Consider the following 72089-nt stretch of genomic DNA (forward strand, 5'->3'; position numbering starts at 1 on the left):
CTCACAAAAGTTTGTATCAAATAGGTTTACGTATGAAAAGTCCATTTTTCTTTGTAAATGTAAGTATTTCCTTGCTATATTGTTCATAGAGTGTAAAATATCATGAATATCTCGTAAAGTATACCTATTATAGTTTTTCAAAAGTGTGTTTGATTTGAATGACAAACCTTAGTGCATTACCAACTTTGCATGTAAAGTATAACATTTGTAATAACGTTATTTTAATTATTTAACATTTATACACAAAATATAGATAAAACATTAGAACTGTATGTAACTATTTTCATTTTAACATAAGTTTTTCTTACGTTTCACTTGTATTTTCCCCCTAAAATATAGTAAAAACGTGAAAATATAGGGGTATGAACTCACCTGGTAAGTGGGATGAATTTAAGAAAATGAGACTTTTCTCGAGCAGCACTTCGACCGGAAAGTGGAAAATTTCTCGGGATTTTTGGACCTTCGGACCTTCTTCGTAGCTTGGATACGTAACCAGGGCGTCGGGATAGTTTCGGGAGGCTCGAGAGTGATAAAATATGGGAGAAATGTTGTGAATTAGCAAAAGAAGTCGGAAGCCTCACACCCTTTATATAGGGGTGGGATTGGCCCTCGTACGCTGGGCGTACGTCATGAATGATGCACTCTTCGAACTCCGGACTTCAGATGGGACAGGCTAGAGGGTAACGGGGGACGTGGTCGATCCGAGGCCGTGCACTGAGTACGTTGGGCGTACCCCCGTACGTTATAGCGTACTCCCTTCAGTTTGTGTGCCCCAATCTTCTAAAATGCGTAACTTCCGCATACGAGCTCCGTTTTTTGATGTTCTTTATATCCACGCGTATGTGAGAATATAATATACAACTTTCATTTAGACTTCGTTGGCAAATTTTGACTTTATTTTTAATTATATATTTTTTAATAGGCTGGGACAGGAAAAGATCGTTAAAAATTCATAACTTCTTCATCCAATGTCTGTTTTCGTCTGCCTTTTTACCGTTGTACTAATATTGTCAAGATCTTCAATTCTCGTTTAGGTTGCGTCGACTAAATATCGCTCGATCTCTATTTCGAGTTTTTAGCTGTCTACCGCTACTCCGAAACTTAGAAAAAATCATAACTTCCTCATACAAAGTCAGATTTGGACGTTCTTTTTTATGTACGTTGACGGTTTAATGATATCTATGACATTCGTTTAGATACCTAAGGCTAAAAAGTATTTTATTGAAGTTTTGCATTTTATGTTTAATAGTGTTTTACCGGTTTTGCTGCAGATTTTATGTATCCCAATTGAGACTTTTGAACATTTCATTTCTGATGCTATTTTTATTTATTTATTAATTCAAAATAGATTACAGTATTTGAATTAGGTCATTACATTGACTTGAAATATCGGGTTGTTACAAACGAGTTCCAAGTTCTAGAAGACTTCGTGAGAAGTTTGGGAGTACGACTAAGAAGTTCTACGGAGAATGTCGATGCGGCAACATCGACTAGATCACAAGTTGACCTTAATAAACTTCAATAAGCCAACATCTAAGAGCATTAGGAGCAGGGTTTCAGAGACAAAATCTCTGTTAGTGGGGGAGAGTTGTACACCCCGTTTTTACATTCCAATAGAATTTAATATAAACTATTTTTTTAAAGTCTAACAGAAATATATTACTTTTTAGCCAAAGTAATCACTATAAACACGTAGAAAACATCAATATGATTTCCATAGATATATAGAATGCTTGAATTTGAATTCATATGAAGAAGTTACGCTTCTTCGAAGTTTTGCATCCAGACCTATACGACAAAGCACGTTGTAAAATACGAATTGGAGATAAATTGCTTATTAGTAATTAATCTAAACAATATTCGTAGTGTTCGTAAAAGTGAGAGTGTGCATATAGAGAACGTCCAAATCTGACTTCATATGACGAAGTTTTGATTTTAGAAGTTTCAACGCAACAGTGTGCGACACGGAAACCAAAAATTCAAATCAATTGATTGTTAGGTAACATAATCTAACTGAGATTCGAAGATCTCGTTGATATGATTTCATTGATATAAAGACAATCGAGAACGAAATTTGTATGGACAAGTTATGATATACGGACTTTAACAGTCTAAGCCTATTAAAAATATAACTTCTAAAATAAAATGAGAATTAGCCGAAAGAGCCTAAACTAAAGTTGTAGATCTCGCTGATAGCTAGGCATGGATATAACGAACGTCAAAAATAGAGTTTCTATGAAAAATATGATTTTTTGAAAAATCTAAAATCCACGTACACGCAGTACACGCAACTTCTAGATGCATACGAGGTAGAACACAAAAGAGGCGACATATGTAAGCAGGAGGATTTAACACATCACTAGGCATGGTGCACCCCTCCTGAAATCTATATATATATATATATATATATATATATATATATATATATATATATATATATATATATATATATATATATATGCTCATTTTTCACCCCTGTTACTCGCTCATTCCACCACCAAATCTTCTGGACACCTTCCTACACCCTAGACCCTTTACTCCCTAGTTCCCAACTACTTTAGTGAGACCATGTGACATCAAAGAGCAGGAAAAAAAGCTCCTGGATTAGAGTATTGCCCACGTAATTATCGATTTTCGCTATAAACTCTCTTTAAGTTAGGTTACACTTACTACACATTAAGTGTGACTTATATTTATATTCATAGTTGTTATGAATGTATAAATAAAGATTTATTAGTAATCCTAGTTATAATATTGATTGGTCTACTTACGAGAGAGGTGTCTAGAATAGTCAAGTTGGCTTGGTTGTTGGATTTCATAAAGGCTATTGTTAAGTTTTGATACGAAATAAAAGTTTGTTTTTCACAAAAACCGACAACGAAAGACTTTAAAATAACAAGTTTATTTTTAGTTCATAACAAAATCAAACCATCATGGATCCATTTATTGAGGTTAGAATGAAATAAAACAACCATAAGATGTTTTAGATATAGCATTTGAAGCCTTTGAACTCACTTGGTTTTTGGGTGTTGATGAAGATAACAAAAGATCAAAGTGTGTGATCTTCTCTACAAGTATCCACCATCAAGAGTAAGGCACTTGGAATGCTAGTTCCTTCTTATATTATTGAGTGCTTAACTAAAATAAGCACTAAAGGAGACAACTCAAGAGGGCATCTAAACCACCAAAGCAAAGCACCAAACTTCAAAATAAGAGAACTTCTCTACGCTCACGGTTTTAGAGAGAAAGAAGGGAAGAAAGAAGTGTTTCACTCTTGCAAAAATGCAAGCCTCATGCATCTCTTATGTAACCCATGAAAAGTACGGCCTAAACATTAAAATACTTTAAAGTAATTGCTAGCCTTTAGAAGCATGGAGATTGAAAAACAGCCTCCATATTTTTTTATTAATTTCGGCCATACCTTCTTAAAAGAAGATGATTCTTTATTTTTTTTAAACTCCAAGTTTATAAAATATAAAATTTGTCTTTATGTAAAAGACAAAAGAATCCAACTAGTCCAAAATGTTGTGCATGACTTATTAATTCATACCATATGAAATAATAACTAGTTATACTCTCTTATAATTATTATTTTCACAAAACAATAATTATTCCCTAATTAAAATACAAGAATTAATAATATTTATTAATAATCAGATTAATAATAAATATACAAAATGTGTCAACTTGATAAAGGTGTGACCCTATATGATCATATATTATTAGCAATATCACTCCATAATGATTCTTGTGCATATAGATTCAACAACTATATGCCGCAATGGTCCTACCCCCCCCCCCCCCACACACACACACACACACACTATCTCGCCTGGCTGATCATTATTTGATAAAACTCTCAGTATTCATTGGTATTAATGAAAGATCTAGCTTTCATTACCAGACCATTATAGAGATTTATAAGTTATAGTATTATAAGTTAATACTTGTTAGACGTGTTCCCCGTCAGTTGAATCGCTAGTGGAATCATCCAGATAACTGCCAATCATTTAATTAATTGTTCGGGTGAGTTATCTCATTATACCATATATGACAATATAAACCCATGTATGTTAGGATACAAAACTAGTAGAGTAGAGTTGATAGTATAATGTGCTTAAGTGGAAATGTTCATGTACTAGTAGAATCTAAAGTGAAATCCCTACGTACGTAATTGTGATATTATATTTAGTTAGGGGGTGATGGCAGAACGACAAAGAGGTCACGAGCCTAAAGGCCTGCATGTTGACGAAATTGCATGTTGGCAGTAAGTACACATAGACCCGTGCTGACAAAATAACATGTAGGTCGTAAGTACATGTAGACCCATGTTGAAGATGAAATGGTCGGGCCGTAAGTCTAAAATACACATATTATTGACAGACAGTGAGCCATTGTTTTGTATGCATGTATATGTATTGTAGTATATGGTATTTTGGAGAACTCACTAAGTTTCATGTTTACTCAGTTGATTATAAATGTTTTTCAAGTATTTCATCGATTCGTGATAAGGATAATGTTCGACTGCATACACGCACGTTCACAACATCTTTCCGTTTAATGTAATTACACTCTGATATAATTGAATAAATGAAAATGAAAATTTTGAGTTGAAATCGAGACATTAAAATTTTTTTTTTCTATTCATACAACTTTTATAGTGACTTTTTTTATCGAGAGTATTTTAAATTATTATAAAAAAGTATAAAAATATATAAAAAAAAATGTAGGGAAAAACATTTAGAAAATGTTTTATGAAAGTTGTGAAAAAGGTTATCTGAAAGTGTACAAAATTTTAAAAAAAAATTTATAAAAACAATTAAAAACTTTTAGAAATATTTTCTTTTAAAAAGTTATAAGAAACTGTAATTTTTTTTATAAAATTGTAAGCCAGTATCTAAAACAAATTGTAAATCAAGTTTAACTATTTTGTAAATAAGTATAAAAAGTTATATATTTTTTAAGTTAAAAAAAAGTTATAAATTTTTTTCCAATTATTAATTTTCACAGTTTGAAATTTAGATTGTTAATGGTGACGTTTTTATAATTTGAATGGTTAGATAATTCAAAAGTTTTTTATAAAATTAGACAAGCCCTGAATTAACATAACATAAAGAAAAAAACCAAAAAAAAAAGTTTAAATAATTATTATGATTTAAAATTAATTGCCTAAATAATAACATTTCTAAAATTTGGTGGTGACTTAAGTAAAAAAAATTATACAATAATTACTAATAATTATTACTTCCTCAAGCTGATTCCAACTTGGTTAAAGAAAAATAATTTTGAAATGTTAAAAGGACATTTTGAGTAAAGAATGAAAGTTTAGTAGTCAAAAATCAAAATGATAAAAAAAATAATAATAAAGACAGAAAAGTGAGATTCCAATGTATGAGAGAGAAGAAAGGTGATTGGTGGCATGGCTGACACTTGAGCCAAGTGTTGTGAGTTTGATTAACTCAATTGGGTTAAAATCTAACCGCAATTCACCCTTAGTTTCTAACTCGTGTTAAAATAATAATAATAATAATAATAATAATAATAAAATAACCATATAATTTTTTATATATAAAAATATATTAGGAAATAACCAGATTAGGAACAAACAACACAAATGGTTATCAATTTTAAGTTAGATATGGATTATTAGAACTTATATGTATTAATAAAAATCAGGTTCGATTTTTTTTTAAATAGCTCAAAATTTTGAACTAGCATTTTTTAGAGAAGTGGGATGTAAAACATTTCATATCTAATTCAAACATCTATATTGAAATTTCAACTATTATTTTATAAAAATATAATTTACAAATTCGTTTTCGTAGAAAATTTACTAAATAACTTTTAAAAATGCTAATTTTCGAACTTGATCATTTGTGTTACTTTTTTAAAAAACTGATAACTTCTTAATATTTATTAAAAGAAATATGATATTTTAGGTGAATTTTTTTTATATATTTATGGATTATATGTTCTTTTATCTTTTTTATAACAACTTTGTATTCTAATTTTTAATAAGATATCATATTATAAAAAAAATTATAATCTATATTATTATATTTTTATTCTTTGAATTAAATTGCTTTATATTTCTAATATCATCAAATTTATAATTCTCAAATTGTTGTAATAATTTTTTTTAGTAAAAAAGCAATAAAAATACATTACTACATCTTATATGTAGCCTTAAAATTACGTGTCTTTATTTTAAACAAATATAATATTTTACTTGAATTAATAAATTCAATTGCATTTCGTAACAAAATATATGTTTTTTGTAATTTAATGTAACCGTCTACATGTTGTCCAAGTTAAAACTGTATATAAATAATAAAAAATGACAAGTTTTTTATTTATATTACATGATAGAAGAATATACTTTACATGACTTTATAAAATAGTAAAAATATTTATACTTACGAAAAAGATACATATACTATAATACTAACAAAAAAACTTTGAGTTATAACCAATAATCAAGCATTCCATTAAATTTAAATACCAAATTATAAAGTAATTACAATTGGAAAAATAGAATTGTCCAAAATTTAGCCCCAATCAAATTTTCTTCCCTAAAATCTTTGTGGTTTTTCTTCTTGTTTTTGGTAAGCAACTTTGTAGGCTGATTCTAGCCAAACCCACCTAGCTAAGCCATATATCTACCTCCCTCTCACAACCCAATTTGCTGACTCTCGAACACCCTTTCTTTCTCTCTCTCTAAAAAACCTCCCATAAATCTAGAGAGAGAAAATGAAGAGAAGAAGGCTGTCACCAACTTCATCGTCTTCGTGTTCATCTTCATCTTCATGCATTAATGAACGCCAAGTTCCAAAGCCCAAACGATCCTCTAGAACCCACAACAAGAACAGCACTCTCAATTCAAATCAAAATGCCGCTGCTGAAAACACCCGCAGAAGCTCCATTTACAGAGGTGTCACCAGGTTGTGTAACAGTTTTTCCTCAATTTTTTTCTTGAAATTAGTTGGTTTTTGGAATCTCAACGGATACCCATTTGTTGAAATTTGCTAGTTTTTTGAAATTTGGTTGCTGATTTTTGAAATTGGGTTTTGGTTGTAGAACAGGGGAGGAGGGATTCTGGGTTACATGCATGGGAACATTCATGAAAATTGTGGGTCAATTGGAGAAAAGAAATTAAAGTTTTTCAAAAATGGAATCAATTCGATTCGATAACTTGAATTTTTCAAACTTTAAGCTGTCATCAGATCATTTTCTGAAAAAATCCCAATTTAAATTCCGCACATGCATGTCAGTAATTAATCGATTATCTAATTTTCGAGGCAATGGGTGAAAAAAAAAACTCGAATTTTCTCGAAACAGAACGAATTCGATTCGATATCTTGTGAATTTCAATCTTCAAAAGCTTAATTTTCGAGAAATTTCTAAATCAAACTCAAACTGACAAAGATCAGAGAGTACAATCTGTACAGATTCTGGGTTACATGCATAAATTCGTCTTGATTTACATGAAATTTCGAGCTGCATGCATGGAAATACGAAAGAATTAATGGAAAATTGTAACAGGCATAGATGGACAGGAAGATTTGAAGCACATCTATGGGACAAAGGAACATGGAACAGCATCCAGAACAAGAAAGGGAAACAAAGTGAACACCATCTCTCTCTGTTTTTTCTTCATTTCTTTAAAATTAATATTTAATTCTTTAATTAAATTAATAATAAAATCAAGCTAGAGAGATCTGCAATCTTAATTTTCTGATAATTTTTATTTTTAATTTGTCAATTAAATTTATTAATTTTGAGTTCTGACTCTATCCTTTTGGTTGTATGGTTTGGTGTGATCCCCTGTTCCTGATTGCCACCATGGTTTCTGCATTTATAGTTTATTTAGGTAAGTCTTATTTCTCTCTCTGCCTCCTTTTCATTACTTTTTTTTAACATACTTTAATAATTTAAGTGCCCTACATTGTAATCTAATTGAGTATTTAAACCTTATAAATGAGTTTTTAAACTTTATAATTCCGTTTTTGGGACTATTTTGTTAAATTCAACATTAAATGGTGTATTTTTATAGGGGCATATGATAGCGAAGAGGCAGCTGCTCGAACCTACGATCTTGCGGCCCTTAAATACTGGGGTCAAGATACAACACTTAATTTCCAGGTAACTATTAAAAAAAAAAAAAAAAGATTTAATGTTTGACTTTATTTTGGGTTCAAAAGTTGACTTTATAAAATGGTTGGAGCAAACTTATTACACTTGTTTGGTAGTCAAGCTCTTCTCACCATCATGTAAATCTTCCTTCTATGAGAATAAAAGTAATTGATAAGTTTGTTTGTTCAAGTAGGCCCCATTTGTTACATGTCATGGATCGATATCAATAGTCTTTTCCCGCCCAAAAAGGTAAATCAAGGTGGGAGAAATACTCGTTTTTAACTGACATCAATGTCCACGTGTAACAAAGGTGAACTATAGTCTTTTTCTCGCCCAAAAAGATAGAACAAGGTGGGAGAAAGACTCTCGTGTATGTGGAAGACTAAAATTCCTCTTCCTTATCATCAAAAATAGTTGTAGAAAGTTTGTCATGTCCAGTTATATCATGTGTAACAAAGACACAATCATATGATGATTGACAAGGATATGTAACTAAGTTATACCATTTTAACTTTTTGGCTTTATATATGTATCATTTTTACATTGATCACAGATAGATACATACAAAAAGGAGATTGAAGAAATGGAGAAATTGTCCAAGGAAGAATATTTAGCTTCGCTAAGGCGAAGAAGCAGTGGATTTTCAAGAGGTGTTTCAAAATATCGAGGAGTGGCAAGGTACACACTAAAACCTTTCTCTAGTACCACAATATCCTTAGAGGTGACATTTCCTTTGACAAATGAAAATAAATTATAAAGTTAAAGTAGTCATATTATTGTAAAAAAATAAAACACTTTTTAACTAATAGATTCGTGTACCAAAAGGTGGCCTAGCCCTCTTTCCCTTTTTTCAAACAATAGTAGTCGTTTTATAACATATTGTTGGTTAAACATTAACATTATAGTTGAAGTAAATGACTCATGTAACCATTATACTTCATGTTTTATATCTAAATGACCATCATACTTTTGAAATTAAAAAACTTTTACTTACAAAACATGAATATTCATTTCCAACATCATTGTCTTTCAATTCTACTGAGTTTTGTTTATGATTTTCACATACCACTTCGATTTATTTGGTTAAAACAATAAAGATATGCTTTTTGAATATAAAACGTTGTTTTATTATACCAACAAGCCTACCCAAACGTGAGTATACTATAAACGAAATTTATTGTCGTTTACTTATTGATATAATTATCTCAAACAGTTGAAAATTGAGGCCACTAGCTTAAAGTTTATACAAAGCCAAATGGTTGGGGGAAGTAAAGAAAGCATGTTGAATGAGTTGTGGGAATGTTCATGTTTTTTGTATGTTACATGTGAATATGTAGGTGCAAGCATGTGTTTTCTAATATATGATGTTGATTTTGGCGTATGCATCTTCGCTATAATGATTGCTTTATTTTTCAAATTATATTTGTCCATTATATCATAATGATTCATCGTTACGTACTTTGACTAGTTACGTAATTTTTGACTTATGATGTATCACAAAATAAAGATGCATTTTTTTCGATAACAACTTTATTTGTTACATAAAAATACAATTGCTAATACGATACATGGTTTTTGTAGGCACCATCATAATGGAAGATGGGAGGCACGGATTGGACGAGTTCTTGGAAACAAATATCTATACTTGGGAACTTACAGTACGTATTATCTTTTACTCTTAATCATCAGTCATCATCTCATTTGTGTGTTTTCTTACTAACATGAAGACATAAAAATCCAAAAATGAGAGCTTAAGTTCAAATATGAGCATCATGGTTTCCTTTTAGAAATAATGATTTATGTTGCTATGTTGACCATATAACCTCTATGGGACCATGTCATTCACCCTGTAGCCACTTTATGTATTAAGATCCTTTTATAGATGCCATTTATATCAACATATATGCATTTCTATTAAGAACACAATTGTTTACTTTGAGTGCATGATTTTCTATATCATTGTGCTCACACCCAGGTCAAACTTTTGGGCACAATTTTACAATTTCAAGGAGTGTATTTATAAAAATCAATGTTTATGAATCTATGCTATAAATTTTAAATTAAATAATAGAGGCTTATTTAACAATGGTCAAATTCTATTCGGATAATAGGTTTCTTATTTGATTAAACACTTATAACATAAGTTTTTATAAATTGATTTTAGAAGTACTTCCGAATTTAGAAATTAATTGAAAGTATATTTGCACATGTAATATGCCTTCATTATTATCTCAAACCAAATTACAGAAATAGTTAATTTCAGATAAGTGAACAATGGTATTTAGTTTGACAAAAAAGAGTAATATCATTCAAACCATTTTTGTTAATTTACATCAGAAAATTTAATTATTTTCCCCCGAATTTCATCCATATGTCAATTAGTTCGGAAAATTTTGCATATAGATTTTAAGCCAAAAATGTTAAAAGAGGTCAAGGCAGCTAAAGATTCATAACTGAAGGCGCAAAGTGTAAATTTAAATTCTAGAAGGGTCATTAGGTTAAAGCAAATGTTCTCTGTATTTTGCTGTGCGAGTAATCGTGACATGTCACATGCTGACTTGTTCACTTTGCCTTTTTTTTCCCTTTCTATTTAACAGTATTATTTGATTTTTGACTCATTACACACACAATTACTTGAATATATCGCAATATACCCCTCAAATACAATGATAACATCAAGAATATGTATATATATTGATCTTATAATGTATAACCCTTTCTTTACGAAATATATAAGCAACGTTAAATATAATCTCTTATTAAACTTTCAACAGCTTAAAAACAGAAGGAAAAAAAAAAAAAAAAGTATTTACCAAATGTAGATCTTGATCTTGACTTTGCCTTTGGGAGGATTCTTTGTAGCCGTACAAAACTGGCCCTTCATATTTTCCAATCAAATAGATCCCGTCTCAAAAGAAGTGCATTATTTCTTTAATTGTTATTGTTATTATTATTATTATTATTATTATTATTATTATTATTATTATTATTATTGGGAAAATTTGTCCATTAATAATATAATACATCTTTTAAATTTGTAAAACAATAAAAATTTTACATGCATATTGTCATATATATCAGCAAAATAATATATATATATATATATATATATATATATATATATATATATATATATAGTGACAGTAAAAATATAAAATATAAAAATAGAGAATAAAAGTAACTTTTAAAGCCTTTTCTATCAAGTATATACTGCAACAGGGCACATGACCCTCCCGCTTCCCAATGAAATTAAAAAGCTTGTAATATACTATGGTTGTTATTCTAAATTAACAACTCCTTATTCACTTAATTATTCGTTAACAAAAATTATATTTTATTTGAAAGAATTTGATAATTATATCTAGTAGCATTATACCATTAATAGTTAAACATTTTATAATTTCATTTGCAACATATTACACTGCATTTACATGTTTACTATATTTTAACTGATATAAACATGGTATACTATAACATTATTTGTTGCACAGAACCCTTATTGCAAAAGAGTAAATAAATTTTATAACTACAAATAAAGATATGTAGTAAATTATTCCTTATACTTGTGACATTCTTTCTATAATCAAATATACTTCCTTTTGGTCCTCTATGATTCTCTATGTTGCATGTGAGTCTCATTTGTATCAAGCAAGTAGAGCATATAAAAACAAAAATGTTAGATGACTAATTGGCTTATGCACAATTTTAAAGGTACTCAAGAGGAAGCGGCTGCAGCATACGACTTAGCAGCCATTGAGTATCGAGGCGCTAAAGCAGTGACCAATTTCGATATAAGTATATATGCGGATCGCTTAAAAAATGGTGCATCACAAACCCAAGCTACTCCTGAATCCACAGAAGTCATAACCTCATTGAAAAACGAGCATAACGAAGAGGCTCATCATGACCTAAACTATCAGCAACAACAACAACAACAACAACAACAGGAGCATAAAGCAACAATAGTGGAAAAAGAAGAGTCTTTACATGAGATGCATGACCTTGACTTCCCACCTTCGGTTGAGGAAGATCATCCATGGAGCTTGTGCATGGACTCGAGTTACAATCTCCTTCCGGTGCCACACATTCCTTTTGACAAATCAGGCGAACTGCTTGACTTGTTTCACGGTACTAGTTTTGAGGATGATATTGATATAATTTTTGATGGGTCATTCTCGATTGGAAACGAGTTGGAGAAAGTGCATGTATGTATCACTTCGCCTTCATCTTCATCATCATTATCATCGTCGTCTACAACAACCTCCCTTTCTTATCCAAGTTCCCATTGCTGAAGAGAAGGTTGAGTCCTTTGATTTGGTATTGTTTTGTGTTTTTTTGTTTTTGTTTTTGAATTTTATGCTGTTGTTTCTAGTGGATTATAGAGATCATTAAATAGTTTGAGCTTTCTTTTGTTCTCTTTATTTGTTGTTAGTTCGTTATAGACTTAGATCAACAAAACAAATGGCTGTTTCGTGGGTTGGGCTGGAATGGGCCTATTTTGTTAAATGGGTCACGCTTGAGGTCTAGGGTTTGCATAATTGCATTCGCAAAATAAATTGTAGTTGTATAAAATAACACATGTAAAAAAAACTTTACTAAAATGGTAAGCACAATTACTTAAATCAGAAAGTCAATCTAAATAGTAATCAAACTTTTATACACATGCAACACTATATAGGGACCGAAATATCATATAACATAAGGTGCTTGTGATTAGTTGGCGATGAAGTGCATTCCAAATTGAAGAGCAATATCGTTACGAATATACTTTAATATCATTAGATGATCCTTTAATTATTATTATTTGTGTCATGACAACAAACTCCGTGAAGCTCATAACATGGCATGTATCATTATGAAGTTGCTCGAGTATAATAAACTTGGTTTTTTTTAGTTGTTACGAATGCAGATAAGCAAAATAAATATGGGCATAACAAATTTGGATATTTTAGGGTCAGTTCTAAGCTTCTTGCTCATTTTTCATATTAAGAATGATGGTGTATCTTGTATTGGAAGTAAGCTAATTATTCTTTTCTTTTCAGACTTCATTATACTTTATATGTCTGTGGGGATTTCATTTAATGACATTACAAAAACATGTGTCATGTGATATGCGGCATCTCATAAAATTATATAAAAATAAACAAGCAAACGGGAAGCTAGCATATAAAAAAAAGTTACAAAGAAATCACAATACAAAGATGCTAATACACAAAACACCCCTGGACATAGATCTAAGAATGTAAACCGGTCCGAATAGGACCGAAACCAAAAGAACCGAAACATGGTTAAGAAGTGAACGGTGAACCAAGAACCGGACTAAATACTACTAACCAGTTTCGATTCGGTTCGGTTTCATTTGGAAGTGTGTTATCTAAGAAGGTGTTTGATACCAGAACCGGTTTGAACCGGATCGAAACCGAAAATGATTAATTGGGTGAACCAGAAACCGGACCGAATACCACTAATCGGTTTCAACTAGTCCAAGTTCGGTTTTTCAGTTTAAAAGTTCATCCCTATAAAGCACCACTGTACCTAAGGCCATCGGGTATGGCTAATGTTTTTATGCGTAAAGGGTGAGGTGGAAGGGTTGTTCATGCGTGAACACCGCCCCCTAGCCCGTAAATGCAATGTGGATTGGTACTTGCTACGCGTCCTTACGACCGATAGGATTCAATTTCGCAAATGATCAAAAATTAACCCGTTAACAATTTTATAGAAAAATCACTTTTTACCTTTAAATTAAACCATATAAATACCAACATTTTTATATCATTTCACACCTCAAAACTTTTCAAATATCTTTCTATTCTCTCGTTTTTTTTTCTCAAAGTATGGATCAAAATCAAAATACCTCAACCACTCCAAACACCCCAACAACTCCAAACATTCCAAATGATCAATATCGAGGTTTTAACTACATGCAAATGTTAACATCTTCAATCCAACAACAACCTCTATTTATCAACATTTTATATCAACCAAACTACTTCCAACAACAAAGACCACAACAATTCAATTAACCCCAATTCCAAACTTTTCAACAATTTCAACATCAACAATTCCAAACACAACCATCTCAACAATTTCAAACACAATCATCTCAATCCCAACCTATAAACTTGGACAATGACGACGACGAATGGGTCTAAGAAACACAAACATATAGAAGAAGGCAACCAAAAGGAAAAGCTACAAAAAAAAAAAAGATGAACGACTTAGAACGAATATGAGGATGAAGCTTTATCTTAAGATCGAATTTTTTTATCGTGTGACTCGAGGACAGCCAAAGCGCAAACGGGAAACAGTTTTTGGCATTGTGTTTTAGATCACTTTCACTCGCTTTTAGGAAGGCAAAAGGGTCGAACGTACGACGCAGTCAATGGAAAATGGTGTGAATTACAAGCGAATTGTGATGGGTTTTGAGCATAACAAACAATCCATATGTGTGCATGCAACCCTAATATTCTTGGATCTATGTTTTCTCTAATTAAACATACAAGTATTGAACATCAAAAGGAACATATAAACTTTGACTTATATGTTTGCACTATTTACTCATCAAATCATGCACAATAATACGTTTTATAACATCAAGTTACTGATGCGTTTACGCATTATCAACGCACGATCAAATCGTAAACAACAACTCGTATATCTCCGTTTAATGATTATACGATGTTATCATCTCATAATTACTCGTGGTAAAGTCCATGAAGTAACTCTCTGAGTGTAGGTTAATCCAATACTTAAATTCTCCATTTCAAAAGTACTCATGAATATTACATCAAACCATTGCTATGTCTAAACTCTTAGAAAATCTACAACCAAATTCATGACAGTCTTGATTCACTATTTACTTTCAAAAGTATGATCGACTGTGGATGATCAAATAATCCAATTATTTGGGAAGTAAATCATGCAAAAATGAAACACAATAATAAACAATCGACAAATGATAGTAAGCAATACTCATAAATAATTATTTGTTATTTAATCATCAAAAGTCAATTAAATTTAATATGTTACAAGTTTCCAAATATCTATCTAACTACTAAAACTAATATCATATTTCAGACCAATGCTCCTTGCATGCTGAAAGTGTTTAACCCTACTCAGACCCTTTGTGATGGAATCTGCAGGATTCTCTTCTAATGATATCCTCTTCACGACGATGTGTCCTTCTTCTACCTTGTGTCTGATAAAATGGTATTTTCTGTCGATATATCTCGATATACCATGATCTCTTGGTTCCTTTGTCAAGGCAATCGCTACTTCATTATCACAAAAAATCTTCATTGGCTATTTTATGTCTGTCACAACTCCAAGGTCCCTAATGAAGTTATTTAACCATATAGCCTCCTTCGATGATTCGCTTGCAGTTATGTATTCTAATTCACAGGTAGAATCAGCCACGGTCTCATGTTTAGAACTTTTCCAGGTTACTGCTCCTCCATTAAGGGTAAACATCCATCCAAACTGAGAACGAAAGTTTTCTCTATCTGTCTGAAAATTAGTGTCACTATACCCAGTTACTCTCGAGTCATCACTGCCACCAAGCACAAGGACCCAGTCCTTATTTCTTCGTAGATACTTAAGAATATTTTTGACCGCTATCCAATGAGTTGTACCTGGATTTTCCTGATATCGACTAACCATGCTCAGAGCAAAAGCTACGTCAGGGCGAGTACATGTCATAGCATATAGGATCGATCCAACAACGGAAGCAAATGGAACTCGACTCATATCTGCTATCTCTGCATTAATACTCGAACTATGAGTCTTACTCAGTTTGGTATTACTTTGGATAGGTAACTCTCATTTCTTGGAATTTTCCATGCTAAAACGTTTTAACACTTTATCCAAATATGTACTTTGACTAAGTCCAATTAGTCTTTTACTTCTATTTCTCAAAATCCTTATCCCTAGGATATAGGCAGTCTCTCCCATATCCTTCATAGCGAAACACTTTCCAAGCCAAGATTTAACTTGTTGCAAAGTTGAAATGTCGTTTCCTATAAGGAGTATGTCATTAACATACAAATTTGGGTTCCAACTTCTGGAAACTGCTTTATTCCACCATCGCCAAGCTTCTAACACAACCGATACGTGGCTTCTTCCCCTTTTTTTCTTCTGCATCTCCTTGCTTACTCACCCTCAATTGTATCTATTCCCACTGTCATTGTATTCATAGAGCTTCTACCACTTCTTTTTTACTTATGCATCCCTTCAACACGATTCTTACCCTTCTTCTTCCAATTTTGTAAATCATCCATCGATAACTGCCTCCCACCATTCCACCGGCTGGCTACATAACCAGTTGTTTTTCCAGGTAATCCTTCTTCCATTTTGTTTTTCATGCAGGTCATCAACATGTGTTTCCCACTGATTGAACAACCACGAGCACCACTACTTTTGCTTGCTTCTTCAGGTTCGTTGTCGTCAAAATCGATCTGCCATATTCGTTGTTCTTCGTCTAACCGGCAGACCATATCCACTTGCAGGAACCCTAACCTTTTTTGCGTGTACTACTGATTTCATGTTTTTTTAATTGATTGATCAGTTGATTATTTTTTATGATGTTTTTTGTTTGCGTCGGTAGAAGAAGGAGGAAGAGAAACATCGAGGTCTACTACAAATTTGATTTCCTTCTTCATTCGTTGGGCTCTAAAAGACCACTTTTTCTTCTGCTTCCCAAAGTCGATTTGTGCCCTTTTTTCCATTCCTCACAGTCGATTTGTGATTTTCAGGTAATAGGTTATGATTTGGGATTGAAGAGAAACATCAAGGTCTGCTGCAAATTTGATTTCCTTATTCACTTCGTTGGGCTCTAAAAGACCACCCTTTCTTCTGCTCCCCAAAGTCGATTTGTGCCCTTTTTTCCACTCCTCACAGTCGCTTTGTGATTTGTAGGTAATAGGTTATGATTTGGCATTCGAACTAACCTACAATTCGGTTTCATGACTGAAAATTGAATAAGATGAACTCACATACCAACCTTGCTTGCGTGTACTACTGATTTCATGTTTTTTTAATTAATTCATCGGTTGATTTTTTTTTTTTGATGTTAATAGTTTGCGTCAATAAAAGAAGGGGGAAGAGAAAGCAAAAGAGAAACAAGTAAAAGATATGTTTAAGATTGTTGTTCCTCAGCCCATTTTCTTGCGATAATTATTGATTTTGGACTCACTATGAAAATGTAGTAAAAAGATGATAGTATTTGGCAATTTTTCTACAAAGTCTCTTAATTTTCCTGGAATGCAGTGTTTTTCTTGCATTCTCATATCTATTGTTTATGTGGAACAAAAAAACCAAGAACTATCGTTTGAAAATCATCTAATGGCTCTTTGTGAGATAATTTGATACTATATTTTGTAACTTAGGATTTATAACATAAGCTAAATGTGATAAGTTTTTGATCTGTTATCCAACTCAGGCTGTCAGTTATTACCCCCCTCACCAATTTGATTTATTTTCGACAAATTATCAGAAAATTTCAAGCGAATCAAACATTGTCTATGTTGGAATTCGACAAATTTGTGATAAAGATCCTATCTTGGTCTAATTTAGGTTCCTAATAACCTGTTAATCAGAAACACCCATGAAAGTTTTGGGTTGATTTCACTAAGGGAAGCGGCAACATGGTCTCTAACTGTAACTGGTCATATATTGGTTTATGCGATTTACTCAAACAAAGAAATCAAAGAATGAAACATTGGTTTTTGTTTTTGATCCCAGGTTCAACTTTGGCAAACGTTACTTTTTGGAGCGACCTTTTGACTGGTACTATTTTTTTGAACCGGCAAATCTAATATACTCCTAAACTAATACCACCTAATTCCACCTATGTCCACGACGGGACTTGAACCGTCGACCTCAAAGAGGGAGGACACCACCTGATACCGTTGGGTTATAAGCCCTTTGGCAACTGATACTATTAAGGTTAGTAGTATAATATTATATATCAAAATTGATTAATTGTTTGTATATTAGATTTGTGATTTTGTTTGTGGTTATTTGTATAAATAAGATTTAAGGGCTTTAAAGTTTCATTTTTACACGTAAATATCAGAAGATGGTATATAAGCACATACATGACTGTTTCTTTTTTTACTTAATCTAGACAAGATGACTTAATGGGTTAAACACTAATCTTTACCTATTTGTCTTTTTTTCCCTCCCAACTCTTCTCATGTTAAAACTGATGGATATTATGAAGTTTTGGATTTTGGAATGTAAGGGTAAAATGGCCAAGTGTTTTATTCCTTTCATCATCTAAGAAATGAGAAACCTTATCTTGCACAAGGTCCTATTTCAAACAAGGTCTAAACTTTAATATGTTTCTTGAAAAATGACATACATTATTATTCCAATATTTTCTCATTAATTTATATATATTTTTTTTGATGAACTACTTTTCTGTTTCACATAATTTACTCGAGTTATAGCATGAGCTTAGCAGATATGTGAAACTGAAAGCACATAATCTCTCTTCCATGACATAATTCTCACGTGAAATAGAGCCTTTAAAGCAACTAAACACCTAATTTCTAAGTCATAGGTAAATCAAAACAAAAACTTGTGCAACTGCCATGATTTTAAGGGGTTTTTTTTTTTGCATATTGTGTGATTAGTTTGTTGCTTTCATCAGAATGAAAGAGGCAAATGATTTGAAGATGTTCTTAATAAGTGAATTCAAATCGGCAACAAAGTAGACCTATATGTAAACTCTTGACATTGACTTTTTACTTGATAAAGAAAAGATAATTTTTTTAACACTCCATCATACATTTTGGTATTTTGTTTAATATTATTTTGAGTAAATTTCAGAAAATAGCAACCTAATTTATTATTTTTTTAACAATATAAGAAATTTATATGTTTCATTACCATTATAGTATGAGAGGTATGTAAGTGCACCGAACAAGCTTTGTAATGTGGCATGCACTGCGACTTTTGTATTTGATGAAATTTTGTATTTGATGAAATGCTTTTTAGAGAAACAAATTTATAGCTGCTTTATGTCTATTGTTTAAGACCAAAACATTAGAATTGTTTAAGAACGTAAATTATTTTAAGGATAATTGTTGTCCTGTCAATGGATATGGATGATTATTATAACGATGGAATATTAACAAAATATTTGGATAACAAATGATTATTCATAGAGGAACCTCTGGTGAAATGAAGCGTGAATGCGTAACCAACCTCACAACGCGAGATTCATTCCTAGTTTAGGTCTAAATTTACTAATAATTAATTCATTCATGTAAAACTATGCATGGTCACACACAATCAAACATATAATTAGTTATGATTATGAATAAGCTATATAAGATTTATTAGGCAAACATAATTATGGTCATAACATATGTATTCTAACACAACTAAATTTAATTACTTCGATTACTTTCCTAAGATTTGATTGATCCGAGCTCTAGCAATTTAATGCTCACTAAATCACTAGGTTTCAAATTCATGTAATTTAATTATCATTAAGCTACACAGAACATGAATTCAAGTATCTAAAGAATCAAATATTAGCATGTTAGGTATTAATAATCAAACACAAGCTCAATACCAACTAATCAAATCCATAATAAATTAGCTAAACCATAAGTCAAAGTTTCATCTATCTGAATAGGAGTTACTAAATTTAGCTACTCATACTCAAAATCAAACTAAAACAAATCAAAGTAACAGACATGATCAAGGTACCAAACGATTGAAATAATTATGAACTCTCTTCTCCTTGGATGCTAATAGCTAATTCCAAAACTTTTCTTCTTCTCAAAATCATCTCCAGGAACCCTCCAAGCAGCCAAAAGTCTCCCAAAGTCGTAATGGACAAGGATATATATATATATATATATATATATATATATATATATATATATATATACTTTCTGATTTTTCCAAGTTCATGTCGTGAATGGATATATCGCACGACGAATAGTGGATCTCCGTGTTGGCTAAGGACTCTTCTTTGCGATGTCAATCTTCTAGAATACTCCTACTCACATCGTGAACCTTCAACTCTCACGTCGTGAATATAGCAGATTCGTGGGTTTCTTCTTTTTTTTCTTCTACAAGTCTCCAAAGTTCCATGTTTTATCAATTTTAGTCCCTTTCTTCGAAAATGCTTCTGTTTGGATGCAAAATATAATTTAAGCTTATAAGTACCATAATTCTATGCAAATAACCAAATTATTAATAAAAATGTAAATAAATATTGCTTAAAAATATGTATAAATATGGCAATATCAAAATACCACACACTTGTGCTTTGCTTGCCCTCAAGCAAATCTAATTATTTCATTCAAACCTTTAACACCAACATCACATAGAACGATCCAACTCAAACTCAACCATTATATCAAGACCTCAACGCGTGCATTTGTGTCTAAAATTTTCCTAAGGACCCCCCTCAATTCTAAATACTCACAATCCTCATAAACACGCACCCACTTATTTTGAACAATGCTCATTTTATGCATCCCTCCAAATCTATCCGCATAAAACTTCCTAACCTCAATGTATTTTTGTAAAGCTACCCAAGCATACATAAACTAAAGAATTGCAACTTTAAGATACCACAATATGGCGCTCTTGAATTCTTCACTCTCTTTGATATTTGATATTTGATCTCTTCGAATTCACCACCTTTTTGTGTGATTTTTGGTATATTCAATTTTTATTTATTCAGAATTTTTGATCTTTGATCTTCAAACTTTGATTGCTCCAAAAATTCTTCAACTTTTTGGTAATTTCTCTTTTTTTTTTTTACATGTACTCACTTTTTTTCACTCAAAAACTACATGCTTAAACAAGGGCGCTTAACTTCAACCCTTATTGGTTAAAGATATTAGTTTTCCTGGATACATTTCAAGTACAGGCTGCTAAACATATTGCACTCCTCAAACTAAGCGAGGTTGTGTTTTTGTCCCATGATTTCACTAGAATAAAGGAGGCCACAAATGCATTATAACGTGTATTGGCTCAACTAAACATTTGAGCTCTCATCGGATCACCCCATATAACACTAGTAACTTAAGTTCAAACTATTGTTATTACTATATAAATTATTATATTATTATTTCAAACCTGTGAAAATTTATTTTAAATTTTCAAAATTATTAAATTTCCTAGAATTTCTAGCAATTTACTTTTTACTTTTTCGACCCCTACCCCACACTTATTACATACAATGCCCTCATTGTATGCATAAAATAAATCAAAAGCAATAAAAGGGAGAAAAAGGAACAGACTTCCTTGGGATAGTAGTGGCGAGATCGAACTCCAATCGTGCGGATAAAATGTGCATTCGAATATGGACTTCTTCTAAATAGGAACATGGATCTTGATCATTGCGAGATATATAAAGCGCCAATAAAATACGGAATCAAAACTTCAATCTTCAACAAAGATGGTGTAAATCTCTAAGCAATAAGAATAATGTGGGAAAGCATACGCCACATTATATGGTGGAGGAAACGAGCCAAAACAGTCTTCAAAAGAACTCCAAATAGAGTAGTACTGATGATCCATGAAGTGAATGGAAATGAAAAGGATTTGGTATTATGAAAATAGAATACTCACGACGTGAGTAATAAAGATCACATCGTGAAAGCACGAAAACGTAGATTCTAAACCCTTACTAACCGAACTCACGATGTGAGGAATAAAGCCTCACGATGTGAATACTGGGCGACCAAAAATTGAAATAGTCCGGCTCCCATTCTAAAATTATGCACTCCAACCAATGTCTTAATGAATTAAGACTCTTCTAAATGCAGTATTTGATGACTCTCTAACTGTATCCTCTCTCTAGTCTCACCCCACACTTATTTTCAATTATGGGCTTCGATTCTTGACACTAGACTCTAAACGATGCTTGCCTAGATGTATACGCTCTTATCTCGAATTTCCTTCCCGAGACTCCCTTAGCAAATTTGAAATGTAACAACCAAAAGGAAAAATAAAGCAACATAATAACGTAACAATAGTTTAACAAGACAAACAAGTTCAAAAACTACACAAACCAAATTAAACTAAAAACTAAATAATCAAAATAAAAATGATCAATCATCTTCTTCATCGTAATGAGCTCCACTCATCCCCGCTCCATCGCCCCTTGGAATCCAAAGTTCTTCCCACGTCGGGATATACGGGCATTGAGGTGGCACAGTGGGTGGTTGTCCCAGATTCATATGAGAGAACATGGTTTCAAGCAACTGAGTGTTGTAAGTCATCCCACCGTGAAGATTATCTATATAAGAACCAACCCGACTTTGAAATGGGTTGGTGGGTACTCCACACACATATTGTTGCTCCACTCTACGATCTCTCTCCATATCTCCTCGGGCTCTCACATTTCTTCTTCGGTGTCATGGTTGAGGTTTTTGCTCGGGTTGCTCATGTTGCTCATGTTGTTGATCATCATCCTCATCATTATCATTCATAATCCCCCAACGTGTTCCATAATTCCTTACTACCCGCATTGTCTCCAAATATCCCATAGTAAACTCGTTCCCCTCCATACAAGTCAAAGAGCGGATGATGTCGGGAACGATCAAACCATAAGACTAGGCCAAACGAGTGATAAAGTGGCCTCCACAAATAGGGCTCCCAGGGCGGGAACTTGCAGCATATTCTGCTAAATAAAGGGCCAAGAAATATGGAATGTTGCAGCACACTCTCGGCTGTAAAATCGACCATAAAAAGAACAACTTTATCTTTGTGACCTTATCCCCATGGCGTCTGTGGTTGATAGAAAATGTGATGAACCGGTGGATAAGGCAGTGAAAAAGGGATCTAATGCTGCTTTCTGGTGACACCCCGGAATTGAACACTCCAGAGGCAATGTTACTCCAGAACTCGATCCCCGATACCCCATTCTCGTATCCATGATCAGCCTCCCTAAAAAACATAACAAACTCATGAGTCATGTTCTCATGGGTCTCATATAACCCCATCCTACAAGAAAACTCGACCAGACTACATTCTCGGTATTCTCCCCCGAGACAGAAAACCAAGGCTTGCGGGAAAGTAGGATCTTGGACATTCTTATGGAATGCCACAGTCACAAAGAATTTCACACAAAGTTCCTTGTACACCCTCTCCTGGATAGCAAACAAATTATGCCACCCTTTGCATGTAAAGGAAAATCCGTTCCCCAAAAATAACTTTGTGAGATACCGGGACATCTGATCAACAAGCCCAACCTCCCTCAATATTGCCCAACTAATGGTTGGGGCAACATCAATCTCCCGATTATACAACCATCCTAGCCGGTTGTTGCATCGTGTCAAAACATCTCGGGACCCAGTTGTCGGAAAAACATAGAACGGGTGCAAACTAGCCACCCCGGTTGGAACCTCGCGTCTTGCACCCATTTCTGCAAAACAAAACAACAAACAACCACAAAACAAAAATCCAAGAAATTATACAAGATTCATGTCGTGAATGGTAAGGATTTACGTCGTGAATTCACGTAGGCTGAGAATTTAGGCCATTTAATTAAATAATCATTGGGCTGGGGCATGTATTGGGCTAACAAATAGAAGTCTGTAAGTCTTCCTGGACTCATGTCGTGAATCATACTAATTCACGACATGAATTTTGTCTGGAACTTAAAAACTTTAAATTTTAATTAACTAAGTCACTTATTTATTACCACTTAATGACCCCACATTCAGTGTTCTATTATGCACAAAATGATTTAGATGATATGATCGATTTTCCTTAAAACTAAAAATGCAAAAACTAAAAAGAAAAGAAAATCCAAACCAAACTCGGTTTGCCTCCCAAGAAGCGCTTCTTTTTTTATGGATTCGTGAGTTGGACTCCGTGCCTCCCTACGTTAAGCTGTTAGGGGAGTCCATCACCACCTGAATTATCTGTTCTTTCCAACGCCTCTTGTACACTTGAACTCATCTAATGTATGCCTTATTTGAATTCTCTTTTTTAGCTTTCACTTCATCTACATTGAGCTTGCGTTTGATCCCTTCAGTCTCTAATTTTTCATTACTCTTATTAAGCTCCATAGTAATCTTTTCTTCCTTCGCCACTGGACTTGTTTCCTTCGATGTAACCTCGTCTTCATCACTTGACAATTCATCTTTTTCCTCACTTACCAAAGGTGTTGGTGTTTTATAAGCAAACACTTCGAAAACAAGTGGAACGGATGCTCTTGGCTTGGTGCATTTGACTTGATGAATTGTCGTGATTTCCTCCTCCATAAGCTTCTATGATTCTTCAAGATCATTTTCTTCATCCATATTGAACACCTCTCCTTGAACATCTTCTCCTTGAAATCCATCTTGTACTCCAAAATCTTCCTCATCACCACCAACCCTCAATGTAAGCTTGGATTCACGAACATCAACTAAAGCTCTGACAGTATTTAGTAAGGGGTGACCAAGAATGATCGGGACATTAACATCCTCTTTCATATCCATAACCACAAAGTCAACTGGGAAAACAAACTTCCCAATTTTAACAAGGATGTCTTCTACAATCCCCCTAGGATGGGTCATTGAATGATTGGCCATGTGAATGGTCATCTTTGTAGCCTTCATTTTATGAATATTTAGCTTTTGATAGAATGAATATGGCATCAAATTTATGCTAGCCCCAGAACCAGCTAAAGCATAAGTCTTCAAATTGTTTCCAAACTCACATGGAAGAGTGAGGCGTGCAGGATCTCCCATCTTCTTAGGTATCTCTCCCAATACAACTTTTGAGTTTTGTTCACTAAGAATAACTTTGGAGTTCTTCTTTAACTGTTTCCGAGTGTCTATAAGGTCTTGAAGGAACTTAGCATACTCTGGAATTTTAGATAGTGACTCAATAAAATGAGTATTAATAGGAATACCCTTCACTTGCTTGATAAACTCCAGATGTTCCCATTCCAATGGTCTGAGATTAGCTCAAGACGGGAATGGTAAAGGCGGTTGATAGGCCGACACAGTTACATAATTTTTATATTCAGTCTGAGCCCACGACGTGAGCATATTGGGCTCACGTCGTGGGTCTGGCACTTCAGCAATATCTTCGATTTCAATCTTCAATTGCTTTGGCTTTGGTTCAGATGGCTTTGGCTCTTCCTCTAGTGCTTCTAAGAACTCAGAGATGGCCTCTTCTACAATATAAATCATCATTACATGGGAATGAGTATTCTTTTCAGGAAATTGGGGTGATAATCTCTCATTCACCAAAGTAGTAAGTTGACCAAGTTGAGCTTCAAGGTTGTAGATGGAGGCTTGCTGATTCCTTAATGATGTTTGTTGGTCAATCATCATTGCTTGCTGATTTTTCATCATAGTTTGATGCTCATTTATCATTATTCTTTGATGCTTCAATGTTGCATCTGTATCATCATGTCCTTTCTCTGAAGCTTCCATGAAACGAATTAACATGATCTTCGGATCAGTTTTCTTCTCAGTTGGTGGTTGCTCCTTTTAGTAGAAGCCCCTGCCAGTCTGTCTGTATTTTTCCTCCTTCTACTTATTGTACTCGTCGTATGGCAGCCACTCCTTATTTGGCTTTCTCCAATATTCATCATACTTGTCCCCACTCGAGTAGCATACTTGATCCTTCTTATTCCCATACTCATCCAAGTTGTAATCCTTAGTTAAGTGTGTACCATTACACCTTTCACATCCAACTCCTGTTGCATGAATTGATTGGTCCATTTGGGTCAATCTCTAGTCCATATTATTTAACATCGCCATCATAGCAGCCATATCTTCAGAATGTGCACCGTCACTGCCTTTTGTTCAATCTTGTCTTGGGTTGTGGTACTCACAAGAGTGTTTTGCGAATTCTTCAACTAACTCCTTAACCTCCCTTGGATTTTTCTTTGTTAGTGTCCCTTGAGAATCAAGGAGTTGCCTTGTCATAACATTGACCCCATCATAGAAAATAAACATCTCTTGTTGAACATTAAGATCATGTTGAGGACAATTCATTAACAATCCTTTGTAACGCTCCCATGTCTCGTATAGTGACTCCATCGGTTGTTGCGCAAAGTTGACTATTGCCTTCTTGAGTTTAGCTATCTTTGATGGTGGGCAAAATTGGTCCAAAAATTGTTCGCGCATCTGAGCCCAAGTAGTAATTGTACTAGGTGGAAGTGCTTTTAACCAATCTTTAGCAGTTACTTTAAAAGTAATGGGAAGCATCCTTAGCAAGATGGTATCTCTATTAACATTCGAGACATTGAAATAATCTTCGAGACATTGAAATAATCTGCAATGTCATTGACCTCATCTAGATGCTTAAAAGCATCCTCATGATTATCACACCCCAAAACCATAGAACGGCGGAAACGTTTTGGGGCGGAGGACATCATGTACAGTATCACAACAATGAATAGTAGTAAACAAGCAACAACATCATCCATTGCATTAATAATATAGTTTTAATACAGGTGTGTTCTGACATGTTTAATAGACACTAAAGTATAAATCAAAATGAAAGATGAGTCTTGAACGAGCTCCATCTTCTCTAAACCTTGCATCGGTACCTATCTACTGTTGACCTAAGGATACAAGTTATTTTGAAAGAGAGTATCAGCTTTAAAGCTAGTTAGATCATAAGTATTTTAGTGTCTGAATTTGTAAGAAAGTATTTGTAAGTATGTGAAGTGTAAGTATGTAAAAGTTTTGAACCTCCTAGAAAACCCTATGTTTCCTACTAAAAGTAGCCTTCTACCAAGGCATCTAGTATCTGTGTGTGTCTCTTGTAAGAGTGTGTATTTTCCCAAATCCGACTACTATTAACCAAAAACATAGTTTTTACATTACCGTGCATCGTGTAAATGTCACGAAGTGAATGTAATGGGAAAAATATTATAGTACTGTAGTATTGTAATACGTGACTACTGCTGTACTAACCACCTTAAACCAATTGTAATTTAAAGTACCATGTGATCGGCCTGTATCCTGCTACCGACTCTAGTAAAACGACGATGTAAGATGCCGTAAGAAATGACATTTGGCACCCGTAGACTTGCAAGTCCCACTATAGCGAGCAGCAAGGTGTAGGATAGTCAATCTAGTATAGATTTATACGCAAACTCATACGCTCCCCAATTAAGGAGATTTTGGATACAAAAACGGTCATGGCAGGTAGTGCCACGCCCCGTTTAGTGGCTCACATAAATTTAATAATGTATATGTAATGAATGTGCTAGTTGTATTGTATGTTCTCCCTCTGTCTAGCTTGTATGTATTGTAATGTTCTGCGTGTACTAGCTGTATTGTGTGTTCTCTCTATATAGCAAGTATTGAAATGTACTATGTGTACTAGCCGTATTGTGTGTTCTCTTTATCTATCAAGTATTGAAATGTACTGAATTGACTCATTGTATGATTCTTTGTTCTAGTAATAGTAGTAGTAACTTCCTAAACTACGCCTATCGTAGTTTACTAGTAATATGACTTGTACGTATGAACATGAACGTATACCCTTGCTACCCAAGGGTATTGAATTGACTAATAGAACTTTTATGTCTATATATGTATACATAATATATATCTAATATTTAGACGACCTTCGGACGGATAACCGATGCCCTAAAGCCACATCCCAACGAGGAAAAGGAGATAAAGCGAGCTAGCCTTCCTAAGTCCTTTAAACATTACTTATATAACTATACATACATAGGCATGTATTTGACAATATAAAAGTATAACAGAAGTTTTGTAAAACCATTGAAAAGTTTAGTAACTAAGAAAGGATGACTTGATGTCAGTTTGTAAAACGATTTGAAAGCATTTTGTTTTATAAGAACAATTTAAAGTATAAGGAAACCTTTGTTTGAAACACAATTGTAACAGAGTTTGAAAAGAAACATTCAATATGAAAGACAGTTTGATAAAGAGTTTTAAACAAGTAAAAACGTTTTGGAAAGCCATTTGAAGTGATTTGTCTGGTAAAATAGCTAAAAGAGTAGTAAATCCATTTGTATGCTACTTATTAATCACATGTGATTGATATAATAACTAGCATGATTCAACTTGTATCCCCCCATAAAAGCATTTAAAAACATTTAAAATATTGATTAAGGGGGTATGAATTCACATGTAGTGAGTGGTTTGGATGAACGGATTGTATAGAATGCTAAGTGTCAAGTGAAGACTTGAGCACACACGCAGATCCTATTTAACATATAATGATACATATATGAATATAATTAGTGCTTATAACAACTAATTATTTAATTGAAACCACCTTAGGGGCTAGTAAACACTTATTTTGAAGTGGTACAACCATATAAGATTGTATATAAGGGGTATATGGTTATACAAGGGAGTGTATGGTCAAAATACACACTATTTGTGTGTGTGCGGCCAGGGAGTGTGTGCAGCCGCACACTCCCTATGGAGTGTGCTAAAACGTATTTTAAGGCTTTAGGACTCATCTAGGAAGGTTTATTACTTCATGCTTTAGCCTTATATGAAGTTTATTACCACTTTTGGACCTAAAAAGGGTGTGTGTGGCCAGCATGATGTGTGCGGCCGCACACCCTTTATGAACATGTTAAAATCATGTTTTTCTAGCATATCATCAAGTATTCTTAGCATATAATCAAGTTATGATAATTGTATACACGTTATATAGGCTTGAAAGGGTGATTAAGGTCCAAAACTAGTGTGTGTTCTTGACTAAAAATGGATGTTTTCATGGATCACGACAAGGGGAAAGGCTAGTTAAGGTCACATATTAACTAAACAAAGGATGAATCACTCACTTGATTGAAGTTTGGCGTGAAACTTTGGATGATACTTGAGAGAAAACGTGTTCTAGCTTTGAAGAAGTGAAAAAGTGTTTAAAAATGACAAGTGTAGTATATATATGGGAGAGTGTGCTGCCGCACACACCTTGTTTGGTGTGTTTAGCCCGATTTTGTGATGATACACACATACTAACCCATTATACGACTCATATCTTGATTATACTAAGTCTCAAGCACTCCTATAGACCCAAAACTTCATTATAAAACAGCAAAACGAGGCTAAATTTGAGAAAAATGAATAATGTATAAGTTAGAAATTTCGGGTTGTCACAATGATCCTTTCCATAAAATGAAACATCCTCAAGTGAAGTAAGGATGTGTCCCTTTAGCTCGAATGTGGCAGTGGCAAGAATCGCGGGTTGTACTAACCCATGGCCAACATCGTCTCAAATTCGCTTCTTGTAAGCTCCCATTGACATTTCTTCAATGTTTTCCATCTCGTTTCTTGGCTCGTTCTCGGGTTCACTCGTATATAGTCCAAATTCGGTCTTGGAGTTGTACTTGGATTCGGTTGGGATAGGTATTTGCTCTAAGCTTTCAACCTTGCTCTTGTCCTTTGAAGATGAACTCGACTCTTCCGCTTTCTTCCCCAACTTCTTTGAGAACACTGAATTGAATTCTTGTAAGGGTGTCTTCTTTGGTGTTTGATCTTCTTTCACGTTCTTATCCTTCTTTTTGCGAAGGGTCGACTCTGGATCTTCAAGTGGTGGCACCAAAGGTGTGTTAGAGCCTCTGGTCATGAACTCTTTCAAAATAAACAAAATAAAAACGTAAATCTGAACAAAAACTAAATAAAAACTTCCTACTGACTGGCCACCACGACGTGGTAAAGACTACCACCTTGTGTTGTCGCAAAAAACTAACAGAAAAGAAAAAAATAAAAAATAAAATAAAAACGAGAAAAACACTAAATTCACGTCGTGAATCTAGTACTGAAAATAAAATCTAAGCTGGAAAAGTAACTTTTTGCAGGTTTTACCCCACAAAAAGGATCGATCAATCTAAAACAAATAAATAAACAATCAAATAAGTCATTCACCGGCAACGACGCCAAAAACTTGATGCGTACAAATAGCTACACCTAATTTTATATTTATAACCTAACTAACTTAACTAACTAAATAGCACCTAGGCAGCGTACATAGTCAAATTATAGAATAGTTGGGTAAGTGGGGTGTCGATCACATGGAACGGTTTTGACTAATTAATCTATCTACTACTAAATTAACCTAATTATTAACAACGAAATGGAATTTATCTAATTTTTCAAGTTTAGATGAACTTAACTCTCTTAACACGAAATTCGATCAATTACTAAAAATACTCCCGTTTAGTTCGAATAGAATTCTTCTTTCTGGTTAGCTAACAATTATAGATTATAAAAATTGGTTATCTAATTTATATTATATTAGTAATTTAGGTCTAAATTTACCAATAATTAACTTATTCATGTAAAACTATGCATGGTCACACAAAATCAAACACATAATTAGTTATGATTATGAATAAACTATATAATATTTATTAGGCAAACATAATTATGGTCATAACATATGCTCTCTAACATAATTAAATTTAATTACTTCAATTACTTTCCTAAGATTTGGTTGATCCCAACTCTAGCAATTTAATGTTCACTAAATCATTAGGTTTCAAGTTAATGTAATTTAATTATCACTAAGCTACACATAATATGAATTCAAGTAACTAAATAATCAAATATTAGCATGCTAGTTATCAATAATCGAACACAAGCTCAATACCAACTAATCAAATCCATAATAAATTAGCTAAACCATAAGTCAAAGTTTCATCTAGCTAAACAAGAGTTATTAAATTCAACTACTCATACTCAAAATCAAACTAAAACAAATCAAAGTAATTGACATGATCAAGGTACCAAACGATTGAACTAATTATGAACTCTCTTCTCCTTGGATGCTAATAGCTAATTCCAGAACTTTTCTTCGTCTCAAAATTGTCTACAGGAACCCTCCAAGCAGCCAAAAGTCTCCCTAAGTCATAATGGACAAGGATATATATACTTTTTGATTTTTCCAAGTTCACGTCGTGAATGGATATGTCTCACGACATGAATAGTGGATCTCTGTGTTGGCTAAGGACTCTTCTTCGCGATGTCAATCTTCTAGAATACTCCTACTCACGTCGTGAACCTTTAATGCTCACGTCGTGAATATAGCAGATTCGTGGGTTTTTTCTTTTTTTCTTCTCCAAGTCTCCAAAGTTTCACGTTTTATCAATTTTAGTCCCTTTATTCGAAAATGCTTCTATTTGGATAAAAACAGACAAAAGAACACTAAGATGAAGATCTAAATAACCACAAGGCAAGGTTGAGACTTTTTACCAGAAAGATGTCGAAAACGAAGCAAGGATTCTGGATCTAGCAGCTCTTTCTTGTATCTCCAAGCTCCATTTTCTTCCAATGGCTTCAAACACACACAACACACTCAAGAATGACTCACAATCACTCAAAGATGCCTTAGGGTTTCTAGGTTAGGGTTTAGGACAGTGGAGGCTGGAAATGAGGCCAACTTATGGGGCTAAAGTTGTTTAAATAGGGTGCAAAACCCCGAATGTAGGGTTTCATTTCTTCCAGACAACTCGTCGAGTTGAGGCCTCCTAACTCGCCGAGTTGGTCACTTAAAAACACACGATCCATAACATTTCTACACGACGAGTTGAGGCTACCAACTCGTTGATTTGCTCTACAAAATTGTATAATTTAGAAGTTAAAATACATATCAGGAACCAGATGTTACACACACACTCATATACACAAACACACATACATGGTGGTCCATTTGAAAGCACAATTCTATAAGATCAGAATAACCTAGGTCAAACTTTGAATACTAATCACACTTCCTTTGAACCCACGTGCGTCCGAGTTTTTCACTTGTTTAGAAAGAGAGATTAAAGGTCTACTTGAAAATGTTTGTTAAAACACCGATTATTAAAGTTAACAAAAAATAAAAATAAAAAAATAAAAAACATGTTAAAGGTGAGTCTATAAGGAGTATAAAACATTTGACGTTATTTAGGAGTAAATGTGAGTATAAAACCTTTGACGTTATCAGACCTTTGAAAACCTTATTATTTTATTGTTTGGTTTAAAACTGATACCAAACCACTTGAAACACTGTTGAAAAAATCCGCAAATCGCAATAAACCAAAAGACACCATTTTATATAAAAATAATACTAGGTGTGAGATCCGTGTACTGCACGAGTTTATTAAAAATAAAAGTTTTATATCAATGTGTAAACATTAAATATTTTAGCGCCTACTTCATCTTAAAGTTTAACAAAATATATATTATTATATCTCAAATTTGACAATATTATTTTATAATTTTTCATTATTTTAATTTATGTAACAAAAAATCATAATAAATGTTTTTAGTGGTAGAAAAAACAAACTATTTATTATTATGTTTATTTTACGAAAAAAATATATTTATCTTAAATAATAAATGTTTCATTTATTATAGTATTGATTTACACGTTTAATATAATAAATACTTTATATATATAATAATAAATATGATAATTACTGTAATTAGTTAATTTTTTTATTAAGAAAAAAAAAATACCACATATAACATTATAAAATTTAAATAATTCAAAATCTGACATCATAAAAATCTTATTACAATATATAATAGATACCTAAAAATTCTAAGTAGGACCCAAATGAAAGAAACCATTCCTTCGGGGTAGAAGTATAATTTAACAAACATAATCAAGAACTTGGCGCGCATGAACCCTTTTACTAGGGTTTAAGGCTCTCTTTACCATTTGCATCATAAAACCAAAATCCAGACAAAAATACCGATAACTCTGTAGCGTAGAGACGACGAGAGTGTTCGTTTTGTGATGGCATGAAACCCTCATACTCCCTATCCAACAATCCTTCGATGGCATTCACAAACAGCTTTCGATTTTTTCGATGTTACAATCAGTTGGCTTTACCAATTTCCACTGCCCGACTATCGAGGCAGGGATGCAGTCTTGATACTCTGCGTTTCCTCTCGACCGCTCGACGTTCTAGCCGTCTGACATCGGTGAGTTCGAAGCGGCGAGAAAATACCGCGACAGAGGGTGTCGAGGACGGGGGAGAGGGCGGAAATGGGGGTTTAATGACGGTAGCTGCAGGTAGCGATGGCGAATCGAGGCATGGGAGGATTGTCCCTACGGAGCTTCATAAAGAGGCCACGGAAGCATATATGTCGTATGCTATGTCCGTTTTGCTTGGACGAGCATTGCCTGATGTTCGTGATGGATTGAAGCCCGTTCACCGCCGTATATTGTGAGTTTTTTCAAACTTAGGGTTATCACATAATGGAGGTCTGATTCATGAGGTTTTTGCTTTGAATCAGAGTTCTCGTAATAGTTACTCATCTTGTTTTTACTGTGATTGCAGATATGCATTGCATGAATTGGGCCTTGCATCACGTAAACCTCATAAGAAATGTGCCAGAGTTGTTGGAGAGGTTATGATCTAACTACAGCTTTTTACATAGTCAAATCCTGTTCTTTGTTACTGCCTATTTATATGATCCTTTGATGATGCAACCTTACAGTTGGACTGTTTCCTCTCTCTCAGGTCCTTGGTAAGTTTCACCCACATGGTGATACTGCTGTCTATGATTCACTGGTCCGAATGGCACAGGTAATTAAACATGAATCACAATAAGAAGTTTACACGAGCACAAATGAAATTTATCACCTCTGAAGTTTCAATATACAGAGAGACTTATCCATAGTTTGTCTTTTGCCTTGTGAACACATAATTCTTTCCAGGATTTTTCACTGCGTTGTCCACTCGTGAGTGGTCATGGGAATTTTGGCTCAGTGGATGGTGATAATGCTGCAGCAATGCGGTATACAGAATGCAGATTGGAAGTATGTTTATGTGTGTTGTTTTACATTTATATTAGCTTATGAGAAGAACATAGAGTGAATGAGTGATAGAGGTACTCATTGTTCTAGCTTCACTTTTTCAGGCACTTGCTGAAACAATGCTTCTATCAGATTTGGATCAGGATACAGTACGTATTGTTCAACCTTCTAATCTTACAATGTTAGCAAATAATTGTTATGCCCTAAGTTCCACTTTTTTGGCAGGTTGATTTTGTTCCAAATTTTGACAGCTCTCTAAAAGAACCATCATTGCTTCCTGCTAGGATCCCAAACTTGTTATTGAATGGTTCTTCAGGGATTGCGGTATTTAATTCATAGTTACATTTATATTATATGTTTATATAATTTTAATTCATAGTTTTATGTCTTTTTTCTAGGTGGGAATGGCAACCAATATCCCTCCACATAATCTTGGGGAGTTAGTTGATGCTCTAATTGTGTTGATTCATAATCCAGATGCCACAGTATTTGCTCTATTCTCTGATAATAGTCTTATTATCTTCAATGTTCTCTATTATTTTGCTCAAACATAATCTTGAGGAGTTGCTTGATTTTGTAACAGCTGCAAGAATTGCTGGAGTACATGCCTGGACCTGACTTCCCAACAGGAGGAATCATAATGGGAAATCTTGGGTATCTCCTCTTTTTTTTTTATTGTGACCAAGAAATTGCATATATAGTAATTTTAATAAATTCTCAAATTTTTGTTGATTCAGAATCTTGGAGGCATATAGAACTGGTAAAGGTCGTGTCATTGTCAGAGGAAAAACAGAGATAGAAGTATCAGATTCCAGAACAAAGAGCGTTGCAATTATAGTAAAAGAGGTTATTCTCTATGACTATCAGTCTATCACATTGTACACAATGGAAATACATATCACATATCACATATTCACATATATGCATTAACTTGTTATATGTTTTTGTTTTTTATATGGAACAGATTCCTTATCAGACAAACAAATCCTCTCTTGTCATGAAAATTGCTGAGCTTATTCAGAACAAGGTACTCCTCTCATGGTGTATAATTTAAACTCATAATATTCCATTTGAACACGCTCTAAGTTTACTCTTTTGTCCTTTTTCCAAGACTTTGGAAGGCATAAGTGATATCCGTGATGAGAGTGATCGATCTGGAATGCGAATAGTCATTGAGGTAGTTTTCTAAAATTCTTTCTTAAAGTAGCTTCTGAAATTTTACAAACTTAAACTTTTTTCATTTAAACTTTTCAGCTTAAAAGGGGAGCTGATCCAGCAATTATTCTGAATAATCTATATCGTTCCACTGCTCTACAGTCAAGTTTTAGCTGCAACATGGTTGGGTGAGTGGTTATTAGTTGGTCACTTTCTGTCCTAATAAAATCTTGAAATTTAAACAGGGTTGACCGAATTTTGACTTTTCATGTTTTACTCATCTGTCAGTATTCTCGATGGACAACCTAAACAAATGGGCTTAATAGAATTGCTTAAGGTAACTCATTAAATATGCATGCTCTCTTACTATATTTATATATTAGGTTTCTATGTCTACAAAACACAAACTTTTAATTATATTCTATTTACTTAATCTTTTATCCTACAGGCTTTCTTGGATTTTAGATGCTCAGTGGTTGAAAGACGTGCAAGGTTTAAGCTTGCACAAGCTAGAGACAGAAATCATATTGTTGAGGTATGTATGTGTATGTATGTATGTATGTAAGTGTAAGTATATGTATATATACATAAACATTTGTTTACTTAAAGATTTTGGTCCTGATATGGACCCCACTAAGAAATGAATGGCTAATGACTGATTAACATATTTTATTTTTTGGGTAAATGAAGGGCATCTTAATTGGGCTAGATAATATCGATAATGTAATTGATGTAATTAGAAAAGCTACAAGTAACTCAGTTGCATCAGCTGATCTGAGGAAAAGTAAGGCTCAATATTGTTTTATTACTTATACAGTGACATGGTCAAAGTATTTACTTGCTCTTTTGAATTGATGATGTGAAATTATGATTATGATCTATATTGCAGGGTTTCAATTATCCGAAAAACAAGCTGAAGCAATATTAGATATCAATCTACGAAGACTTACATTACTCGAGGTCCTACACCTTCTCTATTTGTTGCCTTTTTTTTTTTTTGAACATTATGTATTCTAGTTATCTTTTTAATCACATTAAGAAATGTCTTTTATTGTTTTATAGAGAGGCAAATACATTAATGAAGGGAAATCATTAACTGACCAAATTTCTAGCTTGGAGGAACTTCTATCAAGCAAAAAGCAAATATTACAGGTATACCGTATTCCTTTTAATTTTTTTATTAGTTTTCTTTAGTGTAAAGTTTGTTTATTTGTTATACATTTTTTTTTCTATTTAGGTGATTGAACAAGAAGCAATTGAGATAAAGAACAAATTCTCAACTCCACGTCGTTCCACTTTGGAAGATGCTGATAATGGCACACTTGATGATTTAGATGTTATCCCAAATGAAGAAATGTTATTGGTACTTCAAAATCAAAACTCTAAATAAAAACTCGGTTAATTATTTTATTTCTTTTATGATGCTAAAAACATATTAATCCAATGTCAGGCACTCAGTGAAAAGGGCTATGTGAAAAGAATGAAACCAGACACTTTTAATCAACAAAAACGTGGCACCATTGGTAAATCAGTTGGGAAACTAAGAGTCAATGACACAATGTCAGACTTTCTTGTATGTCGTACCCATGATCGACTCCTGTTTTTCAGGTATTTCCTTAGGGACCAATAATGACACAATGTCAAACTACAGGACCAATAATGACATTTTTTTTCATTTGTGTAGTGATAAGGGTATTGTGTATTCTGCTGCGGCCTACAAGATTCCGGAATGTTCTCGGGCAGCTGCAGGCACACCCTTGATCCAGGTATGCGAATCTGTAACTGTATTTCCCATTCTACCCTTTTATGTGTTTCGATTCCTTTATTCTTTTTTACTTTCAGATTTTGTCCCTATCTGATGGTGAAAGAATTACTTCTATCATCCCTGTTAGTGATTTTGCTGAAGATCAATATCTTTTAATGCTAACTGCAAATGGATATGTTAAAAAAGTATCTTTGATGTACTTTTCATCCATTAGGTCATCCGGTATCATAGCACTTCAATTGGTTTGTCTTCTTTTTATATTTATTCATCTTCAATACTATAGTAAACTACATTTTTGGTCCCTGTGTGTAGCTGATTTTTTGCAATTTCAATCCAAAAAAGTTATCTGTTGCAATTGTGGTCTGTATTTTTTGCAATATCAGCTATACTTACTTAGGGACCAAAAAATATAACTTACTCATTATACTATTAAATAAAAGTGAATTACATTTTTGGTCCCTGAGTATGGCTATTTTTTGCAATTTTGGTACCAAAAATGTAATATACTCGTAATACTTTTAGAAAAGAATAAATTACACTTTTGGTCCCTGGGTATCACTGATTTTTGCAATTTTTGTCTGCTGTTGATTTTGCAAGAGAACTTTTTGGGACCAAAATTGCAAAAGTCAGCTATACTCAGGGACCAAAAATGTAACTTACTCATGAAAAAATAAAATAAGTCTCACATACTCTACTTTCTAGGTGCCTGGTGATGAACTGAAATGGGTCCGTCATTGCACAAACGAAGACTATATTGCAATGGCTTCACAAAACGGAATGGTTATTCTTAGTTCTTGTGATATTGTAAGTTCTCTATTATTTTTGCTTACATTTTATAAAATCAAATGGGATTATTATCAGGTTTAACTGCTTTTTTATAACCTATTAAACTTTTTATTTATAGATCCGAGCACTTACTAGACATAGCCGAGGTCAGATTGCAATGAGACTGAAAGAAGGCGATAGAATGGCATGTGTGGATATTATACCTGCAACCAAACAGGATGGAATAGAAAGTGAATCTGAATCTAGCACTCCTGACACCCCGTAATTTCATCAACCTTGTTTCCCATTTTTATAAAATTTCTTCTATTTTTGTTTCAACTTCTTAATTTTTTTATTTGTAGTAACCGAGCACACGGGCCATGGCTGTTGTTTGTGTCTGAAAATGGTTATGGAAAACGAGTTCCTCTCAGCCACTTTCGCAAATCACCTTTGAATAGGATTGGATTAAAGGGGTACAAGGTATGCGTATATCCTTCCATTTTACATGAAGCAAGTTTAATGTTTAATTTTTTTTTTTGAGTTTATTATGATGGGTTTTGTTTATTTTATTTAAGTTTTCATCGGAAGACAAATTGGCAGCTGTTTTCGTAGTTGGTTTTACTACAGCAGGTAATGTGGTTTTCTGGTTTTAGCTTTAATGTAAGTTACCAAAAATATATTTTTTTAGTTTTTTAATATATATATATTTTTTTTGTTACAGATGATGGTGAAAGTGATGAAGAAGTTGTTCTTGTGAGTCAGAGTGGTACAGTCAACCGGATTAAAGTCAGGGATATTTCTATTCAGTCACGCTATGCAAGGTAACTAAGCATCTCTGTGAAAAGGGTAAAATGGTCATTTACTCATGTTCACACAGTTCATCCAGTCCATATGATATACACATAGACAAAAGAGTAAAATGGTAATCTACTCTCATTTAGACAGTAAGTTCAGTTGATAAGTAAATACACAAAACAAGAAGGGTAAAATGGTGATTTACTCACATTAAGTCCATATGAATTAGACAAACAGAAGGGTATAATGGTGTCATTTAACACAAATGTTCTAAAAAACATTATTAAGTTAAGTTGATGTTTGTAATGGTGTACCTGTCTCAGGGGAGTGATATTGATGAGGCTTGAGCATGCTGGGAAGATCCAATCAGCTTCATTGATATCGGCTGCAGAAACAGATGTGGAGGAGGAAGTTGAAGTTGAAGCTGCAGTGGCATAAAAAATTTAACCATGATTCATGGTTAGATCACAAGTGAAGTGATATCGGTTAACCATGGTTAGATTTTCTTACTGATGTCATCATATTTATGCATGGAGAATACATGGGGAAAAGCTACTTAACTCAGTTGGAAGCCTGAAGCTCCTGTAAATTTCATGCAAAGGAAACACAAAAGTATAGTGGTTGATTGTATTTTGGGGATTTTAAACTTTGTAAAATGCTTGCTTTTGGTGTAGAGTGATGTGTGCATTGGATTATTATGGGAAGCAACGAAGTATTAGTAAGTTTAGGAATGATTTAAACATCCACGAAGAGCATCAAATTTACTTGTCATTTTATCATATGTAAGGTGTATAAAAGTTCAAGGATGAATAAAGTACTAGAAACATGCATATGCACTATGTTCATAAGTACTAGAGTGGATTAAAAAAAATGGAACATGAAGTACTAAAATTCATGACTAATGTTCAAGGGTAGTAAATATGAAAGAATACATATATCTAAGCCTATGTTTGATAGACTAACGGAAAAACTAGTTGCTAGCTTACAAAAATGACGTTTGCTACAAACTATTTGATAAGTTTGTTCAAAGATATAAAATGACATTTAAAAGAACATGTTTAAATATGTTTTTTTATAATCAATTAATGGTATATTCAAAACATTTTAAAAAAGCTTCTCAAAAGTTGGTCTAAATAGATTTTTAAAAAGCTAGAGTTTATAAGTAACTTTTTGATTTGTTGAACATGTAAATTTAAAAAAATTCAAAAAATAAGCTAAGCTTAGAAAAGATAGTGTGGAATCTTTTTATTTATTTTTAGGTTTGGGTTGGAGTTAGGGAGGATATCTCCAAGATGATGATCATTTCCTTGTGGTACCGTTGGTTTAGAGGATTTAGTGGGTTATACAACCCGATGAGAGTCTCTTTCTCTTTTCAAGCTAAAACAAATTTGTATGTATTTAATTAGTTTGTATATTTTTAATATTTTATAAATTAATTTTTATTAGTTTGTGTTTATTTTAAAATCAAAAATTGCACGGGTTTAGTTGGTTGGAAAATATATGGTTTCCATATGTTATGAGTTGAGAAAGATGGAAGAGAGGTGAGAAAGCAAAACTGAAGTGGAGCTAATGTGAAAGTGAGTTGAGTGGGTTGGGAGGAAAGACTCCCTCCTACCTTATCAGCTAAATCTCACGTGCCAAACACAACCTAAATACCACAAATTTACATAGTTCATGCGTGAGTGAACAATGAACACATAAGGTGATAATGACAATAAGGAATATTATAAATGATTTAGAGTATTAGAATTGGTGGATATAATAAACGTTTAAAGTACATTACCTAAAAGCAAAGTGCAATGTCTGGATATGGGATCAAAGTATGCTACAATTTTGGGAAACATTATATCTAGTTGTGGAAAACATACTCAATTCAGTAACTAATAACATGAATAAAGACATTTGTATTCATATAAGGTCCACGAGGCATACAGAGGAAAAAAATGATGATTTTAATTATATGAAGGTGAAATCCAACGTATCTAGCAACATTTGCAAGAATTAACATTATTAGTCAAAGACAAATCTAAAACACCGTTTGTATGTTCAGTTTATATTTGTTATCATTATTACAACAATCCATTCAAGTTCAAACATTGCGGAAATGGTTCCACATGTTTTAAAAGCAAATACAATATTGTCTTTAAAACAAGTATGAGAGGATGATTAGTAAATTTCAAAACATGAGTTTAAAGTGAAAATTTTAAATACTAATTCTCAAAGTCTCACCATAGGACATTTGACATAGTGATGTGAGGAGTTGATAGATATGTGCCTCTCAACCCAAATGTTTAGGGTTCATATAGATTTAGGATTAAAATAGTGAATACATATGTAAATCATTCTAAAAGAAATACTTAATGGTCCAACCGTATGAAATCCTAAAATCATCATCTATTTGAACCTTATCCACCTTCCTAAAGTGTTCTTCATCACATAGGTGATAACAAGAAGCTAAAAAAAATAGCCTAAAGGGTTGATTTCATATGGGCAGGGAAAATTTTGTCAATGCCATACATCCACTTGGTACAATTTGCAAAATGGTTCTCAAGAGCTTATAGAATAGTCGCGGATCTAGTGTATAACAAGTGGGGTGTATGGTCCCACTTAAATATTGCTTCTATTCAAAAAATTTAGCACAAATTAAGTTTTTCTTATGTAATTGAACAATTGGCACCCAGTTAAGTTTTTTTTGGCACCATTTTCACTGAAAAAACCCAAGAAACACTTGCAAAAGTTCATATTTTTCTATTAATTTTCGTTATAATTATCCTTATATATTTTAGCCACCTGATAGTTTTGGTTCTGAGTACGTCATTGTATAGAATATGGTACAATATGTATGGGAGTTCTCAAAACCATAACATCTGGGGCATGTATAGGCTGGACACATGCCTTGTACAACCGTACCAAAGTGTTATAGGTTTTTTCTTGCAAAATACGAAGTTTATTTGACACCAAACCAATGTTGGCTCAAATTGGACATCGAAGTATTTAGATACGTACCAAAAATTAAGAGAACGCTAATATCCATGTGACAATTAGACGATGAAGGAGCATGTGGATTTTTTGAGGTCATCAATCGTCAGTGGAAGATGACAATTCAATATTAGTGGATATATGTGCAAATTACAGACAGTTTATTTGTTAATTGGGAAAATGACCTTTGAGGGTAATAAAGTATTCGTCTTGTATTCATTAGGTCCCTTATCTTTTTTTTTTTGTCTTTATTATACCATTGAACTTGTAATCCCTGTTCACCAAAGCCCTTGATACCGGTTGTTGTAGGTTACTAGTTATGTGGATATTACGTGGCATTATGTGCCATAAACTGGGCTTATTAATTGCAAAGTTAAGTACTGCATCTTCTTGCCCGTTCTTGCCCTAGATCGACATGTCTTCTTCTTCTTCTTCTTCTATTTCTTCCAAACGAAATGTTGAATTTCAACCTGAAAATCCTTGTTACTGTGGGTTACCATCTCGTGTACGAACTTCACGAACTAAAGACAATCCAGGAAAAAAATTCAGATTGTGCCCTAACTCCATGGTAAAGCAATTGTTTTTTACTTTTCGTTTTATCTTCTTTCTTTAACCAATTTGTTACTTTTTTCAAGAATGAAGGACCAAAATGCAAGTTCTGGGAATGGTTGGAGCCTGAAACCCCTGAAAATGAAGTCAATTCTGGGAAGGACAAAAAAGAACCGTGCAATTTAACCCTCAAAGTTTCTATATTGGAAAACGAGATCAGCATATGTAAGATGAAGATGGAACAAGAAAATTTGGTTGTTAGACAAGAGTTTGAAAAACTCAAATGGAAGCTATTTACTCATAAAGTTGTGATGATTGTGTTGTTTCTGTTGTTTGTGTTTAAGAAGTAGTTTAGCCCTTAATTTAACCCTTAGTTTAGCTGTATTCAAAGACTAAATGTAATCCTTAATGTTGTAATTTGTTTGATGTATTATGACTAAATCTTTTTGATTAATGATAGTTTGATGTTTTGAGTGCTTTCCAAGAAGTATTAATATGTTTAAAAGGTTAATGAATTGGATATGATGCATGGGTAAAATGGTCCAGATTAAATTTGGCAGTCAATTGTTATTGTGTTGATATGATCCAATGGTAAAATGGTCCAGAATAACCACATTGGATACATCAAACATTTCTTAATGTATTAAGACTAAATCTTGGCATTAATCAATTGTTAATGTGTTGATGTGATCCAAGGGTAAAATGGTCCAGATTAAATTTGGTAGTAATCAATTGTTATTGTGTTGATGTGATCCAAGGGTAAAATGGTCCAGATTAACCACATTGGATACATCAAACATTTCTTAATGTATTAAGACTAAATCTTGGCATTAATCAATTGTTAATGTCTTGATGTGATCCAAGGGTAAAATGGTCCATATTAAATTTGGCAGTAATCAATTGTTAATGTGTTGATGTGATCCAAGGGTAATATGGTCCAGATTAACAACAACAACAACACCAAACTTTGCTTAATGTAGTAATACTAAATTTACTTGATTTATGATAGATAATATAAGATTAAACAATCTATATGCAAATAACCGTACACCAAAGCATATAGATAAAAGACAAAGTTGTAATATTCCATCATCATGTGCACTATTACAAAAGTTGTGCCCACAGTTGTCCTAATATGTCAAAAGATGTGCCATGTGCCCACAGTTGTCCTAATATCCCAATTACATATTTATAAGACTAAAAGTTTGTCTTTCCAAATAAAATCATTCCAACACCATTGGGTTGTGTCCAGTGCTTCCTTCTTTCTTCAAAACCTTCCTCCTCAACCCTATCTTGGTAATTCTTTCTGAGTATTTTCGTATCCTCTGCCTAGTTGCAACTAGTTGAGCAGGGACATCAACATCTGGATGTGGATCATCTACTTGAACTGGTTCAACATGTGGAGCTGGTACATCAACTGGATCCACTGGATCTGCTTGAACTGGATCAACCTGTGGAGCTGGTACTTGAACTGGATCCACTAGATCTGCTTGAACTGGATCCACTTGAACTGGTTCCACTTTACCTGCTATACAAATATTTAGCTAATGAGTTGGATGTTCCATTTAAATTATATTGTTTTAATAGCATACCTTTCTCTTTTTTACATTTTTTAGGTTTCTTGTTTTTTGGCCTTGAAGTGGATGCTACATCTGCTGGTCTAGTAGGACATGTTGATCTATTGTGGCCCCTTTCTCTACAAATACTGCATCTATTAACTGAACCTGCTTTTGAGATAGTATGCCTTGTTTTCCCCTTGCTTTCCATCTCAGATTGATCTTTTTTCCTTTTAAGGGTTGGCCTTCCTGGTAACCTTCTTTTTTGAGGAGGCAATGGCTTCATGTAGGGAGCTTCAGGCCACATGGAACTACCATTAAGTGGGTTAATGGTATGGTTGTAACAAGTCAAGAACATGGCTGTATGGAACCATGGTGCAACATAATCCTCTGCATTCCTGTTAAGGTATGAAATGGCTGCCACTGCATGCACACATGGGATACCTGATACTTGCCAAGATCTACATCCACATGTGTTGTTGTTAAGGTCCACAGCATATCCATCATTTCCAATCCTAACTTCATATTGTTGTATCCCAGATGGTATAACACCCCAAAATCTGCCCAAAAAAATAAGAAGTTCTATTAATCTTATAGATGAGACATATAATATTTATAAAATAGAAGTTATATCATACCTTTGCTGTTTCTTTAGCTTTGATATCTTCAACCTTATAGATGGACATATTTTTAAATTCCCCCAACTTTGTCCCTCTTGCAACATTTTATACATCCTCTCCATTGCATAAATCCTTATCTCTTCCAACATGGTGATGAGTGGCCTTTTCCTAGCAAGATCAATAACAGAGTTGAAACTTTCTGATATGCCATTCTCATAAGCATCACAAGCCCTGTCCACTTCAAAGAATGCCCTGCACCAACTTTTAGGGTCCCTTTCCATGAGGTGTTCATAAGCCAAAGGATCAATTTTTTTTTTATGGAATTCATTTCTGCCTCAAATTTTGGTTGAGTAGTACTAGCAGCTGCTGCCCAAAACAACTTCCTATATTGTTCACCTTTGAAACTTTTCTTGAAGTTAGCATAGATGTGCCTAGCACATTGTCTATGCTCTGCTGCTGGAACCCTTTCTTTGACAGCCTCTATTAATCCCTGAAAGAAAGCATGAAATAGATGACATAACAAAAACATTCAACTTAAACAAAACAAAACAGAAATATACCTTGTGTTGGTCTGATATGAGGGTCAATCCATGACCAATTCCCATTTCAATGTCATCCAGAAGGAGGTCAAGAAACCATTTCCATGTTTCCTTATTTTCAACTTCCACCACAGCCCATGCAATAGGGAAGATGTGGTTGTTTGCATCCCTACCCATAGCTGCTAACAGTTGGCCTCTACATATACCCTTTAAAAAACAACCATCTACCCCTATTACCCTCCTACATGCTGCAATCCAACCATCCTTCACACCCTTAAAACAAACATACATTTTAGAAAAGTAGGTTGTGGAATCAGGCATGACATTCACATCTATCTTTACTGTTGAACCAGGATTTGTCCTCATTATTTCTTCTCCATAACTCCATACTTTACCATAATGTTCTATCAAACTACCCTCTATCTCATCCAAAGCATATCTCCTAGCATTTCTACATTGAGTGACACTAACAATCAAGTTAAACTTTGTACTCACTTTGGCCTTCATTTTCCTTATGCTCATTTTAGGGTTCTTCAGAAGTTGATTCTTAAAATGCATTCCAATCCATTTATATGTTACAATGGAACCAAGTTTGAAGACTCTTGAACAGTTATGTTCATCAACTAATGACTTAATTTGGAAAGACCTTTCACTGCTCATCCAGGAAGCCCACAGTCTAAAAGGACAAGAGGGGTTCTTGTTCTCTTTACAACATCTCACTAATAACCTCTGACTATCATTTTTCTCAAAATAAAGGTTGTACCCATTCTTCACTGCATAGTTAGTCAAACAATTTTTCAATTCCATGGGGTTAGAGAATCTCATACCTAGAATTGGCACCATTTTGTCCCATTTCTGGTTCTCATTATGGACAGGGTACACTGGTTTGTCATCTCCATTCTTGGTTTCAACCTCATCAGTTTCAGCCTCATCATTTATATCCTTACACATACCTGACACCCGATGTAAGAATTCATCACCAATAGTCTTGTCAAGAGAAGGAATGTAATCATCTGCTTCATGCTCATATGGAATATCATCAGAAAGTTGTGAATCTTTATCATCATCCAGGTCTTCGTCGAAATAATGCCCTTCATCATCAGCCCAATCAAGTACAGGTTCATTTTCGTGGTCTATATACACATTCATTCTTAGACCGGCTTCATCGCTATAACCCGTTTCAATAAACTCAAAGTAGTCAGCATCATTCGTAATTCTCCTAATACCCTCTGCCAATGGTTCATTTCTAGTGCAATAATATACATTATCACAACTGCCTTCAATCAACTTTGCAATGAACAAGTTAAAGTCTTTGAAATCCATTGCACCAAAATCGACATCACAGATTGAAACAACAACAGCGTTCAAGTACACTAATGGTTTTGGTGCGAATAAACCATTATAATGTAAATAAACTGTTAAATACTTACTTTGTTTGGAATCGGAGGCCATCTTCTTCACTATAACACTCGCATTCACCAGTTGTCTTCAATTTCCTAACCGTATGCTTCGATTGAACTTTTTCTTCCCTCAATTAAAAAGAACCCTAACTGTAAGGACAAACGGGTGAAAGAGAAACATGTGTATTAATTCCACATAATAAGACATGTCATCTCTAATTAAATGTGGTAACCGGTAAAACAGGTGATAACCGGTCACGGTGGCTTTGGTGAACAGGGATTACAAGTTCAATGGTATAATAAAGATAAAAAAAAGATAAGGGACCTAATGAATACAAGATGAATACTTTATTACCCTCAAAGATCATTTTCCCTTGTTAATTTGTTAATTATAAGTAAACCTACGAAGTCACATACTAAGAACATTAAAAAAGATATGGAATAAATAATATATTTATATATGATAATTATCATTTACCAACCAGAATAAATAAGTAATAATTGGTTACTTATTATTTATTATGATCTTTCTTATTTACCTTACAACTTGGTTATTATAGAAATAAGTGAATACTGAAAAGCCTAATAAGCCTCCTTCCTAAACCCAAAAATCATCAAGCACTTGGCTTCCCTCTATTTGTGATCGACGGACAAGAGCAAATGAAGAACACCAAAGAATATTATTTGATTATTGGTGTCGAGCAACATTTCGTATCAACTCATGTAGATACCGATAATGATGATCAATCCTCATTATAGTCTCATATATAAAAGGATCCTACATATCAATGTACGGATTCTAAACATCGTGTGGTTAATTTCAGTTGATTATTTATTGTCGAATTGGATCCGATTTTTAGAGATTATAATATTTTAAACTATTATTTTTCGATGTGCAATGATTTCTGAATTAGTTTTGAATTTTCCAACACCTAATAGTGGTATCATAGCCATTTCAGACGTAATAGTTATCATTTCATAGCTATTTGAGACATAATAGTTATCTTTTCTAATTTATCTTGATCGTTCTTGTTCATCGTTTTTTATGATCATTGTAATAATCAAGATACTTTAAAATCAAAATTTTGGATTTTAAGCGTTTAATTATTTTATTTATATATAATTTTACTAGTTCGAAAAGTACTTTTATGTTACCACATGTATGATTTTAACAACAAACCCTTAGGGTGCGTTTGGTTGGCAGGAAAGGAATGAAATTCGAGGGAAAAAGATTCTAATTCCCTCAAATTAATGCGTTTGGTTGGACTTAGAAGAGAGAAAAAGATTCCTAAATGAAATAAATTTTCCACCATATGGTGGAAAGTGAATTCATTCCAAAGTTGGATGGAAAACATTCCTTCTCATCAAGGAAAATGACAGATTACAAAAATACCCGTTCTACTTATCAAAAAACCCACCACTACTACCACCACCACCACCATCACTATCATTGACCACCACCGTCGCCACTACCGCTGCCGCCACCACAACCACCGCCACCGCCACCGCCACCACCACCACGACCACTGCCGCCATAACCACTACCACCGCCGTCGCTACCGACCACCACTACCACCCACCATCACCGCCGCTGCCACCACCCACCGCCACTACCTCCGACGCCACCACCACTACCACCGCCGCCACTACCACCACCACAACAACCACCACCACTATCTCCGACACCACTTCCACCCACCATCAGCGCCATGACCACCACCACTGCCACCACCCACCGTCATGACCACCACCCACCGCCACTACCTCCGATGCCACCACCACCACTGCCGCCATCGCCGCCGCCACCGACCACCGGTACCACTGCCATGATCACCACCATCGCTCCCACCGCCACCAACCACCACCGCCGCCGCCACCAACCACCACCATACCTCCGACGCCACCACCACTACCATCATCGTCGTTACCACCATCGCCGCCACCACCGACCGCTACTACCTCCGCCGCCACCACCCACCGCCACCAGCACCATCACCACCGTCGCTATCGCTGCCAGCTGCCACTGCCACCATCACCACCACTTTCTTCACCATAATCAATGCCACCACCACCATCACCACCACTGTCGTCGCCACCCACCACTATCGTCGCTACCACCGCCACTGCCCTCACCACTACTTCCACCACCGCCAAAATTTTACCGTTTTTATAGTTTTCATAATGTATCTTACCATATAATTTAGAAAACAAGGTAAAATTAAGCAAAACATGCAAAAGGGTAATTATGTCATTTTACATGAATTCCAATTTCATTTCTTGCGAACCAAACAGAATCTGGAGTTAATTTCAATTCCATTTCCTGCCAACCAAACAACACATGGAATTGGATTCAAATTCCTAACATATTCCTTTTCCAATTCCAATTCCAATTCTTTCAGCAACATTCTGCGAACCAAACAACACCTTAGAATTCATTCATTAGGATTGTTTCAGGAATGCGCCGTTCTTACCCGTGGTTGAATGTAATGTTATGTAATTTGGTTGTCAGATTTTTCTGTCCGTGTTTTGTAATCGTTAGTTTTTTTTCCTTCAAATTTTTTAATTTAAATTTATAATATTTCTTTTTGTAAATTGTAAATAACCAAGAAAATGGAAACACACATGACTTAAACCATAAAGAAGATACATAATGCATAATACTTTGGGCTGCCATTCCAAGCCTTGACTAACTCAGTTCAATAACCTTGACAGCTTCAACTGAGACTGCCAACGACCCATCAACATACAATCCAATCCACTAGGTGAAACATATCTTTCATCTAAGTTCACATCAAGTGAAGCCCAACGACGGCCCAACGTGGAGTCCCTCTTGGCTCGGCCAACAACAACGCCACCCTACCCTAGCAGTGGTGACCGGTGGTGTATGGCGCAAGTGACAGGTGACGACGATTGTCAAATTTTCTGGCGATGATGAAATTTCGAGTGTTCATTTTTTCAGGGCCAAAATTTATTATTTTTTATCGTTCAAACTTCTTTCATCTCTAGATGTTGACGAAATTAAGTCATGATGACTAATAGATCCAAGGCACCAAACACCCCAAATGACCTAGAGATTCATAAAGTTCCAAACTTTATGAGATCTCACCACCCTAACCCACCAATACATGAAGAATAAGGGACAAGTCTAGAGATCTAGCAACTTAACAATATAAAGATTGAGTCTTGGAAACTCACCAAGGTCCAGAAGATATGCTAGAAGATGAAGATGGTGCTTGCAAGGTAAACCACCACACCAAAAAGGTTTCCTCCTCCTTTAAAGATCACAAAAGTACTCTTTCAAGAAAAAAGATCACAAAAGTACTAAAATGAACACACAATATGCAATGGAGACTAGGGTTAGGATTTATGAGTTTGGGAGGGTGATGGAGGCTGGATGATCATGAAAACCTATCCATAAAGTTAGGGATGAGCATTGGAACCGGCCCAAACCGGAACATGTTTGGGAACCGAACATGGTGGAAAATAAGAACCGAATCAGACCGCCGGTTCTACCGGTTCTGGTTCCTACCGGTTCTTGCCGTGTCTTCGATGTTGGAACTGGTCCTCGAGAAATAGCAACATATGATTCCGGTTTTTGCCGGTTCTACCAGTTTCGGGTTTATCGGTTCCCGGTTCTAAAAATCCACAAGAATATCATCCCGGTCTCAGCCCGATCTGTTCTATCCGGTTCTGGATGGTTCCTCGGTCCAAATGCTCATCCCTACATAAAGTCATTTAAATCGGGCCTAAATCCCAAGGATTAGGGTTTTCTCCAAAAACAGTTGTCATACCGTGATAACCCATGGCCACGCTGATATGTGCATATTTAATGTGTATTAAGTATAGTTTTTTTATTCATATATTAGCTAAATTATTGCATATTATGGACAAAAGGTACTTAAAAGTGTTAAATTATGTTTTTCAGTCCAAAGATGAAGCTCGGAAGCGAAAGGAAGCAAGAGAAGCGGTTAGGAGCTCGAGAGTGGAATGAAGAAGGAAAACACCTAAAAAAAGGCTTCTACTCGGCGAGTCGAGCCTTGACTCGATGAGTCCGGTCGAGGAATCAGAAGGATAATGATTCGGAAGTCAAGATAGTTATTGCAATACGGAGAATGTGAGAGGGACTCGGCGAGTCACCATATGACTCGACGAGTCGGAACGCATATTTAAAGATAACTCCACAAATCGAGAGGGAAGAATTCTGGGAAGTTTCAGAAGTGCTTTGCTGCGAATAAGAAGCCAGAAGAACCCTAGGAGTCGACCAAGGAAGCTAGAATTCAATTCCGGGAGTAATTAAGGCACAATTTCATCATTCTACTTATTCTTTTGTTTTGTCAACATGATTAAGCAACTTGAACTTGTTTGTTTGCTGTTATTTACCTTAATTATGAACTAAAATCATTAGACTTCTGTTTGGGGATACAAAGTTGACAATATGGTTTGATTGATTGGTAGGATTAATTCCAAGTTGGTGAATTTTTGTTATTTTAGCTTGCTAAAGAACCTTGTGTATGAATAATAATTAATTTTCTGTTAATAAGAAGATAATTGATTAGCATGAACATCTATTGATTATCAACCTCATATGATATGTGACCACTATACCATATGTCTAGGATTAATGAATATGAAACTAGGATTAATAAGGAAATTGAGTAAATTCATGTGCAAGCTTGTAAGATGACCATCAAACAAGAGGTTAATTAAGAATAATAAATTAATTAGCTATTGCAAGTCTAACTTAACCCGAACAATTAATCTAGTAAATTAATTAATTTAAGCAATTGGCCACTGTTTGAGTTAGTTTATTTGCTAAGGATTAGGGTAGTGAACATGAACCTAATCACTTGAATCGGTAACCAACGAAAGAATTAATTCATTGCACTATTACCTTGAAATCAACCATAAAGTTAACCGAGTTGAACTAAACAGAAGTTCCTTTCCCATTATTGAATCTAGTTAAATTGTCATTTTCTAGTCTTAATTTAGTTATAGTTAGTAAGTTTCTAGTCTTGTAAAACTAGAGAAAAACCCCTATTTTCTTAATCAACTTAGATAGAATTAGTTTTTAATTTAATTTGTCGTTCCCTGTGTTCGATACCCTGCTTATTTAGCTATACCACAATTGATAGGTTCACTGCCTTTTGTGTGTTATTTGATAATTAAAGTAGGATTAAAACTAAGTGAGTTTTACACACATCAAGTTTTTGGCGCCGTTGCCGGGGAACAGTTCTAAAATTAGCATTAAAATTCTAATTTAATCGATCCTTTGTGTAAGATTCATCTTACACAAAGTTAATTTCTGTTTAAGTTTTTAGGTAAAAAAAACCCCTGATTTTAACTTGAACTCGCCGAGTGCATTCGCCCCGACTCGGCGAGTACAACGCTGAATCAGATTTAATTTTTTGTTCTTTTTTACGCGTTTTTTTTTTTTTTTTTGTTTGCAGTTGGTTCATGACCCGAGGATCTGCTACGCCTCTGGTTCCCCCTCTTGAAGATCCGGAAACCGCATTATGAAGAAACAAGGGCAAAACCGTTGGAGAAACTGCTTCTTCAAAGAATTCACCACTCAAAAACCTCAAATCCGTTTTTAGCAAGAAAAGGAGTAGCAAATCAGGAGCATCCAGTGGATCATTCACAATCGAAGACCCGATCCCAAAAGACACCGACTACGAGACCGAGGAAGAAAGCGAGCACACATCCGAATTTGAAGACGATTTAGCCATCGCTATGGCTAATATTGACGAAATCCCCATGGGGGAGTGGAAGAAGAGGATGCGTGATGACACCGGCCCGGGACTTGTGCAACCCGCAATTCCCGCTACCGCTACGTTTGAACTAAAGGGCCATATTCTCGCTCAACTCAAGGAGATCCCTTTTCACGGGAGAGATCATGAAGACGCCTATAAGCACTTGGATGAAGTAAATGATGTGGCGGATTACTTCAATATACCCAATGTGCCTCGCGAGATCCAGCTACTACGCACGCTTCCTGTCACATTTAAAGGAGCTGCAAAGGATTGGTTGAAGTCACTCCCTCCCGGATCGGTTACCACATGGGTCAAGATGAAAGAAGAGTTCATAGATCATTTCTGCCCACCTTCCAAGATAGCCAAGCTAAAGAAAGCCATTGCCAACTTCGAGCAACAACCCGGAGAATCTCTTTATGAAGCTTGGGAAAGATACAAGAGCCTACTTAGAAATTGCCCCCACCATGATCTGAATAGTCAACAAGAGGTCTCCATCTTTTATGATGGAGTTAATGTCACCACAAGGCAACTACTTGATTCACAAGGCCCGCTCACCCGAAAGCCGCCTCTGGAAATAAAGGAATTAATTGAAGAATTCTCTAAGCATTCTAGAGAATACCACAATCCGAGGAATGAAGTGAGTCGTGGAGCAGTAAACTCGGTGAACGATGGCATGGCGGCGGTGATAGCTAAACTCGATAGCCTAGACCGAAGAATGACGAAAATGGATCAAACGATCCATGCTATTAGAGTTGGATGCGAAAATTGTGGCGGCCCCCATCTTACCAAGGATTATGATCGAGACGAGAATGGAAATAAAAAGGCTCAAGTATTCTATTCCAGTGGCGATAGATACGATGAAGACTGGAGGAAACCGAAGAAGGAATGACTCCCATACGAAGAGTATAAAAGGGCTAAGGAGGAAAAATACAAACAGAGGGAGAGGGGATGTTATCAAAAGGAAGAGTCGGTGACGGAAAAGAAGGCTAATTTAGAAGATATACTCACAAGGTTCATAACCGCGTCCGAGAAAAGACATAATGATCATGATGTAGCAATGCAAGAAACCAGAAACATGTTGAGGAATCAGCAAGCATCCATTCTCAACATTGAGAAACAGCTGGGACAACTTGCACATCAAGTGAATGAAAGAAGACCGGGACAACTTCTGAGCAACACCGAGCCCAATCCTAGAATGGAGAACGTGAGCGCAATAACCTCCAGAAGTGAAGAAAAATGCACAGAAGCACTAAGGATCTCCATGAAGAAGGAAGACAAGGTAGAAGAATCGGAGCCAGCCAAACTCGACCCGACTCGCCGAGTCACTCCTGTGGACTCGACGAGTCCATGCGAAAATGAGAAACCCATCAATTCTTCGAAACCTTATAAGCCTCCACTTCCATACCTAACCAAAGCCATGCCTGCAGAAAAAGTTGAAGCATACAGAACCTTCATGAATCATGTTAACACTCTACAAGTTAATATGCCATTTGTGGAAACAATACTTCAAACGCCTAAATACTTCAACTTGCTTAAGAGCCTTTTTGCTGCTAGGAAGGATTTGGCTGAAGTTGCAGAAGTCTTGATGAGTGAGCTACCTAAAAAGAAGGGTGATATCGGAAATATGGTGATTCCGTGCCAATTTGGTAATGAGATCTTCACACGAGCATTAGCTGACTCGGGGGCAAGCATCAATATGATGCCTTTGTCATTCTATAAGAAGTTGAATTTACCAGAGCCAAAACCGGTGAATATGAAGATCCATTTGGTGGACAAGACAATAATCCATCCAAAAGGCGTTTGTGAAGATCTCCTCATAAAAGTTGACAAGTTCATATTCCCAGTAGACTTCGTGGTTGTTGATATGGAAGAAGACCCCAGAATTCCAATTATTTTGGGGAGATCCTTCTTAAACACCGCGTGTGCCTTAATTGATATAAGTGAGTCTACATTGACATTGAGAGTGGGTGATGAGGCTGTGAAGTTTAAAGCTATTCCAGAAATCAAGCAAGAAGAGAAAAAGATTGAAGAAGTCTCAACGATCTAATTGGATGACGAGATATTAGAACAAGAGCTTGCACGTTTGATGAAAGAAGACCCAAGCAAGTTTGTGATACACTCTGAAGAAGAAGGAGATGTTAACAAGGACTTGGATGAATTGGAAAAGCTACTGGAAGGAGCCCACTCAGAAAAAACCCAAGAATCGATAGAATTCGTACAGACTCGCCGAGTCACTTTAGTGGACTCGACGAGTCCAGTCGATTTGGGCAAACACTTGTCTGACTGAGATCTGCTTGTTACTAGTCCTTCACATACCTTTGATTTCAATAATATACAGGATTCTTTAGAAGAACAGACAACAGAAAGAGTAAAGGAAAGGAGAGTTCAATACGCCGATGTAACATGTCTTGATACGGTCCAATTCGAGGAAGGGTTAAGCACGGGAAAGGATGCAGAGATAAAGGAAAGGAAGGAGGAAGCTGATCACCAATTCACCACTAAACCTAGAGCACGGACCATCATGGAATGTGAAGTTATTAAATTTAAAGAAAAGGAGGTTCAAGAGACGGTGAAAAAGAAGGGGGTGAAGAAGAAAAAGAGGAAAAGGGAAGCCCAAGCAGCTGAAGATGAGGCAATGAAAAGAAAAAGAGATGAATTAAAAAGGGCTTACAAGAAAAAGATCCACGCTTACAAGACCAAGTACAAATCACAAAAAGTTAGGCGTGCGTTCCCGATGCTCAAAGATGACAAAACGTAGATGGGAAGGAGTCTAGCTAATGACTACTCAAAAAGAAGCGCTTGGCGGGAGGCAACCCGTTGTATAGAGTTTGCTTTCTTTTACTTTTTAGTTTTCTTTTTATTTTTTTATTTTCCCTTCGTTTTTGAATCTTAATATTTCAAATCATCGGGCATGTCTGCTTGAGAGTGTGCATAGCCTAAGTGTGGGGTGAAATGATTCACAATAAACAGCAAAATTTTGAAAATTATACATTTTTTAAGCAACTCGCCGAGTCTGACCACGACTCGACGAGTCCACATGGATTTCAGAAAAGCATTTGACTTCGCGACCAGACTCGCCGAGTCTGACCACGACTAGACGAGTCGGTCTTATTTACAGAAAAAAATAATATTTTCGAAATTAATTTTACATTGGGTAAGTAGGGTTTTAACCCTAAGAATCAGTTTCACATCTACACTCGTCGGGTGCCGCTTTTTGCATTCTCTCTCTCAAGCATTCATCAAGTTCTTCAAGTTCTTCCAAATTTCTCAAGCACAATCCAAAAAGGTAACAAATTTCTTCCTATTTTCTGTTAAGAGCATGATTATAAGGCAATCCAAGGTAGAAATTGCATGAAAAACCCGTTTTTGAGAAGTTCTAAATTTCTAGGGTTTTGATTTCTCATGAATTAAGTTGTTTTGAATGCTTATTTTGGCCTTAATACATCAATACTAAGTGTTGAGACAAAACCCTTGAAAGAATTTACAGGTTTAATGGTCTAATTTCATGCAACCCGTCGACCGACTCGTGCAGATTGCGCGACTCGCCGAGTCGGGCATGGACTCGACGAGTCCAGTCGAGTTACAGATACAAGCCAGTTTTTAATTATATTCTGTGTTTTCTGGGTTTTATTTATTTGTTTTGTAGAAATCATGTTCAGAAGGGGACAAAGTTCTAGTTCCAACCAAGGGGAGTTTCCATGGCTAAACTTCCCGCAAATTGAATCCGCTTCAACAATGAGGAAATGGAAGAAGAAGCTCTCCGACATTAAGAAGAAGGAGGTGTATGTGCCAAATAGGATTGATTGGGAGTGGCTGCAAAGTGTTCGGTATGAGGAGGAATTAGCTCCTTACCTTTTGAAGGAGTTCCAATATGAAGGCGAGACAATGATCTGTGACGGGTGGATCCGGGTCTTCCGTATACAAGAGCCGGTCTATTTAGAGCTTTGTTTGGAGTTTTTCTCCACGGTATCTTTTACCGGGGGAGTGGATGTGTATCACCCAGCAAGCTTTACTTTTTATCTTGGAGGCGAGTATCGTCAATGCTCGGTGGTGGACCTTGCCTGCCGACTAGGGATCTACGATCAGCCCTTGGTGTCAACAAACATCTTTCGGGCCTTTTTGGCAAATACTCATATGGTGTTCCCCGATGGAGTTACAAGCACAGGCTAGTGGAATACCATTGGAAATAAAGTTTACATCCCAAAGTCTACACAAGAAGGGAGCATCCGATCCCCAACTCACCGCCTCATTCACCGCCTTATTTCCTCCACCATCAACCAAAGGAAAGATGATGACAAGGTCTCCAACCTTGACGTCTTCTATTTATGGAGCATAATAACACCCGACGTTTTCTGCAACATCCCTTGGTGTATAGCTTCATACCTTTCGGAGGGTGCGGTCAAAGATCGCAAAACCTCCCGTATTAATGGTGGAATGTTTGTCACCCGATTGGCTAACTCATTCGGGTTGATGAACCGCGGTGCATGGAACTTCATGACATTGATCCCGACACCTCCGTTCAATCCCATTCTTTTCCGAAGAGCACGGATAATTGAAGACTATGGTGGTAGCCATTATGCCATCCCAAATGATGACCCCGTTGTTGGTCCCAAAGCACAGGGAAGGAGGGTGAGATCACGAAGAGAGCGGGATGTGGAGGACGAGCTGCCAGTGATTCCGGTCGAGAATGAAGACGTACCAATGGATTGGTACAATGTAGAGATGAGGCGGATGCAGGATCAAATGGCGAGGGGGCTGAACTTTAGCAACCAATCTCACATACGACTTTTTGACCACTTCAATATCCCACATATTGATGGTGGAAATTACCCATTCATTCCATCTTGGGATGAGGTGATTGGTGCGCGACGAAGTGGAGCCGCCAATGATGATGAGGAGGATGAAGATTGAATTTTTGTGTTTTTAATCAAACAATTTTTATTTTTGTTTTGTTTTTATTTTTATTTGGTGTGTAAGACATGTTTGAGGTTTTATTGTGTTTAATGGTTGTTTGCTTTAGTTATTTTTTCAGGATTAAATTAGGATTGCTTGCTTAGGATGGTTTAGAGATATAGCAAATGGATGTTATCGCGAGTGAAAGCGAGTCAAGGAAGCGGAATTTTAACGTCAAAGTGTCGAGTCCGGTCCTAGGGGTATGAGCAATTGAGTCCGAACGTGAGGAAGAGTTAAAGAAGTTTTTAGAGGCTAAAACAGTTGCAAAATACCAAGATTTTTCGTTCAGTGTCCAACTCGTCGAGTGCACTAAGCTGACTCGACGAGTCGCCTTGTATTTCCACAAATTCTGAGAAGGCGCGTTGCTACTCGACGAGTCCACCATATGACTCGACGAGTCGTTCACTTTTTATGCTGAAAGACTGCTGATTTGATGCTAATACTTGTACCACTTGCTTCCTTATTCTTCCATATCCATTCTTGAAGATCTTACACCGATTTTCGTGTATTTGGAGCGACCCACACGAGACGAAACACCCAAGACATGGATGAGATGTTACCATGTCTAAAGTTGATTGAAGTTGGAGCTTAAATGAGAGTGATCAACCTATCCACTGCTATCCCAGGGGAGTTTGTTCCAATTCCCTCTTTATTTTTTATGTTTTTATGCATAATATGCAATGAGGGCATTGCATCACATAAGTGTGGGGGTAGGGGGTTGGTTACATAATTGTCAATTTTAAAAAAATTTGCATACCAAAAGTATTATTTAGGTCTTAATTTTAGAAAAATTTGGTAAAAAATTAGGATTCCATATTAGAATTGTGTTAATAATTGCATGAAAACTCAAATGTTTAGTTGAGCCTATATACGTTCTAGTGCATTTGTGGCTTCCTTATTTCAGTGAAATCATGAGAAAAAAATACGACCTTTCTCAGCCTGAGGGATGCAATATGTTTAGCAGCCTAAACCTGAAATGTATCCAGGAAAATTTTTATCATTAGCCAATAAAGGTTGAGATTGAGTGCCCCTGCTTAAGCATGTAGGGATTTGAGTGACAAAAGTGAGGTATACATGTAAAAAAAAAGAAAGAGAATTACAAGAAAAATTGTAAGAATTTTGGAGCAAATGAAGTGAAGATCTAAAGATCAAAATTCCAATAAATTCAAAAAGTGAAGATACCAAAAGTCAAGACAAGTTGGTGAATTCAAAGATATCGAAGATCAAATTATCAAGAAAGTGAAGAATTCAAAGAATTCCATAGTGGTATCGAAAAGTTGTAATTCTAGAATATGTATGCTTGGGTTGCTTAATTAAAAATACCTTGAGGGTAAAGAGGTTTTCTGAAGATGGATTCGGAGGGTTGCATAAAATGAGCATAGTTCGGGGTGAGTGGGCGAATGTTTATGAGGATTGTGAGTATTTGGAATATGGGGGGTTCTTTAGGAAAAATTTTAGACACAAATGCATGCGTTGCGGTCTTGGCATAATGGCTGGGTTAGATTGGGATTGTTTTATATAATTCTAATGTGTTAAAATTCAGTTTTGCTTGGGGGCAAGCAAAAGACAAGTGTGGGGTATTTTGATATGTGCATATTTAGTGTGTATTAAGTATAGTTTTTTTATTCATATATTAGCTAAATTATTGCATATTATGGACAAAAGGTACTTAAAAGTGTTATATTATGTTTTTCAGTCCAAAGATGAAGCTCGGAAGCGAAAGGAAGCAAGAGAAGCGGTTAGGAGCTCGAGAGTGGAATGAAGAAGGAAAACACCTAAAAAAAGGCTTCTACTCGGCGAGTCGAGCCTTGACTCGATGAGTCCGATCGAGGAATCAGAAGGATAATGATTCGGAAGTCAAGATAGTTATCGCAATACGGAGAATGTGAGAGGGACTCGACGAGTCACCATATGACTCGACGAGTCGGAACGCATATTTAAAGATAACTCCACAAATCGAGAGGGAAGAATTCTGGGAAGTTTCAGAAGTGCTTTGCTGCGAATAAGAAGCCAGAAGAACCCTAGGAGTCGACCAAGGAAGCTAGAATTCAATTCCGGGAGTAATTAAGGCACAATTTCATCATTCTACTTATTCTTTTGTTTTGTCAACATGATTAAGCAACTTGAACTTGTTTGTTTGCTGTTATTTACCTTAATTATGAACTAAAATCATTAGACTTCTGTTTGGGGATACAAAGTTGACAATATGGTTTGATTGATTGGTAGGATTAATTCAAAGTTGGTGAATTTTTGTTATTTTAGCTTGCTAAAGAACCTTGTGTATGAATAATAATTAATTTTCTGTTAATAAGAAGATAATTGATTAGCATGAACATCTATTGATTATCAACCTCATATGATATGTGACCACTATACCATATGTCTAGGATTAATGAATATGAAACTAGGATTAATAAGGAAATTGAGTAAATTCATGTGCAAGCTTGTAAGATGACCATCAAACAAGAGGTTAATTAAGAATAATAAATTAATTAGCTATTGCAAGTCTAACTTAACCCGAACAATTAATCTAGTAAATTAATTAAATTAAGCAATTGGCCACTGTTTGAGTTAGTTTATTTGCTAAGGATTAGGGTAGTGAACATGAACCTAATCACTTGAATCGGTAACCAACGAAAGAATTAATTCATTGCACTATTACCTTGAAATCAACCATAAAGTTAACCGAGTTGAACTAAACAGAAGTTCCTTTCCCATTATTGAATCTAGTTAAATTGTCATTTTCTAGTCTTAATTTAGTTATAGTTAGTAAGTTTCTAGTCTTGTAAAACTAGAGAAAAACCCCTATTTTCTTAATCAACTTAGATAGAATTAGTTTTTAATTTAATTTGTCGTTCCCTGTGTTCGATACCCTGCTTATTTAGCTATACCACAATTGATAGGTTCACTGCCTTTTGTGTGTTATTTGATAATTAAAGTAGGATTAAAACTAAGTGAGTTTTACACACATCACACGCCATGACGGGTAATTAACATCATGCAGTCAAAAGTTACTGCCACGCCGTGGTGAAGCTCAACCACGCCCTGGCCACCAAAAATGAGAGTTAAAAATTAGAAATTAACTTATACGTGAAATGGGTGTTACACTTGATACACAAGTCATGACACAACGGAAACAAATCAAAATCCTATGTGTTCATGCAACATAAGGATCTAAGTTTCAGGCTATTACTACTACCCTATTAAAACATAAAGAAGGAAGAACAACATACCTTTTTTGCAGCTAGCGACCTTCTTGCTTGAGACCTTGTGCGTGCCACCTTATTTGGATGTAAGGATCCAAACATGAATCTCTCTCTTGGTTCACACCCAATGAACTCCAAAGAGTAGAATAAAATTAACTAGGAGGAGGGTCAAATTCTCAAACCCTAGGAGGGTAAGGAAATCGTCCACTATAAAGGGAAGAAGAGAATTGGCAAATTTGTCAAACCAACAATCGAGATTGGTTTTAATCCTTTCATGACTTATCGTTTTGATTTGACCATTTTAGCAAGCTTGTCAATAATCTTCTGGTTTGCAGAACTTTTTTCGAAAAAAAAAAACTCAAGTTTTTTTTCCTGGAAAAAACCTCTTACTTTTTTTTATTGAAAAAACTCTCATATTTGACTAACTTTCTTGTTTTGGCTCATGATTCATCTATTTTTCATGTTGCGTTGCTTATGATGTTTTTGATAATTTTCAACATAAAATCCAGAAGGAGACATTTACTTTTTTCCAAAACAAAGAGAAAAGATTTCATGCCCAACTCTTGTCGGCAAAATACAGATCAAAATCTATTTACAAGATGCTCAAAGATTGTAGTAGGTGATGAAAATGATATAATTTGGCTTGCTATCTTATATCGCTTGGAGGTTGGAAGTTGTTTTTATGTTTCATTCTTTAAACAACATAAGATGCTAAGTCATCTTAGCCTGCTCGTCTTTACATGTTATAATACTCACCTGAAAATAAAGTTTGATATGTATGTTTCCAACAAGAATCAGACATGTAGATTATTATGCATTTGTCAACCATCATTGTAGTTCAAGCTGACATGGGCTTTATAACATGGTTCTTTCAAGATTCTAAGTATTCTATTGTTTTTCTAAAATGGTGAGATCACCATTGTTACCATTTCAACCACTAAAAACTCATTTAAATGTTTTTATAGGTGATCAGGTATCTGGTGAAACACCCGTTAATAGGGATTGATCAGTTTATGGTTTTGGGGAAAAACCTTCAGTCGCGGCGCATAGATTAGCCTGTTGCGGCACGACCATGTGTTTTAGTGATGGTGCGGTGGATGTCTGGCGATAACATGGTGGATTCCACAACCCAAAAACTTAGGTCTCAAGCCTTGGGCCATATTTAAAGAATGAGATGTCTAGGGTTTGCTGTCATCTTCAACCCCACTCTCCCAACTCGAAACCGTAGCCCCTTTGTGCATGTATTGAAGTGTTTAGAGTTTATTTGGTGGTATAAGGAGCTTTCAAGTGTATTATTGTTGCTTGCTTCCATTTCCAGCTCAAGACTTCATTTTAAACCCTTGTGTTGTTACTTTGTAATTCTTCTGAACCCATGTTTCATCCTTTTTGATGCATAAAACTAAGTTTTCCCTTGATTTTTTGTCATTAAGAACATTTGGCCTCATGGTCTTAGAGTTTGACTAATTCTAGATTTACAGCAAGCCTTTGATCCTTAATATGTAGAAAAATGTCTGAGATTATGTGTAACGCCCGTAGATCCGGGCTAGTCAATTTAAAAATAATAGGGGTTGAAAACGACTTTCCGACAAAAGATTATTTAGAATAAATAATCTTAACCAAGTTGTAGAATATATCTCAAGGGTTCCGTACATATAAAGAGTGTCGAAATCCGAGTTATAACGAAGAAGTTATGACCCGTCGAAGTTTAGCGACGGAACCGACACGGCACTGCGAAGACGTAAATAGTGAATTTATGATAGAGCTTCTTTTAGCCTTAGTAATCGAAATGAAAGTTGTAGAATATATTAACCTGAGAGCGTCCATAAAAAGAATGCCCAAATCTGACTTCTTATGAGGAAGTTATGATTTTTCGAAGTTTCGGCTTAGCGGTGTACAACTTGAAGTTCGAGGATTAGATCGAGCGGTTTTTAGCCGACACAACCTAAACGAAAATCGAAGATCTCGTTATTAGTAGCGTAACGATAAAAAGACAGACGAAAATGGACATCGGATGAAGAAGTTATGAGATTTTAACGAACCAATCCTGTCCCGGCCTGTTAAAAATATAACTTTAAAAATAAAGTCACCATTAACCGACGAGTCTAAACGAAAGTTGTAGAGTACGTCTCCACCTACGCATGGATATAAAGAACGTCAAAAACGGAGTTCATATGAATGAGTTACAAATTATAATAACATATTTACGTATTAAAATAAAGTATAAATCATATATACGTACACACACACACACACACACATATATATATACACACACACACACACACAAATGTATATATCATTAGAAAGGTATCGACAATGTGGTCATTATAAGACTAATGTTGAGTTCTTTCGACATTAGTTTAGTACAAATATCATTAAATCCATTTAAAATAGTATTATAGAGGGGTGTTTAGTTGTTTATATAACTAAAAGGTCACTAAGTAATTATGGAGGGTAGTTTTTGAAAATTCAATTAGTATAAATAAGAGCCTTGGGCTCTCATATTTCTTGCACCATTCTCTTGATTCAAGAGTCTTTCTCTCCTTATCCCACGAGCATTTCGGTCCCTCGTGATTCGAGTTCTCTTTCTGTAGTTTTAGTATAGTAATGTGAGAGCTGAAGCGCTGCACGAATCTTTCTTAGAAAGATTCAGCGATGAAGTTCTGCCCCTGCAGAGCCCGACTCCTAGCTAAAATCCCCTTGTAAGTAAGTTATGCTTACCCTTTTTTAAATATAGTTTATATTTAAGATTAGTATTGTTATTATAAATTTATAATAAATATTTGAGCTATTATTATGACTTATATAAGTGTCGTTATAAGATCTTTTTAACTACGTTTAAAGGGCCTCATAGGGTTGTTGGATTTCAGAAGTGCTATACGCCAAAATGGTCCTTCCCTCCGGTGTTTTATGTCTAGCCCCTGTCTGTACATAGTAGTTGGAAAGTATTTTTTAAACGCTTATATAATAATAATAATAATAAGACTAATAATTAGTCACGGTAAATATTAGACTAAAATCTAGTGGTAATAATACTAGGTTTCGTCGAAGGAAATTATTTTAAAGCAAACGAAGCGCTGTCCGAGTACCGAGTCACCACCTTCTCAGGTGAGTGCATAGTTACTTTCATCTTACACATAGATATGACGTATTTTATATAAACTACGTGCTATGTGTGCATATTATCTGAATACTTGTTGTCTATGCTGGATGAACGTTTTTATACATGTTTTAAATAATTTAAATTGTATACGTATTTCATATATATAAATATGTTGGGTATGACATGATGAATGACGAGAAATAAAAGATGATGTGGGTAAACATTGGCAGCTATAGACTTAGTGCCTAATAAATAACATCGGCAGCTATGGACTTAGTGCCTATTGGACAAACACTGGTAGCTATGGAGTTAGTACCTGTTAGGAATTGTTAGCTATGGACTTAGTACCTATTAGATAAACACTGGTAGCTATGGATTTAGTACCCAGCAACTATGAAATTAGTGCTTTACGAACGAGCATTGGCAGCTATGGATTTAGTGCCAGTCGTATAACCCTGGGAGCGAAGGACTTCAGAATGAACGAATACAGGATAGATGACCCTTAGGGTAGACTCTTAAGAGTAAGGAAGATAATGGGGATGGGTAATTGGGTTGATTGTTTGATTTTTTAAACATAATAATTATATTATTGTGGATTGAAAACCCTATGTACTCACCAAGTTTCCCAACCTGACCCACTTAGTTTATTTATATCATAGGTGTTGTTATGATGTCACATTACACTGAGAGATTAAGGAGATGTAAATCACTAGCGATAATGAATGTAAGTTCTGTTTATGCTTATGTTTCTGTATTGACGATGACATCCCAAATGTTTTAAAATGAATAAAAATACTTTTCCTCGGAAATGCTTTGATAACGTATTTATCATGTTTTACTGAAAACAAATTCCGCAACGTTTTTATTAAAAGAGATACTCTGATTTTTATAAAGCATAAACAAAACCGGTCTTTTCTGGCCGTGAAAATGTGGATGTCACATTATGTTGTGGATCAACTACGCACGGATAAAAACCAAAACTCCAAACTGTAACCGAATTGACCAATATAATTAATCGATTATAATCAAACTAGTATTAAAAAGGTGGTGTGGTTTTTGATTTCCATTAACTGAATGCAAATAGTTCGGTTTCAATTTTACTGTAAAACATCCCCATACATATCGACTGAACCACTATATGTAATGCATATATAAAAAACTAGAAATTATTATGTATAAAAGATAAGCATATTAATTAAATAAGGAATTGAAATGGAAAAGAATACGAGATGCTAAAAAGTTAAAAAAAAAATACCATTATAATGTTTAACAAATAGCAACGTACTTTCATTTTTTTTTTTTTTGCTTTTTATAACAACATACTTTTTGATTTTCACAATTTATAGCAATATACTTTTTGTTTTTCATTTCTAATTGCTATCTACTTTATGTTTTAGTGTCATTTTGGACGATTATGGTTAACTGATAACCAAAACCATTACTTGAATAAAACCTTTATTTGAAACCAATCCTAACCAATAACCAATGACCACCAAAATGCATTAATCGATTTTAATGATTATGGTTCGGTTTTGTCATGAACTGAACCAACCTGCCCCATACATCACCATCTATGACTACTCATTGATTATTGAGTAGCATGTAATCTATCCAAAATTGGTAGTCAAGTGATTCAAAGGTATGTCTCAATTGAAACATGAAATGTAGGTCTCCAGATGTAAGATCTCAAAAATCTAACCCTAAAATTTTTGAAAAATCATAATATGATTTTACCAAAAGGTTTCATTCATATTCATTATTGTTATGAAATAAAGCGGATAACTAGCAAAACCAAAAGCACACAAGACATAATATTTGCGTGGTTTGGTCAAGGTGACCTACGTCCACGAGCAGGAGCAGAGTATTCTTTATTTTAGAGCTCTCAAACAGAAGTTAGCAAGCATCCCTATTTATAATTGAGGGATTAGACCTAAAACCCTAATGGCTAACCCCATTGGTACATAGGCCCATGAAATGTGACAACCAATCATAATCTGCCATGCAACATCTTCTAGAAAATTCTTCATTGTCATACAACCCATGAGCATCAACAACACACATGATGGACCACTTTGACCATAGTGGAGCAACATGATGCACAGGTGGAGCATCATGATCACTAATGGTCCAACATCCATCATGGTGGTACAACATGGTGTAATTCTTAAGCATGATCACTTTCTAAGCATAGATGGATCAACATTTCACATCAAAGGAATCAAGATGGCACATCATGTACCAAGATGGTCCATGACGGTGCAATATCTCTTCCATGACGCAACTTCCTTTCTTGATGGAGCAACATCATCTGTATGGCACAACATCTTCACTTGGATAAGCATGTTCTTGGCTCAACATCACATTGGTTCAACTTCAGACGTGATCGCATATCATGCTATCATTTGGCGTAACATCCCCAAAGATGGCACAACTTCCTTCTACATGGCACAACATGATGTTTCATGTTGCTCTATGTTTCTCCAAGTGCTCCAAGTTGCTCCATGTTGTTCCAAGTGCTCCAAGTCACTGTAAGTTGCTCCAAACCACTCCAAGTTGCTCAAAACCCCCTTTTGGAAGATCCCTTCCTTTGACACTTGATTCGTTCCTTTGTCAGACGATCCAAAGCCATCTCAGATGATCCGTTCCTTTGCCACTTGCTCCGTGAACCTCAAGTGCTCCATTAAGATCTAAGTGCTCCAAATGCTCTATGAGAATGCTCCAAATGCTCGAGTCACATTTAACAATATCCACCTTGACTTGAGCATCATCTGAACTCCATCTCAAACAAAAACTTCTTCTCCCATCATGCCATCAAGCCCTGTAGGGGCTTACCTCCTGCAAACATCAACCAAGTCCAAGCAAAGCTTGAACTTCTCTCTGGGTAACGTTCTTGTCACCATATACTCTAGATTCACCTTGGTACCAGAATTTTGAATGCATAACCTATCATAGAACATGCTATATTTATCGGCCTTCTAAAGAAGACTCTGAACAAGACCAACCGCCAATGATCTTTTTATCTCCAGATCACTTTCATGGTCCAAGTCTATCAATCCAACCAAGTCCATATGTTGTGCATTTGTACCATACACCATACAACCATCGAGAGTTCCCATTCAAGTGTCGCAAGGTCCACTTGACCACTTCCCAGTGAGCTTTCCCCCAATTGCCTAGAACCACCAAAGAAGTACCAACACGATTGGACTGATCACAATATAGTGAGAGATGTATAACCATCATGCTATTATATATATATATATATATATATATATATATATATATATATATATATATATATATATATATATATGAATCTCTATCCTTATTATCTTCTTTCAATTCCTAAATCGTTGATCACATACTCATTTTCTAGAAGCTTCTTTAAGTTGTCTTTCCTGGCATCAACATCACCAGACACTTCTTCCCTGGGTTGATCAAGGGATTCCTCATGTATATGTTGTTCCATTCCACCCTGTTGTTCTTCATTCATCGTAAAAATGTGTGGGGTTTCTGTTGTAAACTCCAGCTTTTGGATATCATCCCGATCGTTCCCTACAACATTTGTACCACCTCCTATTTGGTTACACATATCAAATTTAAAGTTCATATCTCTGCTAATAATGAATTTTGGAGAATTTTCTACTGTTCTACACCACAAATGATGGCCTTTCCCTCCAGATGCATATCCTAGAAATATGCACTTTATTGCCCTCGACTCTAGTTTACCATCATTCACACGAGCGTAAGAAGGGCATCTAAACATTCATAAACCATAATTCTCATAGGGTTTCCCATACCACACCTCTTGAGGATTCGTATAATTAATTGCAGTTTATGGACATCTATTCTCCAGATATCAAGCAATATTGACTGATTCTGCCCATAATTGCTCTGATAAATCAACATAAAATCCTATGCACTGAATATGCTCTACCACTATTTGGTTCATCTGTTCTGCCACTCCGCTTTTCTATGATCTTATCCGTATAGTGCGATGCCTCACTATCCATTCTGTTTTGTAGAAGCTATCAAAAGAAGCCATGCAGAACTCCAACCCATTTTCTATTCTGAGTGGTCTGACATGGTTCCCAGTCTGTTTCTTAACCATCGTCTTCCACTCCTTGAATCACCCAAACACTTCATCTTGGTCCTTTGTCTTAAGAAAGTACACCCAGGTCTTCCTTGAGTAATCATTGATAAAAGCCACAAAATATTAACATCCACCATAAGACTTCACATGAGATGGACCCCATAGATCTGAGTGAGCACACTCAAGAATCTCCATGTTTGAGTGTTGAACCAAACTAAACTTCACCATGCTTTGTATCTCTTGAACACAAGCTTCACCAGGTTTAGCATTTCCAGTTGCATCTCCGCCAAACAACCCCTTCTCGTTCACATGACCCAACTTCCTTTCATTATCATATTGATCAAAAGATTGGCATACAATCAACGTTCCTCTAACTGTACAACCATCCAAAATATAAATCCCATGAGGATTCATCCTTCCCTTCATAACTACAAGAGCACCCTTGGAGACTTTTAACCAATCACCTTTTAGAGAATACTTCAATCCATCCTTCACCAAAGTGCTAAGAGAAATCAAATTCTTCCAAAGCCCTAGGACGAACCAACAATCCAGTTTCAATACCATACCATCGTGCATCTTGATCTGCACCGTGCCAATGCCCTTGATATCGCTCACCCAATCATCACCCATCTTGACTGTTCCATTCCACTCTTTGAAGGAGTCAGACCGGTCACGATTGCATGTCATATGATAAGATGATCCAGAGTCTAGGATCCAAGCATCAGCAAAAATAGATGTGCATATTGTTAAAACTTCACCATCATCCCCTTCATCAGAATTTCCTTGAACCACAACAACATTGTTGTTGCTTGGTCCAACACCATTATTCCTTTTCTTCAACAATGGACAATCTCTTATGAAGTGCCCATTTTCCTTGCAGTTATAACATTTGATGTTGGATTTAGATTCATAACTTGACTTCCTTTTGTTATTTCCACCTCTCATTGATGTTCTTCCTCTGCTTGCGAACAAACCGGAACTGGAAACTTCTTGTCCAACTGAAACTTTTCTTTTCAATTCCGTGGACATCAAAGAATCCTTCACATAATTCATAGTGATCGTTGTCCTGCCATACAACATGGTATTAACAAAATTCTCATAAGAATTCGATATTGAACATAAGAGGATAAGTGCTTGATCTTCATCTTCAATCTTTACATTCACACCTTGTAAGTCCAAGATGATGTCATTGAAGTTATCCAGATGACCCTTCACTTGGTTGCTTTCCGACATCCTAACAGTATACAAACATTGCTTCTGATACAACCTTCTCATCAGAGAATTGTTTTGATACTTGTCACCCAATTTCTCCCAGAGCCCAAATGCGCTGGTTTGATCCACGGCCTCTGATGGTTTCATTTTATTTACTTCATTTTATAGTTTATTTTAGTATATTTCATTCATAACTTAGCTAATCTTCATGCATATTTTACTTTTGTTATTTTATGACTATTTCAGATACTTTCTAGTTTCGTGAACTTTATTACAGATTTCAAGGAGACTAGCAGAGCGGGAATGTTCGGGATGTATGAAAAGCAATTAGATTTGGAGGACAATATGGATTATGGGTTTGATGACTAGTGGAGTTGATGCATGGAGTGGGCTAGTAACTATGGAGCTTGAGGAGGATGCACCTTGAATTTAGAAGAAAATGGTGAATTTTCAAGCATGCGGAGATTATTGATCAGACGAGTTTGTGAGCTATGGATGATTTGGGGAAGCCAAATTAGGCTTAAATTGAAGAAAACATGAATAATATTGGGCTACAAGCTTAGTTGATTCGTTTTGGGCCAGTGGGCTAAGTCATTCGAAGCCTAAATCACAAAAGAACTCAATTCAGCTTGCGGGTCACACAAGGCCCTGCACGGGCATTTCCAAAAATTCTTTTTTTGAGCTATATAGGGAAGGTTGGTATGCCACTTTTCTACACTTCTCTACATCCGATTTGGGTCACTTCCTCTGGAGATTTTGAAAACCTTGAAGTCCAAGAACACTTGAAGAACATCCTCTTTTCATTTCTATATCTTGCTACATGTTTGATATATTTTACTTTAGTTTTAATTTCTTGAGTATATCCATGCTAGGCTAAACTAATATTGGTAGAATTTGGTGAAATCCTTTGAATGTTCGTTGAATGTTGAAGACTCCATGAACTTGTTCGTGAATCTTTATGAGAATGTTTTGTGTTTTAATATCTTATTACTACTTGTATGTTTTTAGTAATGGGTTTAAATATGATTGTGGTGATTAGTTGGCTAATTTCTTGATTAGGTAAATGATCCTCAAATTTGCAAGCAACAAGTGATTCTTGTGTTGGTTTTACTTCACACAATCATAAAAACATTTTTTCCAAAATGGAAGTGGAAGCATTTGATTCCTCTTGGATTTGGTGACTTTTTGGTTCTTAATGCTAGTTGACTTTCACTAATTATATGCTTAATGGAAATTGTGACTTTGACTAAGGAAATTGTTATGAGCTTCTCTAACCATTTTAAAAACTAAGAAAAGTCTAGGTAATCTCAAGATTCTTGGATTACTATAGCCAAATTAAAGATTTGAAACAAGTATTGCACCATTAGATTCTAGTGATATGTTCATCAAATGTTCAAGTTAGGAAACCTTAAGTCAACCATCTTTATCTTATTGATTTTACATCAAACTCTTGTTTTGTTGAAATTGTCTATTTAAATCTTAGTTTAATTCTAGTTTATTTCAAGCATTTCAAAAGACCAAAACCCCCCATTTTTACTTTTATTGTCATTTGACATGTATTTTTACAAAGAGATTTTCATAGAGTTATAAAACTGATCTCCGCGGATTTGAACCCTTTACCAATATACACTATTTTAGTGTACAAGATTTATGGTTATTTATTTTGTTGGCCTCGACAACCACCAACCTCTCTCAGTACTTCGTCTGTCAAACTCAACAGAAAAAGTATGGCTTGGAAATGAACACTCCTTGCATTGAAGATCAACTTTCTGAGTTAGATCAGTTAGTTATGATGATTGAAAGTGACCAAAGTGTGCAACCCATGCCTCTTCTTTGCGATTTTTACACCCAAAATGGATGTCATTCCGACATGGTACATATTTACAAGGAGAATGGGAAGAAGTGCAAGATAAGGGAAGCTACTACGGTCAAACCAATGGAGTTATGATCAGCCTCAACATGATCAATGGTGGGACAACAACCAAGTTTAGGGAAATAACCAATACCAAAACACATACCAAACTTGGGGAAATAACTATTTAGCAATTTATTGATAGTTGTGAAATTGGGCTCTTGGACCTCCATATAGTGGGTTTGACAAAAACTTCTAAGGAGGCCCTAGAAATTTTGTCCAAGGCCTATTGGATGAGGGTTCGTGGGCTGCTTAGGCCTTAAACTAAGGAATTAGGATTTACTCCTTAAAACCCTAGCTTTGGCTCTAAGCTACCAACATCTATATAAATGGCCCTAACCCCTCTTGATTTCGGCCATGCCATTCAAACCCTAAGAATAGCCAAAATTTTGAAGTATCTTCCTCCTCTCTCCCCTAATCCTCTTGCTAAGTGTGTTTGTAAGTTATTAGAGGTGTTACACTAGTGACACTTGCTCTAAAGTTCAAGATCTTTAAGGAATCCATTGTTATTACAACATAACAATAAATGTATGTATTCTAACCCTTGGTTTGTTAATTTCGAAAATTGTAGTTACCTCCTAGGGTTTCTTGTTTTGTGTTCAATGCTTGTATGTCTAATAGAGAAAACATAGATTCGACAAATTAGGGTTGCATGCTCACATAAGGATTGTTTACTATGTTCAAAACCCATCAGTGATATCAAAGCTTTTGGTTTTTGTTTTCAATTAACTATGATGCAATTGATTGAACTTTAAAAAATTAGGGTTTATGGCAATTAAATCCTAGGCCTTATGATTTTCACTAATTAGGGTTTCATAACCCTGGTTTTCGAAAATTTGCTAAGGGTTTTTTAACCCTTTCCTTTGGCCTCCTAAATTTCGAGATCTAGGGTTTCCTAAGCCTAGACTTTTCGAAAATAAGGCAAGGATTGAAAGCATTGCCTTCCACCCCAATTCATGATTTCAAAAATTAGGGTTTGGGTAGGGTTGTTATTTTTGGTAATTATCTTCTTAATTGGTTAACTAGATAATTATAGGATTTTATAATTATCCCTCCCATTTTTCGAAATTTAGGGGATTGGGATTAGGTTAGATTATTTTGATTAATGTAATGGATAATCCCCAAATGATTTAATAAATTAATTAAAGTTTAATTAATAGATAATTATTAAATCAAAGATTTTGAATTTTAAAATTTAAATTAAAATTGATTTTAATTTTCGAAATTTTAAAAGGATTTAAAAACTCTAGTATTTTGAAATGTTTAAAATACACCCTTATACTATATGTAAAATTAAAAGTTTAATATTTACTATATGTATAAGACAAGTCAGGCGAACCGCTAGTACGCCTCATTCACGAAGCCGATCTATATGGAGAGTTTAAGGAAGCGGCCTATAAAATGACCGCCATTGTGTATCCACTTTTACCCACCACTCCCTTGATTGGTGGATGATCGTTAGCCGAACAGGTTTGATAGATAACTTAGTTCTCATTAATAAGTATAATGGAATAAATAAAGTAACTAATTTTTTTATTAAATTATCAATCTTAGTTACTTTACAAAAATGTGAATTTGACGCTAATCCATGAAATTGTACATTGCACTTTATATAAGTCGTTAGTGGAGCATGTGTGGTTAACCGACACACTAATATGGACTAATAAAGGGTGGTAATGGGTGTCTCGTAAATTATCATTGATTAATGGAGCGTGTGTGGCTAACCAACACATTAATTAGGTGATAAATGACATCGAGAGTGTCAAGCTAATTTGCATGGCTATTCACATCTTGTTTGTGATCCTCAGTATCCCAATCACAAATGGAAGAGCATAATCGATATTTAACATGCCATTGAATAATTCAATGAATCTCAAAAGAT

At 35.1% G+C, this 72089-nt stretch overlaps 3 protein-coding genes, 1 long non-coding RNA gene and 1 other non-coding gene across 5 annotated transcripts; 4 read left to right on the forward strand and 1 right to left on the reverse strand.

Moving 5' to 3' along the window:
* The first annotated feature begins 6675 nt into the window (after nucleotides 1-6675).
* Nucleotides 6676-12540, forward strand: LOC145031532 (uncharacterized). Its single transcript, XM_078980108.1, has 7 exons — nucleotides 6676-6941; nucleotides 7543-7625; nucleotides 7862-7870; nucleotides 8054-8142; nucleotides 8687-8811; nucleotides 9715-9791; nucleotides 11845-12540. The coding sequence occupies exons 1-7, from the start codon at nucleotides 6751-6753 to the stop codon at nucleotides 12423-12425; spliced, it is 1155 nt and encodes a 384-aa protein (XP_078836234.1). The 5' UTR covers nucleotides 6676-6750; the 3' UTR covers nucleotides 12426-12540.
* Nucleotides 12541-26082: 13542 nt separating this feature from the next.
* On the forward strand, nucleotides 26083-26189 carry LOC145033199 (small nucleolar RNA R71). Its single transcript, XR_013677435.1, has one exon. It is a non-coding gene; the product is annotated as a small nucleolar RNA R71 (small nucleolar RNA).
* A 6516-nt stretch (nucleotides 26190-32705) lies between these two features.
* Nucleotides 32706-39168, forward strand: GYRA (DNA GYRASE A). The gene is made up of 27 exons (XM_078980109.1): nucleotides 32706-33265; nucleotides 33380-33449; nucleotides 33563-33628; nucleotides 33760-33861; nucleotides 33963-34007; nucleotides 34084-34182; nucleotides 34257-34343; nucleotides 34442-34512; nucleotides 34596-34704; nucleotides 34823-34885; nucleotides 34970-35035; nucleotides 35113-35201; nucleotides 35302-35350; nucleotides 35462-35548; nucleotides 35704-35797; nucleotides 35903-35973; nucleotides 36076-36165; nucleotides 36251-36376; nucleotides 36464-36621; nucleotides 36698-36779; nucleotides 36856-37020; nucleotides 37481-37582; nucleotides 37683-37825; nucleotides 37906-38023; nucleotides 38119-38173; nucleotides 38265-38364; nucleotides 38662-39168. Exons 1-27 carry the CDS (start codon nucleotides 32838-32840, stop codon nucleotides 38774-38776), a joined length of 2850 nt encoding a protein of 949 aa, XP_078836235.1. The 5' UTR covers nucleotides 32706-32837; the 3' UTR covers nucleotides 38777-39168.
* Nucleotides 39169-41556: 2388 nt separating this feature from the next.
* On the forward strand, nucleotides 41557-42343 carry LOC145029061 (uncharacterized). Its single transcript, XR_013676344.1, has 2 exons — nucleotides 41557-41885; nucleotides 41953-42343. It is a non-coding gene; the product is annotated as an uncharacterized LOC145029061 (long non-coding RNA).
* Nucleotides 42344-43089: 746 nt separating this feature from the next.
* LOC145030068 (uncharacterized) lies at nucleotides 43090-44326 on the reverse strand. Its single transcript, XM_078978496.1, has 3 exons — nucleotides 44061-44326; nucleotides 43459-43982; nucleotides 43090-43391 (listed from the first exon to the last, which is right to left on the reverse strand). The coding sequence occupies exons 1-3, from the start codon at nucleotides 44321-44323 to the stop codon at nucleotides 43090-43092; spliced, it is 1089 nt and encodes a 362-aa protein (XP_078834622.1). The 5' UTR covers nucleotides 44324-44326.
* Between the last annotated feature and the right edge of the window lie 27763 nt (nucleotides 44327-72089).

Source organism: Lactuca saligna, chromosome 2 (genome assembly GCF_052625555.1).
Source record: "Lactuca saligna cultivar CGN05327 chromosome 2, ASM5262555v1, whole genome shotgun sequence".
Lineage (NCBI taxonomy): Eukaryota > Viridiplantae > Streptophyta > Magnoliopsida > Asterales > Asteraceae > Lactuca > Lactuca saligna.

Coding starts and splice junctions, on each gene's coding strand:
- GYRA (XM_078980109.1), top strand. CDS start 32,838: ATGAAACCCTCATACTCCCTATCCAACAATCCTTCGATGGCATTCACA. Junction 34,344..34,441: donor TTCATAATCCAGATGCCACA/GTATTTGCTCTA, acceptor ATTTTGTAACAG/CTGCAAGAATTGCTGGAGTA. Junction 35,036..35,112: donor GAATGCGAATAGTCATTGAG/GTAGTTTTCTAA, acceptor TAAACTTTTCAG/CTTAAAAGGGGAGCTGATCC.
- LOC145031532 (XM_078980108.1), top strand. CDS start 6,751: ATGAAGAGAAGAAGGCTGTCACCAACTTCATCGTCTTCGTGTTCATCT. Junction 6,942..7,542: donor ATTTACAGAGGTGTCACCAG/GTTGTGTAACAG, acceptor AAATTGTAACAG/GCATAGATGGACAGGAAGAT. Junction 9,792..11,844: donor TCTATACTTGGGAACTTACA/GTACGTATTATC, acceptor ACAATTTTAAAG/GTACTCAAGAGGAAGCGGCT.
- LOC145030068 (XM_078978496.1), bottom strand. CDS start 44,323: ATGGAAAGGGACCCTAAAAGTTGGTGCAGGGCATTCTTTGAAGTGGAC. Junction 43,983..44,060: donor AAGCTAAAGAAACAGCAAAG/GTATGATATAAC, acceptor TTTTTTGGGCAG/ATTTTGGGGTGTTATACCAT. Junction 43,392..43,458: donor AAAATGTAAAAAAGAGAAAG/GTATGCTATTAA, acceptor TTTGTATAGCAG/GTAAAGTGGAACCAGTTCAA.